The sequence below is a fragment of the Phaethon aethereus genome, assembly GCF_964289735.1.
Source record: "Phaethon aethereus genome assembly, chromosome: 8".
NCBI classification, from domain to species: domain Eukaryota; kingdom Metazoa; phylum Chordata; class Aves; order Phaethontiformes; family Phaethontidae; genus Phaethon; species Phaethon aethereus.
In genome coordinates, this window is record NC_138584.1 from 28,380,731 (window position 1) to 28,447,639 (window position 66,909).

The window sequence follows — 66,909 nt, forward strand, 5'->3', positions numbered from 1 at the left end:
TTAGTCAGTTTTCCTTTTAATTGAACTTTGCGGTTGAATGTTAAACCAGAAAAACTATTCCCACCCCCCGCCATCTAGCACACAAAAAAAAAAAAAAAAAAAAATCTCAACAACAAAATGCAGAAAGAAAATCTAATAATAATTGCCACTAATATTTGGCAAGACTCACATTTTGGCTCCTGATATTTTTAATCTTTCTGAGACAGTGCTATTCCAAGTGTTACATGTCAGATTTTGCCTCCAACAAGCCAATTCCTCCTCTCCTTGTCCTGCAACAAATCCACCATCAAGCGGTTGATCAGAGTAGATCCAAACCTGGAAAGGTAAAACTACAGGACAGAGAGGACAAGCTGCAGGACAGTCAGCTCTCGGCACCTAGAAACAACCGATTAGGGACAGCAAGGTGCCAAACACAGCAACACCGCCAGCGCGCTGCAAGCCCTTACTGGCAACTGTGGAGAAGGTTGCAGGCAAGGGCAGCCCCTGGAAGGGCTCTTGCTCCTTCACCCAGCACCAGCCAAGAGAACGGGGAGATACAGGTATGGGTGCGAGGCCTCCTCCTCCTCCCCTGCCTGGCAGCTTTGAGTCCTCCACGTGCTCTTCCTCCATTTAGAGGCTTGACAGAAAATCCAAAAGCTCTTGGCTCTCTGGAGGACCTCAAACTGTCAGACAGAAATACATTGCTTTCTGCTCCATTGTACAGAAAAACTGAGGTCCATGTCTAGAGGACAGCAACAATGACTCAAAATATCTGGGGATTGATTTTTTTTTAATGTAAAAAAAAAAAACAACAAAAAACCAAGCAAATTCTTGCTTTATAAGAGATTTTTTTCCCCCATTTTCTTTTAGACCTGGTCCCTTCTGATTGGTTTTTACATTTCCTGCTGGTCTTGACAAAAATCCTCTTTCTGCAGTAGTGGAATTTATAATTAAAAATGCAACATTCACATTAACACTAGGTGCACTTACAATATTCAGTCAGGTTTGGTTTTTTTTTTAATTATTGGATAAGGAAATCTATAACATTAACACTTCAGCACATTAAGCAAACATACCAATTTCCTACAACAGAAACTTCTGCCTTTGGACTACATGATAATGCACCACCACAAATGAAAAGACAAAATTTAGTCAGGAAAGAAGGACATTTCTCGGCGAGAAAGGTCACTAGCACGAGCAGTTCTGCTGCGAAGGGGGTGGGTTGTCTGTGAGTCGCATGGTCCTTCCAGAAGTGCCCCTGCAAGGGTCTGATTCTATACTCTCCGACATCTTTTCACAGATTATATCCACGAGACGCTCAAACACCTGCCTTACGTTGATGTTTTCTTTGGCACTAGCTTCAAAATAGTCAAAACCTGTGAGAAAAAGTGGGAGGGGGGAAAAATAAATAGAAACTCATGCTAATGGAGATGTTTTTTAAAATACTAACCATTTTTTTCAGAATTCACCTTAAGAAAACAAGACATTAGCCAATTCTTAAGCTCAGTTGATTCCCACAATCTCAGAATACTGAGCAGAAATACTAAAATTTATCAAGCATCAATAAGAGTCAAAGGCATAAATGGGTCCTTACCATAAACACACCTGCAGATGATACAGCTCTGAACAAACCCAGGACAAGGGAGTCGAATTCTCCCACTTACATCAGTGAAGACCCCCCGGGCTGCAGCTGCTGATGACATGCCACTAACCGCTAATGTTTGGAGGGGCCTTCCTGGGCTCCACACGCCCCTGCGCCACAGGGCCAGGCTTACTCTACGAACCACTACTGCAGTCTGGCAAGAGCAGACACCAGAAAGAGAAGCAAGATTGTGGTTGTATTCCTTCAGCTGACCAACTTCTGCGCGTGTGAACAAAGTGCTCCGTGACTTTGGTCTTGTTTTTTCCCATTCTTTGTCTATTTAGACGGAAAGCCCTTCAGGGTGATTACTAGTTGCACAGCACACATCACGACGGAGCATCTGTCCTGACAAGGGACGTTTAGCACTGCTGAATTACAAATAATGTTGTGCACCTCCTACAGAGTAATTTAAGTGTCCAGTCTAGCTGCAGTGATGAGTACAGATTTTCAAACGCAGACCGTTTCCGATTAAAAAAAAAACCCCAAAACAACAAACAGCAGCGACGCTGGAGTTACACCAAGGTGGGGATGGCAGGCAGACAGCCATTCCTGCTGCCTCCCGTTGACACCCTGCGCTATACAAGAACCAGCCTTCTCACAGACGAGCCTGAGCCCTGCCTCAGACAGCAGAAATGCGCCAAACTGTGAAGCATTTCTTTATTTTTCTAGCCCCAGGGGTCTCAAAGGCCAACTGTCACTTACAATGGCTGTTGCTTCCGTTCTGCCAGTTTATTATATTGCCAAGAGTGAGAGCTCAAGCACCACAGAGAGTTTATTTTGCAATAAGCTACATTCTGTTGTGCTTCATTTTGGGGATAAACTGATGCAATGCAGAGTTCTTTGAATCTGCCACAAACACAGGGAAAGATAAGTTGTCTTAATCGATTAGTCCGCCACTGCTGGTAGACTGAGTCACCTTCATGTGTGAGATAACAAGTAGGTCTCTACCCCATTCCAACACTTTAAAAATCATGGGGCAGCGGGTGGAGTGATGGGGGAGGGCATTTGCCCTCGTCCTGCATCAGACGAGGGTGCCGTCTGCCTCACTTGCCGTCTTTGATGATGATTAAAAATGTAATCAAAAGGCACAAGAAATCGGAGCACTGAACTTGGACGTTTGTCAGTCCAGCATTGGCTTAGCTTCTGCTGTGGCTGAATCTGTTTTGGTTTAGTTCCTGTTCAGCCCAGTAACAGTTTTTTAATCTGATTAGGAAATTATTTCAATGATGTTAATGTCACATTAAGCATATAAACTTAGATAAACTTGCTGAAGGATAACCTTTATGTGAACCGTTATGATGAAAGCTAGCAGTTTAAGCAGTTGATAGTCAATTAAAGAGATCTACCTAACACACAAAGTAATTCCAGATAATGCTGTACACATTATCACAGTTAATACAAGGAAAAACCGATGGATAAACCAATACGTACATATTTTTTCAGCCCTTTTAAAAAGGGCATTAGTATGTTGGGAGGTTACAGAAGATGACAACTGGGACAGCACTTTGCAAAGGCAAAGCTTTTGTTTTGCTCTGCACTGGAGTATGTTTCTCTAGGATGAGCTGGACAAGTGCAAGGACGGGTCGGTGCCAGAACTGGGAATTCTTCAGCAGAACAGTTTCCTACTGGTGGAGTCAGTTGCTATGGTAACTGCGTACGTGTGTTCTGAAGTGTCCCATATGTAACGGATTCAGATTCTAGATGCCAGGTTTGTACTCAAACAGATGAATTTTGCAGGGGAGAAAAAAACATTAGAAGTCCAAACAGGAGTGGGAGTTCCAGTAAAACTCTCTATTTGCTGTTACATTGTTGTGGACAAATTTTCAACTACTAACAGTGTAATTACTCTTGCAAAATATATGAGCCCACTTGCATTCACAACGGTTTTGAGAGTCTGCAAGCCAGGAACCAAGTTTGTTCACATTCATATTTTCAAAGCAAATTAGATTCTGATAACTAAACTCATAACTGATTTTGCAAACTAACCATGTCTTTCTTTGCTTTGCTAGTCCTACATGTAAAGAATTATTATTACAATAATAATAGTGATGGGAAATTAGAGCATTCAGTTTGATATTTTCTCATTATTTGTTTATGGTGGCAGTGACTCAAGTCTCCAGTCATGAATGGGACCCCTTTGTGCTTAGCACATGTAGAATTTACCCGTGAAGGCTCCAAGCCTGCAGGCCTTTGCAGACGTGCTTTTTTTTTTTTTTTCCCACACAAAACATGAAAAAATAATCTGATTGGAACAGTGACTATCTTTCTGTTTCTATCACACAGGTTCCTATCAGAAAGCCATACTTTATACTCATCTATGAGCATGGTTTCTATACCTTTGCCCCAACTAATAAATAGTTATTATCTGAGATTTAACCATAATTGGCAATTTGATCAAGGTCACACTTTAAATTAAAACAATGTATGCAATGTGTACTGGAACTCCAGTACCCCCAGTTTAATAAGATGTTATGAACCCTCCAATTACTGCTTAAGAATTGAAGACAACATAGGATTTTACAAATTGGGGATGATGGCGATTCCTTTGGGTCTGGTGACAATCTCTACTCTTACAAGCTAAACATATATTTACAGTATGCCCACTGTAAGGGTCTCCACTGTTAACTGAATTAAATTTTAACAGGATTTACTTGCCACTATGAATTATTTAAAAGAAGACAACTGTATAGTTAAATCTTAACACAGAAGACCTGATTCCATATTAAAAAGATCATATATGCTATAACAAAAAATGATAAATGAGAAATTAGGATGAGTTTATTTTGCTGTTCATTCTAAAATTTTCATTGCAATCCCAGCTTCCTCTCAATGAAACTGTTTTGCTTTTTCTATCCTGTATCAATAACATAATGCCATTTCCCTACCTCGACAGAGAAGCCTGGTACATTTTTAAAACGTATTTTATTCAACTCTACAGTTCTAATGTATAAACTTCTTTTTTCATTGTTTAGTTGCAAAAAAAAATTTCCTTCTACAAAAATCAATGTTTGCATTCTGAAAATGACTCTGTGGTACTTAGAGACCTGGAAACAGAATTGTATATATAAAACCTTTTTCTCTTTTCATTCTGCTGAGCTAATAAAAGCTGTTCTCTCCAGACAAACATTATTTTCCTTATATACTTAGATATTAGCTTTACAGATACAGCAACACTACAAAGAAAGTAGTATTCAGCACTAAGAAAGTAAAATATGGACCTAGAATATGCTACGCCTCTTAGTTTTGATACCATTATTAAAGTATTACTGCTGGAAGGACTTTAATTTGTACAATAAAAAAGAACCCAATATAAAGAAGCAGAGGAAAAAGTAGAACGAAAGTCTTTTACATGTACCTAGCTGATCCGCCAGATGTTTCCCCTTCTCCACAGGAACAATTCTTTCATCCTCCATGTCACATTTGTTTCCAACCAGGATCACCTGTGCATTGTCCCAGGAGTAAGTCTTGATTTGTGTGGCCCTACAGCAGGTCAAAAAATATTGCTACCTTTCATCAGCCGTGCCAAAATACAATCATATATTAAGCATGAAAACAAGTGCCATTAACGACAACATTAACATCTCAAGACATTTGTCTTTTAACCAACATATGACCAAGCTTACACATAAAGCAGGAATGCACTGTGTAATTTATAGCACCATTCTATTTTACTACTCCTTAACTTTTTGTGACAATAAAGTTTCTTGTTATGATCTTTAAAACGCTTGCAAAGTCTTGAGATCCAGACAAAAAGCTGAATTCAATGATTTTTCAAGTCTAGGGACAAAAAAGGCATTCTTCTAGAGCTTGTTCTCCTTCAGCTGTAATCTGTCAGAGGAACGACAATCAATTACACCTCTTAAGGATATTGTCCCTACAGAGAAAGCCATACAATAGAGACACACTTCATGCTATATTTACAACTTCTTGTAAAACACATAACAACAATAGTTCAGAGCAGACAAAAAAGATGCTCATTTGCTGCAGAGCTTTAGTAACACCATAAGAAATTGTGTTTTGAGAGTCAAACATATGGAAGCATTAAGTCATCTTTGCTTGAACAGGAAAACTGGTTCATGGAGACTGAAAATTGCATAGGAACATGGAAACAATTGCTAAAGAGAAACAAAAATTTACCAAATTGGAAAGATACGGGATCAAGGTAAGGCTCTGTGAGGTAATATTTGATCTCAGCAGGATTAAGTGATACCTAACGCAGGAAACAGCAGATGCAATGACAGACGTCAAGTTCAGACAAATGCTAACTTCAGTGACAGAGGGATCAAGTGCATGGGAGCTTAAGCAGGAGCACTGGGATGAACTTGAAGACTCTAAAGCTCTCTGTGGCTCATGTGCTGAAACTGGAGTGGAGCTCTCGCTGGATACCAGGAGTCTGACCTTACATTTAGCCTCTTTATAGTTTTTCTATGAGAAAACAGAAGATTTTTTTTTTTCCTATTTATCCTGAGGGGCCAGTACTTTCCCACCATCCTCAGTGAGGTGTCACAGAGCCAGCAGCAGAACAGTATTAGCTTGGTAGCATTCATTTTCATCCATTGTATCTCCAAGTTAGCTCTATCTTTTAAGACTCCCTCCTTCCCAAAGGTAATTAGGCTGCTCTGCCAGAGGCAATATAGTCCTTTCCTCCTCCAGTCCCTACTCACCTTCCCACTCTTTGTACCTACTTGCCACCTCTCTATACAGGACACTACAGTTCCAGGCAAACCTGCCATTCCCCAGGAGAGCCAGGAGTCCCTTCAGGTTTTCAGTTCTGTTTCGTTTGCTTGAACTCCCTTAACAATAAAGCACTTGATTTCTTCTCTTTTGAATCAGCAGCAGCCTCCAGCTCTGATCCGCTAATGATAATCTAAATTAGTTCGAGTTGCTTACTTGCCTCTCCCATGGAAAGCAGCCAGTCACGTTACTCCACAGATATATATGAAAAAGGGGGTCATTTCACCGTGCAACTTGCCTTTAAGCAGCAGCTTGTCTGGATTGCACTGGAAAACATGAACCTAAACCAAGCCCACTGCACAAGCCCAGACCCATAATGGAACACAAAAATAATCAAGGACTTTGCGCAGTGAAACCTCCTACTCTTCTTAGTGTCCTCCTGGAAAGGCACTCCAGACCCAAGTTTGGCTCCTCCACTTTCACCCTCTGAGTCCCTCCATGTAGACAAGCCCTGTGAGAGCTAACATGAATCTGTGATAAGTTTATGCAGTACTCTGGGGTTTCCCAAGGCTCATCACAGAAAGGGGTGACCTCAGAAATCAACCAAAAGCCCAGAAAGATGAAATCTTCTCTTCTGACTCCCATTTCCCTCTCTGGATTAATTTCAGTCCCTGGGGAGATGCATGGGGACACACTACAAAATCTTAGCTATTTACACAGAATTACTTAGAAAATAAAAAAGAAGAAAAAAACATGGAGGATCTCCCACAGAAACTCATTCTCAGTGTTTTGTACAAGTAGGTGAAAATCCTCTTTCTCAGAACACTGCCATTTGCACTTATTAGGAATAATATAAAAAAACAAAACCCAAACAAAAAAAGTTAGGAAGAAAGTCTAAAAGAAACGCTGATCCCCATGCAAAAGGAAACAGCAAATTTCCAGAAGCTTTTGGAAAGGTAAATAAATAAATACAAAGGCTTGTGCAGTTGAGATGTTTCAACAATTATCAGGGCAGTCCAATATACACACTGCAAAGAACATATTCCTGTGACACAGTAACAATGCTGTGCTTTATTTGTGCTGAATTCCCCAAATTAATGATAAAGCATGGCTTTTATGCTTCACGCTTAGAAGAAAAATAGTCTCAGGTTCACAGTTACATGCATATATCAACAGTCTAATTTGGAGATCAGCCTTAAAGAAAAATAAAGCTGATGATTTGTGAACTCAGCTGTTTCTTAAATCTAAGTTAAATTTAACCAATTTTTTCTTCCCTTCTATGAAATTGTCTAGATTGTCCAAAGCAGAGTTTCCATAATATTTTCTACTTACTTTAGAGTATGAAATCCTGAGTATATTCTAGTTTCAGTACAGTTTCAAATGAGGTATAAACCACTGATTTATCTACACACCAAACTATCAAGTCAATGTCAAAGAATAACTGCCAAAGGAACCTACTAAAAAGATCTAGAAACTGAAAGCCATGAAAGCTCACTTAACCCTTTCACTTACCCTACAGGAAAGATGTCTTGTTATTCAAACAAAACAATTAGTTATTTTAAAATACCAGGTAAAATCCACCTTTGCTTTTGCCCATTTATGCTTTTTCTTCTAAAATAACCTGACTGTACTCTTGCCACGCTGCAGTAAGGAAGATCACTCAGGCTTAATCTTTTAAGGCTTCTCATACAATCTGCTGTACCTTTCCAAGTGAAGGAACAAGAGAACAGGTCATGTCCTAGACATTCCCAAATGCATTTAAATTGTGTATCTTACTCTTTCTCAGCTCTTCAAGATAATTATCATTAATGACGGCGATTCACATGAATGAAGGAAAGACTGTACCTCGCATTCATACACTACCTTGAAAACTTGTCTAAACACCTGATATACAGCCATGATCCTCCTCATTCAGGAGAAAGACTGTCTTTGTTTGGTTTAGGTGAAGTATTTCTGAAGTGACATGAAGCAAACCAGAATCCTCTGTAGAACATCCACCCATAGAAAGAGTGAGGTAAAGAGATCACCCAAGGAAGAAAGCATATGGCAGGCTGGAAGAGATATTCTCATTTCCCTTGTGGGCAGGTAAGGCCAGGTCAGGAGGTTGCTAAAACAGTCACATGCCGATGAGCCAGAGATGAGAGGTAAATCGCACCATACATACATGGGAGGCAGTTTTAGAGGGGATGTTGGAGCTTCATGAAAAGGCTTGGAGATTAATAAGGCTAGTGAGCACAACCTGCTATGGCAATTTCCCAGCTAGAGGGAGGATATAAGCGCTGAGACACTGGAGAGGTCTAGAAGGGAAAAGTTGTCTCTCTGATGGAGAGAGACATTCCCATAATTTCAGTGTAATTATAAAGACGAATTTTGAGAACTTTCTGTACCCCTATAAGCTCAACAGAAGGTAAGAGCTTGTCATGGGCGAGAGCTTACTTGGAGTGCTAGGTCTCTGGTTCAGCTGTTTGTTCATGCTTTTGGCTTGTTTTCTGTAGGGAACTCTGCAGGAAGAGATGGTACAAGAGAAAGCAGTGAGATGGGCCAAGACTCATGTTGACAGCCTGCTTACACAGCATCTTAAAAAACCTGAATCACTAAGCAGCGGTAGGCCTAGCACCAGCAAGAACAAACAAGCTTTAGGACTGGAGAATGCCCTACTGTAAAGCACATAGATGACTACCACACACAACTTGACCCATTCCAAGGTGTTGTGAATGGGTACAATTTTGCATTATGTTCAGGTGGGAAATTCTTAGCAGCCAATGCAAATGGACTGGGATGGGCAGCAGCCAAAAGTTAGTGGAAGGGCCATCACTTCATATTTTATTTGCTGATGATTTTCTTGAGGTATCTTCCTAAGTTTGATTGTATTTGCTTTATGAACCCAGTCCCATGATCACATGGCAGGTGGTTTATGCACCTTTCTATGCTGGAGAAACACTCAAATTCCATCTACACACAGTATTTTAGAAACAGCTGGGAAGGTTAACAAGGTTCCTTACCAGATTTAATTCACATTTACTGAGTATTGCTTGATTTATTCTCAATGTCTAAAAGTTCAGCCAATCTGCTGCATCATGCTGCATTTATGACACAATATTCAACTTCATAGTATTCTTTATTTACTGTAGCTAGACACTGAAAAACACATCACTAGCCAGCTAGGATAGCAGGGCACTTAAAGGAGAGAAAGGATGTGTAGGATTAATTGCTGTAATTTCTGGAAACCCGCAGGATGTAAGAAGACCTGGGATGAGCTTTGCTGTTAGCTTTTGCATATATTCCAGGTGGATGACCCATTTAATTTCAGTGAAGGTTGAAATATGGTCTTAGAACTAGCGTGGTTTATTGTAGCCTCATGTAAACCTCTGCAAGCAGAGAGGCAACTCATGTATAGGGCCACACACCTTCCTTGCAAGGTAGAAAGCAGCTTGCAACTGCCATTTGCTGGGGATCTGGGAGGAACAGCTTCATTAGCAGAGAAGAAGTGGTTCAGGCACTTGTCCTCCCACCAGCCCATCTCATGTCCCAAACCTCCTGGCTCCAGCCCTCTCACTCTTACAGAGGTCCTCCCTCTTGGGCACAGCAGGCAGAGCAGGAAGGCTGTCCCATCCACGTGTGATGGACAAGACAAGGCAGGGCTGAGCATGAGGGGCATGCTAGTGAATTTGCAGCCTGCGCAGCTTCCCAGTTGCTGCCACTCCATCCTCTCACCAGCACCAAACAGAAGCACTGCAGGACTGCTAGGGCTCTGTTTTTATCATTGGGCATGCTGCCGCTGTCTTGCACTTGACCTGAAGAAGGGACTAGGCTCACAGAGATAAAGGCTCTGAGCTAAAGGAGCTCAAGTAGTAGACACCTTAATTTTCCAGGGAGTACAGTTAGTCTCTGAAGACCAGATTCAGTGTAACGTTTTTTGGAAGCATAACTGTATGACACAGCGTGGTAAAAAAAAAAAATTAAAAAAAGTCCCTCAAGAATTCTACCTACCTGCTATGCTAGCAAATGGCAGGGCTTGATATAGCAGCACCAGCACCAGACAAAAGCTTTTGTTTCCATTTCTTGTCCTTTCAGAAGTTTAGGATGAAATTTTGCAGACTGGGGAAAAAACCATCTCTTAGCTGCATGGCCACTAGAGGACTCTGCTGGCACAGCGATGCTGGCTTTGCTACAGTCCTCATCTGCTCTCCTGTGGACAAGCTTCAGAAAGGAAGGAAATGGGCTATCACGGGCTGATTTTATCTGCCTCACTACATCATTTGGGCTCAAAATCTTAAAAGTGATGGTTGGAAAGATTCCTGACATACAGAGAAAAAAATGTATAGTTTAGTGAAAGATATTGCCCTAGCTCACATGTCTGTACTCCTATGGAAAAAATCCCTGTGCAGACACTTGGAGAAACAGCTTCACCTGAGCTTGGTGGAGGGTGTGCCACGTGGAGGAACCTGGTTTTGGCAAAGCCTTTGGGTTTGTGTTTCTAGCAAGGAAAAAATTTATTCCTCTATCATTAGGTGCTAAAGGACAGCCCAGGGAAGGTGTTGCAGTTCACCTTCTGCAGCATGGTGTCATGATGCTTGAGACAGCGTGAAAGTGGAGACTCCATCTTTAGATGTGATGACCATGACGAACTGCGTCAGGGGACTGTGAGAACAAATAATGGGCAGCCTTGGAGGAAGGCCAAATTACTAGAAACAACAAACTACATTGCTGCAACTTTTAAATTACAAACTAGATTAGGGAATATAGAATAGGCGTTCAACAAAAAGCCATGCTGAGCTGGATGCTAAGAGCCAGTGCCATAGCCAGCGTATGTTCCAAGAGAAGGAGGCTCTTCTGATCTGTTAGGTAAGAAAATTTTAAGTCACCTACATGCTGCTGTCACATGCTCCTGGGAGGTCACCGAGATCACTGCCAATCAATCAGACTTGGGAGATGACATTAACCACTGCATTGCCTTTCTTTGCACACTGACCATACCCACCTGCAGTACTCAGCAACAGGGTAACAAGCAGAAACGACTGCAAGACATTTGAGGGGAGCCACTGAGGTATTACTTCTGAAGATAAACACAGCCTTTCCCCTACCTCCCCGTGCCCCGTATTTCCCACACAAGGTCTGGTGTCCCTTTGAGAGGACGCTGCAGCAGGACGTGAGCTCCAGCAACAGGGTCCAGCCTTCTGCTTATCTGAGCCGTGCCTGCGGCTACCACCTCACAGCAGCAGCTCAGATGTCTTCACCCCAGGCACTGTGCTGGGTCCCTGCTGAGAAAACACCTCCCATCGGCTGCCACTGAGGGGACTGAGGGAACTGCCCATGGCCACACAAACGACGTGTGCTCTGGCTCTTCTGGCAAGACCTCTACTCTTCCTGCTCTGTACATGTACTTGTCTGGAAGGCAGGAGAGCAGGAAGAAGGTCTAGGCCACAGCTCCACGTCCAAAATCAGATCACAGTGTGGGGTGAGGTGGGACATTTCTTCCTGAGGAGGAAGACAGGTGGCATGAGCTACAAGGGGAGCCTCCAGGTGGGGAAGGGGAAATGCACACCAAAACATGGGAGAGACGAGCCTGGGTTCCAATGCAGTTTTGATACTGCCATGGAGTTTTCAAAGTGACTGATCTGGTGCTTTCTTTTTTCATTGTAATCCAAAAATATTTCCTGTTTTTCTGTAATCAGAAAGCCCAGAAATAATTTTCTGGTGTTTCCGCATTGGTACTGAATTCAGTGGATCCAGAAGAGCTTATAACAGCTGAGAATGTGTTTCATACCCAGTTTTAGGGCTAAGTCCTCACCCTTCCCATTCAATAGGTAACTCCTCCTCCCGCATCTCACCATTCCACACACTGAGCACTGCCTTACAGAGTCTTCAGGTGCTTTCTGTAGTCAGCGGTAACAGACAAGCCCCTTCCAAGGGGTATGCTTGCTTTCTGCCCTAGACCTTGCTCTTCCCCCTCTTATTACAACTACAACTAATTTAAACTCCACAAGTTTTAAATGGGTCAAGTTAGATTTTTAATCATCTCAAGTTAGGCAAGGTTAATACTGTTCCATGTGTCTACACTTGCATGTTAAAAAAAAAAAAAATTAAAAAAAATCACTTTTTAAGGCAGTTTGGAAAGATTTAGTCTTATTAGATTTAAAATGAGATTTGACTTGAACAACCACTGTTAAGCTGGATTGTTTTAGCTGCATAGCCAGAAACCTCGTAAGCCCAAATAATGCATTAAAGAATTAATTTCTTTACAATACTATAATATGCAAATATATTTGAATTATAACTTTTTCATTAAAGTGACGCTGTAGAACTTTATCTAAGGGCAGTTTAAAAAACAAATTATTTATCCCGGAGTTCAGATGAAGAGGAAAGAACACAGTAATGCAAAGCACTGTGGAGGGTAGGATGTCTAATGTTCTCAACAAACAATTGTGAGGAGATAATTGCCCAAAAGAACAAACCCCAAGCCAACAACATTTCATACCAATCCTGCACTGCATTGAAGGAGTCTTCACTGGTGATATCATACATGAGGATGAAGCCCATGGCTCCTCGGTAGTAGGCTGTAGTGATGGTCCTGTATCTTTCTTGTCCAGCTGTATCCTGGAACAGAAAGGAATATTTAGGCTTTAAGACTTCAGTTCTTAGAAACAGGAGTTGTAGTTAGGTCCTATATCTAAAATAAGGCACCCACTTTTTGTTATTATACATTTTTAAATTCTCATTTGCTCCTAATTGAAATGAACTTTACTTACATCTTAGCATTAATTGGGCTTTTGCATCAACTGTTATTTGTTAAATGCATTTTGACACATGTACTATTTAAAAAAAAATCAAAGCTGTCAACCCTTTAATTGCTCTTCTCTGCCTCAGCCTCAGTGCAATAATAAAATGTTAGCAGAGTTCACCGAAAGCTGACACTTCAAAGCAGAGGCAATAGAAAACAGCCCAGGACTGTACCAGGCAAAAAGACATTTATGTGTTGCAATTTAGTGTCATGATCGGGAAAACGTCCTTGAGATAGATGCTGCGGGTGACTCAGTTCTCACCTGAGGTTAGAGACAACAATTAAAGACTTGATGCAATGAAAATTATACTACAAAGTGAATTTTATGTGGAATATCCCAATCATGATGTCTGAGGTGCACATACTAATTTGAGATTTACTAATCCTCTTCTGTTGGTTCATCTTAATTCTCTTTACCCATAGAGTGCTGTAGAATACCTCTACCTGCAGTTGTCATTTCTATGTTCAGCCTGGCAGCACAAAGGTGAAACTCTGGCATATACAACAGAAGAATTTCAAAAGACTTGTGACAGCTGGAAAACATGTCAGCTACCATCTGTTGGATGTCAACAACATTTATTCCTCTCATTTTGGGTGCCTGCTCTTAAACTGAGGAATATTTCTACATGGGATCAGCAGTCCTGCAGCTAAACCATTCCCTCTGGACCTGCCTTCTGAACCAAAGAGACAAGTTTTGTGTTTAACGTCTCTCTCATTCTCACCTATCATTTGAACAAACATATTTCATCCATCTTTTGGCAAATGGCAATTCTGTGAAACAGCTTCATGGAGGCACAAGGCCTTACCTTCAAATCACAGAATCACAGAATCACTAGGTTGGAAAGGACCTTCAAGATCATCAAGTCCAACCATTAATCCAGCGCCACCATGTCCCCTAAACCATGTCCTGAAGCGCCACATCCACACGTTTTTTGAACACTTCCAGAGATGGCGACTCCACCACCTCCCTGGGCAGCCTGTTCCAATGCCTGACCACCCTCTCAGTGAAGAAATTTTTCCTAATATCCAATCTAAACCTCCCCTGGCGCAACTTGAGGCCATTTCCTCTTGTCCTATCACTAGTTACTTGGGAGAAGAGACCAACACCCTCATCGCCACAACCCCCTTTCAGGTAGTTGTAGAGAGCGATAAGGTCTCCCCTCAGCCTCCTCTTCTCCAGACTAAACAACCCAGTTCCCTCAGCCGCTCCTCATAAGACTTGTGCTCCAGACCCCTCACCAGCTTCGTTGCCCTTCTCTGGACACGCTCCAGCACCTCAACATCCTTCTTGTAGTGAGGGGCCCAAAACTGAACACAGTATTCAAGGTGCGGCCTCACCAGTGCCGAGTACAGGGGCACGATCACTTCCCTACTCCTGCTGGCCACACTCTTCCTGATACAGGCCAGGACGCTGTTGGCCTTCTTGGCCACCTGGGCACACTGCCAGCTCATGTTCAGCTGGCTGTCAACCAGCATCCCCAGGTCCCTTTCCGCCGGGCTGCTCTCCAGCCACTCCTCCCCAAGCCTGTAGCGTTGCATGGGGTTGTTGTGGCTGAAGTGCAGGACCCTGCGCTTGGCCTTATTAAACCTCATACAGTTGACCTCTGCCCATCGATCCAGCCTGTGCAGATCCCTCTGCAGAGCCCTCCTACCCTCCAGCAGATCAACACTCCCACCCAACTTGGTGTCATCTGCAAACTTACTGAGGGAGCACTCGATTCCCTCATCCAGATCATCAATAAAGATATTGAACAAGACCGGCCCCAGAACCGATCCCTGGGGAACACCGCTTGTGACCGGCCGCCAGCCGGATTTAACGCCGTTCACCACTACTCTCTGGGCTCGGCCATCCAGCCAGTTCCTCACCCAGCGAAGAGTAGCACATGTTCCGCACAAGGTGTTGACTGCTTACAGGTTAGCAGTTCTGAAATGAATGGTCCTTTAGTCCTCCAAACCCCACACTTAAGACAGCATTTACTCCAACTGGTTTAAAAATGTGATTAAAGTTTCTCTTCTCTAGAGAAAAAAACCCTGAAGGACTTATCAATCATATAGGTGGTTGGAAGAGTAAAATAAATCTATGTAGAGCACTCTTGCAGGAGTATAGAGCCAGTTTCTGATCAGACACAGCACATCACCACAACCGCAGAAAACACACAAGGTGCAGTGGGTGGGCAACTACTCAGCTTTAAAAACCTTCTGCCCACCATTCCCATACATGCAGCTTTGTTTTTGCTGCATGCAAGAGACAGTGTTGGCCCTTCCAGAACACATGCTAGCCAGTCTATGAAAAAGGGAAACATCAATGATAGCCTGTCGCTCCGCACCAGAACACCACAGAGGCTCTCTGTAGGAGGAAAGTGCTTGTAAATCAGCTCCCTGCAGTTTGCTTAAAAGGCTCTGCCTATTGCACCACCACGAGACTGTGCACAGCTGTAACACACCGCAAATTTCCCAGTGGAGAGGTTATGCAGCAGGAATCCTGCTGTTTCTCCAACAATCCTCTGGAAAAATAAGAAATTTGTCCTTGAAACTTGTGCATTTATTTCAAGACGGGGTAGTCCATTGGCTGATCACGGCAAGGCCCTGCACACTGACTGAGAGAGAGTCCTCCTGTTCCCTCCTGACAAGAACTACCAGAACGAGGTGGAGTACACCGTGCAGCCTGAGTGACCATTTCTTTTCCTGCCATTGATAAATCCATCACTCGTATTCACTGACACCGCATCCCCGCTTAGCTGCTGAACGGCTAAACCAGCTGTGCCAACTAGATCCTGACTGTACTTCCTCAAGTGGGAAAAGTCTCAGCAGCAATAGCACTGTTCTGTTTATTCACAGACATGACAGTTGCTTTATGTTAGCCTGATTTCCTAAGGACACAAGGCTTATTAAATCATCACTCTCTGCACATGCACATGTATATGCTCTTTATAACTCTACTTTTGATCAAATGTGACTGAGGGAAAACTCTCTCCAAGGTACATTCTTACAAATGTTATGAAAATAGTTGGTGAGATGAAGACGACAGACCTTAAGCATATCTTAGCTGGGGAAAATAGCTTAAGTGCAATGCTTATCTTTTTCCAACACCAAAGGATCCACAGTGGAGAGGTTTTCTTCATGCCTCACAAGGAGAAAGACCTAAATCAGTATTAGTAACTTCTCAGATCCTGTAAGCAACAAAAAGAAACAAATCCATAGGAAGTTGTGCTTCTTCAGTTCTCATGCTCACAGCATTATTGTTTTACACCTGCAATCCCAGGTTCTTCTACCTCTCAAATCTCATCTTCTATTTCCTGCTCTGTGTTTAGTGCTTATTTTGACTTAGAGCATGAGGCTGCAACTTGGCAGTAAGTGACTGGAAGACACATTGTCAAGCTAGACGCAGAATAATTTGGAAAGATATTAAATTTGACAATGGCTCGGAGCAAGGAGTTAGCTCTGAGGATGTACATCCAGGCTGTCCTGGGAAGTAGTCCCAAGGGACTCCGAGGGTGACTTCCAAAACCTGCCCTGGTACCAGCTCATGTGCCTCGGCTCAGTGAGGAACTGGGCTCAGCCCACAGAGTTCATCTGTGTTAAAGGCAATCTGCCCAAAAGCTCTGAAATTTTGTAATTCTGGTTTGTTGATTTCAGTATTCTACCTACAAACCCCTTGTGGGGGGAGCAATTTATATGGTGGCAAGAGACAGGGACATGGCTGCAGGAGGTACAGAACCCCAAAGGACTACATGCATGTGCTTAGTCATAACCTGTTCTCTGGGGGACAAGGCACTTACCTCATTAGGAAGGCAATTTGCATATTCATTAGTATATACTAGGTGCCTGCCTTCTCAAGTTATCAGAAGGGGGTGGGGGGAAGGCATCCTATATTTCATGGTATGTAAAGTTTATTCATAACCTTGCCCTGGTAGTGATGTGGTACAATGCAGAGACATAATTCGTCTCTCTGCGAGTCACTGATGGATTCCTCGCTTTGTTTGACTGTACAGGTACAGTGCATGCCATCTCCCCTTAAAGGATTTTAGGTGCATTTCTCCAAATCCATTTGAATCTTTGTAATATCACCCTGAAGTGAATTTGTTCCTCAGGTTATTTTAGCTTCTTAGACAGCTATAAACTGGCTTAATTTTCTTGACTCACACCATGTTTTACGCTAGCTTCAGTGAACACCCTCCATCCCCCCCAGATACCTCAATATAAAATAAAACAAACGGCAAAATCTGAGCTCACTTTCTTCAGCATTTACAGTAGCTGCCCTTGCATCAGTTGAAACACCACAAATCTTAGGTAAATATACATTATCAGTTTTCTATGTGCAAGATATTTATCTAATGAAGGAGAAAATAACTGATGCAGATTGCTTCCCCCTGCCCCCTCCAAGTTGTCTGCAAGATTTCCAGGTAGACCACAAACTCATTAGAAGTCAAATAGATGAAGCACAGGCAGGGATCAGCAGAAATCTGGAGTAGCTCCAATTAGCAGTCTAGCAAATGCCTAGGAAAAATAGCCTGAGCGTTCAGTATGCAGAAGCCTGTTTGGCTGTCCCTGATGAGGAATCAGAAAGCGTGGTTGTAATCAAGCACAGAAGGGTGAGGTATATTCACGCTAACAACACTGTTCTTCTGTAGCTTACATATGCATTTGTCCTTGATACAAACAATTAAAACCCCCCACAAGATCATTAGTTGGTAGCTTGAGACAAAAATTTGAAGGTTTTGCATTAATAAGCAATCAAAATTCACTGCTTATCAGAAGAGAAAAAGACCCAAATGCATTTGCATTATCTGCAGATGCCCTCTACTCACAAAATCCATCACCTAAACATTCACAACAGGAGCACAATCAGCTTTTCTTAAGTTTGCTTGACTGTCTAAACAGAAACAGCAAGGTACTTACACAGGAAACATATCTGAGTGTTTAAATCATGACAGATGCTCTTTGCTGCAGGTCTGAAAAATCAGAATCCCTGATTCTGAACTGTTGTTCTTCTAGTGATTTCCAGCCACAAGTTCTTTGTTCCAAATAAAACGTCACTGAAACTTCTCAGCTGTACCAGATCTAATCCCCTCAGCACCATGACTGTTCTAGCAGTGTATGTGACAAACAGCCTCTAAAGAATTAAACCTAGGAATTTTTTTAAAGGATTATGGTTTGATTTTGTTTTGTTTTAAAGAAGAATAATGTCACAGAATCATTAAGGTTGGAAAAGACCTTTAGGATCATCAAGTCCAACCATCAACCGAACACCACCATGCCCACTAAACCATATCCTGAAGTGCCATGTCTACATGTTTTTTGAGTACTTCCAGTGACGGTGACTCCACCACCTCCCTTGGCAGTCTGTTCCAATTGCTTGACCACTTTCTCAGTAAAGAAATTTTTCCTAATACCTAATCTTATATGTAAGAATAAGAGTCACCTGTTGTCCAGCTGGTTGGCAACAATTACAAGATGTATGTACTTAGCATCATCCTTCCTTAGGCTGCTCAGAGTCAGAACAGAGGCTACATCAACACCAATAACCAGCAACAGTCACAATTTTGGGTCTTCAAAGACCTCTTCCTTGCATCACATCGCAACACCTATGCTATAGCTTTTTATACCTCATTCGGAGTTTGGTCAGCCTTAGAAACAGGATAATTGACTTCACAGCCCCACGCTTAAGGGGGCAGCAAGTTGTTAGACATCAAGGTACCAGGAAACATCTGTATGGGTAAGGAAACATTGAGGCTTGTGCAGAGCTATGCCGGTGTCCCTGTCACGAACACCGAGAGTGTCATTCTGCCATCCATAACCTCTGCCCCGCCCCCGGCTCTCTTCCCACCTCTAGGCAGATCCCTCAAACTGTATGTGCAGCCTTCTCCGCTGCTGCCCTGTTCTGCCTTCCTCACTGGACCTTGCTAGCTGCTCGAAGCTGGGGAAGCAAACAGCATTGCCTTACCTTTCTGGACTGTTGCAATGTGAAATGTTAAATTTCTCACAACCTACAGCAATTCTATAGTTGTTTTGGTCAATACTACTGATGCCCGTGGCAAGGCGACTGTTACGTTCCTGTCCCACTACTCTCATGTCAGCACCTGCATTTCAGACTGCATGCTCTCTGGGGCTGAGACCTCCTTAGCCGTGCATTTGCCCAGCGCTCGGTACAGAAGGGCTCTGCTCTGTGATCAGAGCTCCTGGATGTTACATTAACACACACACACATTTCCTTTGCCAAAGTGGACTTTTGAGTGGACGCCGCCAAGAATCAGCTAAATAAAAGTCACCTTGAGAAAGACAAAGGGAAGAAAAAAACGACCCACCAAGAACCACAAGTGTGAGTGAAGAGAGTGACCTTGGGCAGACTAGTATGTGCCATTAATAAAGAGAATGCTAACATTGAGCTTACTGTTCCTGCTGGCAGCTAGAAATAGGAACAAACAGGCAAGCAAGATGAGTCACTGGCTAAGACATGGAAAAGACGTGATGTCATGAAAAGCCTGTGAAGTTTCAATTGCTGCCAGGAACAAAATAACACCTGGTTCCTTCAGAGCTCAGCTCTGATTAAAATGCTCCAGTTAACAGATCGTACTAAGCATGTTTTTTTCCTCTCTTGTTATTGAGTGCTCCCGTTGCCCAGGAGTCACTGGAACCTACTCAGACACATTTAGGTACCTTAAGAGCCAGTTCCATTCAAGCAGTATCGGCAATATGCAGCAAAACATTTCTGTTGTGGAAAAAACAAAGCCAAAAACACCACCACAAAACACCCTGTCTTTTTTGATAAAAGGCTCTATCCTTGCAAAGTGTTTTTTAAACATTTCCCACTATGGCTATCTTCATTTCAACCCCTTAGAGGTAGTACAACCAGAAGCCTTGGATAATTTCAGTACCACCAGTTGCAGAAGCTTCACTTTTCTCATCCTATTGTGCTCACCCTGTACAGAAGCTCCTACCACCCTGTTTTCTCTAATATTCCCACACTAACTGCTCCCACCATGGAGATGCAAAAGTTACGAAAACAGACTTTTAATACTTCCACAGCCTACAAGAGCTCACCAATAGTCACCAGAGGCCTCAGTCTTCCTCGACACACATACTTTTACAATTGTCCCCTATAACTCACTGGCTGAGTGTCCCTTCAGGTGAGGCACTGCACTTTCAATTTTAAAGTACTTTTGTAAACTAAATTGATGGACAAGGAAGAAAAGTTAGTGCAGGTTGACCTCAGCCACCATTAAAATGTTTCTGGTGGTTGGGAAGCCCCAGTTCTTTAACTTTGTTCAGCAGCTCCACACCTTTTAAGACAAAAAGTGAACCATTGAAAATGCAACGGGGTGCATTTGCTCAGCAGAATGTAATTTCCAAACTGGAATCAGGCCAACATACTGTGATTAACACTCCTGCTCATGACCTAGTAAGATGTCAAAAAAATACTAATATTTCCATTTTCCCAAGTGCCTTGAGATTGTAGTGAAGATTAGCAGCAGTTGCCCTTCCTGATCTGTCAAACGGTGAGGAAGACTGAAATAGGGCTGCTGGCTTATGAACATTATCTGCTCTTCTCATCTTTTTGTAGGTTGAGTTTCTCTGTTAGAGTATTTAAAAGACAGTGGCTGCAAAAGAGAAATCACATGAAGAGGTACACACAAAGATTGAGTTCATTGTGCACATTTCTTAAATCGTACAGAATTGAAAAGTCTTATTTTTCATGAATGAGAAATAATATGAAGATCAGTCTGATATTTTTTAATTTTTTCCTGATCCAGTTACCTTGATAGAAAAATAAAGATATGCCAGTAATAAAAATCTGTAGCATCCACACCACATACTTCCAACTTCCACTTCTCTAGCTGAAAATAAACAGCAGAAGGTAACGGGAAACAAAGTTCAGAAGTATGATGCATTTGGAAGCTCATCCACTGCGGGCAAGTGATAAAACCATCACTGCTATAATAAAAAAAAAAAAAAAAGAAAATATTAAGAGTGAGATCCTAGAATAAGGAGCATTTTAGGCACAAAATGCATTTTTATATAAGGATAGTTTGGCAGGTTTGCAAGATCTTTCTAGTTGTCCCACATATAACCTTTAATTCTGGTAATCAGCCGCTGTAAGAACAGCTGTACCATGCACAGATGTGTGAGCAATGTTAGCCACTATAAGCATTATTAATTAGCTAGGGTTGTTGAGAAGCAGATAAATTAATCACAGGCAGTACTTCAGAAGCAGCACTACACTACGGTGAATGAGTGGACATCCTAAATGGTCCTGCAGTGCAGTGGACAGACGTGCTACAGACCAGCCACCACCGTGGGGGTCCTAACAGCAGCCTTTTAACCCATAGAGATGTACAGCAGAAAGGAAAATCTCAATACATTACGAATCAGCTGCCGAAAGCACAAATGCAAAATCCGTGAGGAGGAAATTAAACGATCGGCGGTACCAACCTGTCTAAATTCAGTAGCCTGGTTCTTTGATCTGAAAAGGATCGGGGACAGGTGAAGGGAATTAGCATTACAGTGCTCTCGGCACCCTCCCCCTCAAACCCACGCCAGAAAAACGGAGCAGATCCCAGCTCCCAGAGCCGCAGAACAAGACCCAGACTTCCCGGAGCCTATTTCCAGGTGATCAAATGTCATGGTAACCAGCAGGAGAGCCGGGCAGCGAGAGGGGCCGCTCAGGCTCTGCCCCCCCGGCAGCATGGCGGTGGTAGCCAGCCCCAGCACGGCTGCACGACTCTTGGCAAGGCCTTCAGTTAACTCATTTATGATATGATAACGACGAAATATACGTGTCCAAAGGTGTCTATGAAGCTCAATGACTTTGTGCCTGGAAGACCTGTTAGTACCCCCAGTTGTAAGAAAACTTAGTACTCTGCTACGAGCATCGCTCCTAGGGCTGTTCTTATCAGGGGAAGATTTCAGTTTATTTAGTAGTGTATTAGGGCTAAATCTAGGCCTCATACTTCACAAGAGCCCTCCAGAGATATTATGTCAAGGAGGTCAATTCTAAGACAAAGTGCTCGGAAATTCTGGGAAGGTGTTTATGCTTATTTCTCAGATTAAAATACCAAATCAAATTACAACCATGAGGCAAGAACATGTGCTTTAAATTGAAGGGCAGCGGCAAGACTAAAAGAAAATAACCAAACATAATATATATTAAGAACCACATGACAATATAAAAATACAAAAATCTTTTAAAGTCTTTAAAACCCTAATGTGTAATTTTTCAAGATTTGGTGGAAATTAAGAGTTGATCAGGCAATTTCCACTGTATTATCTCCCAAACTAGGAAAAACCCCCCACTGCTGAATTTAGGTGAGCATTGAACAAAAACATAAAGACATTTAAGGTTCTAGCAATCAAGAAGTAGAATGAAAACTTAAAGACAACAAAACGCAAGAACAATCTGAAGCTCATAAATCAGAAGGTAAATAAAAAGGTATGTATCTCACTTCAGTAGAGCTTGAAATACATTTTCCAAATGCTGGAATTAGCAATAACATAGATTCCTCTATCTCATAAGTCTATATTTGATAGAAATGTGCACATACTTTGAAAAGCAATGCAATAAATAAATCAAATACAGTTCTTCATTGGTGACATGAAGGGGATTTTGTTTAAATTCACAAAAATGTAAAAAAACAATCAAATGGAATTTGAAACTTTCCAAGTAAACCCACATCTCTGCTGAAAATAGAAAGGAAGACTTTCAGCTAAAGGACAGATATTTCGGAGTAGTTGTATGCATCTTTAAATAGAGGCTTAGAATTAAAGTTCTTTGTCAACGACAACAGTACACGCATGATGATGCTCAGTAATAACACAAGACAAAGAAAATAATCTGCTACCATTTGCCGTAATATTTTCTATTATAACCACACAGTCCAGATGATAAACTAGAAATTTCATTGTGTAGCAGCTGCAGATGGCTCTACTGCACTCCCAAGGCAGTTCAGTAAGCAGCTGAGGTCCCTTTGGGGCTGTCATGTGGTTACAGTGCCTATGGGTTTCTTGGTGTGAGGTCCTTTTGCACGCTATTTTAAGTTCACCCACCTATGCTGTCTCCTCCTTTCCATTTGGAAAGCGGGTCATGAGCAAATACTTCTTGATGTAAATGTGAGATGCTTTGCTGTTTGATATTTTTACTGCGTACTAATCACTTCACCACCACGACACCTCTCTGCTTTGCTAGGCCACGTACAGCTTCCTAGCCTTTGGCCAGTGGACACACCAAGTGCCTGAGTGGCTCAAATCTTACTGATGAAAAGCACATCTTCATATTTACCCTTTTAGAAAGATAGAGGAAAACCACAGCAGATTTCTCAGCTGAAGAAAATGTATTATTCGCTTCATAAAAAAGGAAGGACATATGACTAATTTATCTGACATTCAAACAAACTTCTAACCCAGTTCCAATCCTTGCCCAGCCAGTCCCTACCTTAGCAAGAACTGCTTCTCCGTACTCTAAGATCAAATGGGGCTACAATCAGATTCTCCCCTACCATCATTACCTACTTGAGATGTCCCAATTACTTCCTTCATCAGCTGTTTAGAAAGCTGACTTTTAGCAGCTCTTGGCTGGAATCACTTTGCATTTCTTTTAAATTAAAGATACTGCACCTAAGCTCATTTTAGGAGCAAACCAAGCCAAAATCCATTCTTCTAAAAACCCATTCCTTTTTTCAAGGACAAATGGTTGCCAAGGAACCCAGCAAATGGAGGAAAGGAAGCCCTACCTAAAGGGGAAAAAACAAAAAACAACAAACAACCAAATAAAAAAAGTCTTTGAAGACCTGTCTCATTGAGAAAGATCCCAAGAAGCCAGAATACATTTCAAACATATTTAGCAAGCAGACTACAGCTGGGTCAACCACAGCATGTTCTGCAGCAGGTCCACAACTCTGATACTAATGAGAATATCAGGTTAGCACTTCCGATGATCAGGACTTCAGTGAGAAATCGTGGTCCAAACTGAGGTTGGACAGGTGCTGCTGTGCGCACCTGACATTGCCTTTGAGTATAATCAGCTGGAAAATGAGCATTAATGGATGTTTGCACCAGCATGAATCTCATACAGTTGAGGTCAACCAATATAAAGAATGAATATTGACAAGAAGAACACTGGTGGAGAACTCTATCATATTTCTAACGGTTTATTAAACAATGTGAGACATAAAAGCAACAGACCATTTCAAACCCAACTTGCTGCTAGGCTACTACGTGCATGTGTACACAAGTGGTATGGGCCAAAGAATTATCATCCTAGCAGGAAAAATGTTAGCTACAGCGAAGGTTTGCTACAGCAGCATTGTTTACACTTTTTACAGGATTTGAGTGAGCTTCTACTGAAGGCAACAGAATTACTTTTATCGGGGGTAGAGTTATGGGGCATTGAAGACTGTGCTACGGGGACTGACAGTGTCGGACATGGTGCACTTACCTGCTCTTCTGATGGAGAGCAGTTATGTTGCTGCATGCCTCCAGGTTCATTTGTCCCCAGCCATTCACACCAGTGGGACCTCGGTCAGGGTCTCAAGCACAGCCTGTACTTACCAGGACCACTCAATTCAGCCCAGATTTGGGGAGATGCCATTTGGCGATAGAACGTTGATATAAAATAAGCCCTGAAGTTAAGGTCCTGTCTGCATCCACTGACCTCAGTGAAGAATCCTGCACATGCAGAGGTCCTGACTACTCTCCCATGAGACTAAGTTTCTAGGTAAGAGGAAAAGAAATTCAGCATTCTCCATGTGATCTGTTTCTCAAACCACAGACCTTCTTCTCCCAAGTAACTAGTGATAGGACAAGAGGAAATGGCCTCAAGTTGCGCCAGGGGAGGTTTAGATTGGATATTAGGAAAAATTTCTTCACCGAGAGGGTGGTCAGGCATTGGAACAGGCTGCCCAGGGAGGTGGTGGAGTCGCCATCCCTGGAAGTGTTTAAAAAACGTGTGGATGTGGCGCTTCAGGACATGGTTTAGGGGACATGGTGGCGCTGGATTAATGGTTGGACTTGATGATCTTGAAGGTCCTTTCCAACCTAGTGATTCTGTGATTCTGTGACCTCAGTCCAAGGAAAGAAAGCTGTAAGAAGAGCTGTTAATGACAACTCCAGACTGTCTTCTTTAAAGCGACTGAAAATCCTATGTGCAACAGGGACAGCATGAGATCATATTTGTACAGAACACTAAATGCGTGTGATCCTTTACAGATAAACAAAAATATGGGGGCATCATTCTTCATTATATTCTATCAATTTTATATTAATATAGCTTCATAAAATAGGGAAACCGCACAGCATCACCCCAAGCAAGCAAAGGTCTATCAACAAATCTGTAAATTGAAGCAATCATAGTATCAGGCACAATACAAGCACAAGCTCATGCATAAGCATTACGCTGCTTCCATAAATCACCCAGACTGTCCACCAGCAGAAAATTGACAACAGGCTCCCTGGACCACCAGCTCAGTTCAGCAAAGGGCAATTCTACACTCCATTACCACGGCGCTTTTAAAAACAGTTCCCAGCTCAGGAATTAATTTGTCCTGTTACATTGGGGAAAACACATACTGAAATATTTATCAAATGCAACCAGGTTCCTTAGTGAGAACTAACCTCTGGGCAGATTGAGCTCATCTGCTTTCACGTGTAGCTATGTGATTTTTCTGGAGAAGGTGCAACAAGTCAATGTTTTGAGGAATACAAGTTATTTACTATGACAGAGACAAAAAGAAGGCCCTTAGGACTTGTTCTTGGTCTCAGTCCCATTGATCAAATCACTCCCATTGAACAAAACGGTGCAAAAGCAAACTTTGGAGGAAAGCATAAGGTATAAGTGAGCAGAATTAGATTTGCCAATGAGCTAAAGACATTTTAAGTGTAAGAGGACACAAATTCAGCAGCAGTACAACTGCTTCAAAACTTTATGAAACCACATTTAAATGAACTGCACTTTCTGCCCGCTGCTATTTCACCTTACTCCAACATCAAGGGCTTAGAACTCGACCGAATTTTGGAGGCTCTAGAACAGCAGGGGAAGTTTTGGCGTTGGCTGTCTGGACCTTACCCTAATGCTTTATACCAAGATTCAGGCAGTGATGGTATCTGGCCTTTCCGCAGAACAGAATGATTTCTGGTCTGGGAGGAAACAGTTTCCATTTCACGGGTATACTCATACTACAATCACCATTCTCAGAAGAACAGAGTCCAGAGAACAAAATGTATCCCCATTTAAAGCATTAATAAGATTAACACAAAGCTTCTCTCCTCACATGGCACCCAGATCTTCTTTCTCCATCCAGTGTACCAAGGGGAAAGTAATTTCCCTTGACCAAAGGTTTTCTTTTAATCTTCTGAGTCAGTTGAAAAATTATGAAAGCCACACCAATATCCATATTTCTTTGCTTAGATGTCTCCTTTTGCTAGTTCTTCATAAGAGGCCTGAAGGGAATGCAGAAGACTTCACCCATGTCCTATCCAGCACCCACTGCACAGAGACAAAGCATATGTGTGAGGGCAAGTGCATCCTGTCTTACAAACTAAGAGCTTCCCTAAATCTCAGACACCCTTAGCCAGGCCTTTTTGGCAGACCATGTGGTAGCATCAGCGCTCATCTCCTGCCAACACCTGCAGCTGAGAGAAAGAAATCCTAAAATCCAATCCTCAACAGAGTCTTTGCCACAGCTGAGCAGTGCTTTGTGCCAGCCTTCCTGATGCTTAATGACTAAAAATTTCCTAGATTTTAGTTACCCTTATCAAGTGGGTCATAAATAAACATGCTGCAAAGTTTCATCCACAGTATGAAGTCCATCAGTGTCAGACAGTAAGTAGTAGATAATAAAGAACATACACCCTGTTCTAACCTCAACACGTCCTTCCACATCACTAATGATACCATATCAAATCAGCCCTGCATTCATTAGGACAGTTATACCAACAGACAGCAAATGTTATATAAAATCTCTTAGATAAGAATAGGCAACATTCTGGTACATGTTTACTTCCTTTTAAGTAATGAACAGACCAGTTGCAGTCTCTCTCATGAAATGAGATGCAAACATAAACGACCTCCACATATGCCCTATCTTTCAAAACAGCTTATTGATGAGAGCTGCCAGAACAATCTCTTATCCACACTTGCTTCAGTGCTACATCCATTGCTCTGCCACTTCGGAAGCGGCTACATTTTTGTGCAGAAAGAAGAAAAACAGCAGGTATTAAAGGTGCACCTGGCAAACACGGAGATTCACCTCTGTGCCCATGAAAGAAAATGGGAGGGATGGTACCTAGACATACACTAGGACTTCTCCAGAGGGAATGGGATCTGATGCAGAGACTGCACTACTGGGAAGGAGACACCTCAGGACACATGTGGTGGAGGGAAAAGGGACAAACTGAAATGAGCCAAAAGAACAGCAAGAAAGATGACGGGGGTGGGCAGGAGGGAAGGTTGGCTTATTAAAAACGCATTGAAAAGGTGAGCTGAGTAAAAACGATCATCCTGGAGCTTTACAAGGCTTGTTTCAGCAAAGGCAAAATAAGCAGTTTCCTTGGGCAGGGAACAGGCTTCTTCACCTGTGCCAGAGATTGGCAGCACCGGGTCTTCAGGCAGTCTCTCCTTCAAACTTGAATGGTTCTATGCTTCTGCAGTTCCCAAGGAACATTAGAAACTAGAGATGATAAAGTGATATTGAACTTGTCATGGTCAGTAAGATGAAAGAACTGCTGTTGATCTCACTGGGTCTAGGACTTGCACCCATTTCACTATTCAAATTTTCAGTGGAGGAGGAAAACTCTACAATCGGTTGTTTTATTTGGTAATCACAGACCTCTGCTTCTGCTGGTGTTTTGTTGGGGTTTTTGTTTTGGTTCTTTTGTTTGTTGTTTTGGGTTTTGTTTTTAAAAGTTTTTTGTTTGTACAATCTTTGTGTAGACTTTCTTCTGTTATTTCCAGGGGTTTGGCCAAACTCAGCACCCACAGAATTGTGAAGAAATCTAGTAAAGCTTAAGATGTTCAAAGTCAAAGATGCATTTTGTTCGGCTCTGTTTGCATCCAAGAGACTCAGGTCAGGACTTGATGCTTTGTGACTACGCTTGTAGCACACAGCAGCATCCTCTTGGAACTTCTCCATTTTGTCAGCTTGTGACACAGTCTGAACATTAAATAATTTCATAGCATGGTAATGCTGATTAGTGCACAGACTGCACTGAGAATTATAACCACACTCTGAAGAAGCAGAGTTGTCACCACCTCTATGTCCCGTGGTTACCGAAAGCCATTTCTCAGACACTATTCTCAGATTTCAGGAGCAAATGATGGAAATACAATTAATGAAATTATCTAATGAAAACAGAAGCTCAATTACAGGCTTCACATTGTGTCTCAATTAGACTGTGCTTAAGTCATAATTCTCAGGTGTTAATAGGATTGTTAAAACAAAGAAAATGAACAAGTGAAGGAAAAAAAGTCAACTAGGCGCGGTAATAAAAATGCTCGTAATCAGCATCTTTGTTTTACTGAAGATATCGCAAAGCTTCAATAGCAGTATATAGCATCAGAGAGGTTTCAAACACACCATTATAATAAAAGGTAAACCAAGAAATTCAGAAAGAATGTGCTACATTAACTTGATATCGCCAGAGTAAACAGTTTTACAATCTTGCAAGAAAGATTAAAAAGATCACAAGTTACCATGGTACCATTGTTCCTTCCAGCTTCATGTTTTCAATACAAAATTGAATATTTTAAAGGCAACAGAGCACTGTACTTTCTCCAGTGTAAACTCATTCATTCTCTTCTGTGGGAAGCTGCAATAACCAGCACAGCATTTTTTCAGAATTCCTTTGTTCACAGGAGTCACCAGCTTGTTATTCGTAATTCATTATAGTTTCCACAGTTTGAAAACAAAGTAATTTCTGGATGCAGTTTTCCAAGGTAACTTCAGCCAAAGCATCTGAACCAGATTTTGCTCTTGGGTGTGCTGCCGTAGAAGCTGGAGTTTTTTAGGTTTGTCTGATCTCGGCTGAGATTAGCAGTTGATCTACCATTTATTCACTTGCTCAACAGCAACAAAAACCTGCCAATTACAAAGCATGCTCCTGTCACTCCAGAGGGACAGTGCTAGAGGGGCAGCTCAGGAAAAAAGAGAAAGCATGTCATCTGGTATTAAAGCAAGGGAGACAAGGGCACATCGCCAGGACCTTTTAAGACTCCTGCTGAGTCTTTGTGAGGACCCTTTTCTCTTCACTGACCCTTTACTAGCAAGTGTTTTCCTCCCAACTATACAACCACCTTCCTGCTGCCTCTTATTTCTGGACACTTCCAGTGCCCTGGACCTACTTGTATCCACTCCTGTCCTTGCAGAGAAGGCCTGAACATGGGGCGTGCGAGAGACAAACATCTATAGACATAGGTATGACAAAGCCACGTCCAGGACTAGTTTGCGTACTTCCTAAAGTAAAACAGAAATTCAGTTTCAAGGAATGAAGAGTTGATATATAAAAGAAAAAGGAAAAAAGAAAAAGAAAAGAAACACCAGCCTGAAGGTAGCTATTAATTTATACTGAAACACAGATTGTTTTGGCCATGGAGAAGCATTAGGTTTCATAGGTTTGCATTAAAAGTATACTTCATTTGCCATTACTACCTGTCTGCTTACCCACCTGAATGAATACAGGTGTTCACTGGCAAGCTATACTTTCCAAATATCATACACAAACTGCCTCATGGACATATCAAAGCTGTCATCTGCTACATCTAGAAGGAGATGCCACTCTGCTGTTTGACTGGAGCAGACTAAATATCAGCAAACCTCTTCCTGATCTTAGCAACCGTGCTCATGGCGCATGAGTGACTCCTGCAAAACATACAGTGAGAGCAGAAAAGTCAGGTTGTGTCGTTCTGTGCCCAAGGGAAACACCACACTTAGCTACGGAGCAACCCTTCATACGTCCGTGGGATTTTCTCCTTTACAGTAGTGCCATCTCCGCCTCTCGACGTATCACATTGCTTAAAGGCGAGAGAACTCCAGAGGTTTTTTTCAACTCCAGAGTCCCCAAAGCAACCTCACTGGCACTACTGCCAGCTGTGCTGCCAACGGCGCAACAAGCACCGCGCTGGCCTTGGAGCTGCCCTGGGAGACAGCAACTGCAGCGCTGCCGTCAGTGGGCACCCAGCAGCTTCCCTTACCTGCGAGTTTCTTCTCCATGGAGGGTAGTTTCCCGCCCAAGGTACCTGTTCAAAAAAGGAGCGGAGCTCCCCTCCTGCTCAGGCTCAATACAGCAGGCTCTTGTCTACTTCAATAAATGCTATTTGTATGGCTCACCTTGGCAGCACAGGCAGTGCGATTACTCAAGTGCTGTATCAAAAACATTGCGCAGAGATAGCTGTAAACCATCCCACTCTCTTTCTTCTCCTGCAGCAGCTGTGTCTATAGTGATTATTTGCACAAGTCACTCAGACCAGTTGCTATCAATGACTATATGGTGGATTATCATTTCATGTTCTTACATAAATATGGTTTTTACCTCCTTGACAAAGTAGGTATTTTTGGCAGGGTAGAAAACACTTTAAGGGCTAGACATCAGCTAAGTCTCCCATAAGGAGAGCAGCTGACTTGCTCTGACACAATTTACTGGCCATTTGGAAAGATTTTTATTTTAATACTATATTCATACAGGTAAGAACAGTGGAGTTGGTTGTTTTAACTTGTATATTTACAGTGGAGCATGTTTATTAAGCATTTGCAGGATCACAACACAGGTAGGTTGATGAGACTTTTCGGGAGCACAGGAGGAATAGCTACATCAAGGAAGGAGTTATCACTTTTAGTTACTTTACAAAGAACAGAACTTCACACCCTGGCTGACTTATACCCACACAATACAACAGGGAAGGCTTCCTACCGATAACTGAATGCTCACAAGAAAAAGTTTTTAGCCCCAAGTTTGAGATCTGGCATCCAAGAGTCCGCTTTCTCTTAAAATTCTCCAACACAATATTACACTTTTTCTCCCTAAGCAACATGTACACAAACATCCAAAACAAACAGGCTCCAGTAAATTAAAAACTAAAGGACCAATTTCAAAGACATTGGTCTTAGCTGGGTGCCCAGACCTCATACACCATTAGTGGGGGTTCAATATTGCATTTGAACAACCTCCTTCTGAAACTTTTTAGTTACAAGAGGCTATTTTGGCATTTCGTCCTTGCAATGCAACCTCTTGACCCACAGGCAGAAGTTTTGCTGAAAAATAGCACTAGGTTACCCTCTTCCACCACAAAGTGTGGCAGCTGGAGGTTTTCACACACCTCGGCAGCAGGGTGCAAAGCTGTGAGCCCCCACACTCCGTATTACTGCCGGATTAGGAGGTTTTGGAGTTTTTGGGGGGAGGGGGTTGTTTTGTGTTTTGGTTGTTTGGTTTTTGTGGGGTTTTGATTTTTTTTTTTTTTTTTAACACAACTACTGATGTTACCAATTTCCTGAGGCAAAGAAATATATCTATCCTAGCTAGATATCGTCGATGTCTGAATTTGTACTGACAGAAGAATGTGTTGTCAAGCTGCAATCAGAATAATGCATCTCCTCCGGTTCATCAAGGAGTAACCATTGAGAAAAAAATTTCAAAATAGTCCAACACATTTTTTCCTGTACTTTTCGTGCATGTCATACAAACATTACCTATCAGCTGTGCTAGAAATTGAAACAGTCTCTTAGACATGCTAGATTGTTTCTCATTAGCATATCCTCATGTCAGTAATCAAAATCAATCAACTTAAATCAAATTAATTATCCATGTGTTCTGTTAAAATGTATACCATATGCTGGCTGAAAAGTATACCAAAGCAAGACTGTGCTGCTGTAGAAAGCTGTTTTCTGCAGCTATATCTAACAGCAACATTGGCTCAGTTTCTGTTAAAATACTACGAAAATCTTTGTATAACTATTTTCAACCAGCCTTGCGTAGCTCCAAAGGATGAATTAACTGACTTGCTGAAACTGGTCATTAGCGATGCATCACGATACACGCTGTCTCTGTTGGGTCCAGTCAAGGGTTAAGACAAGAGTTTGCTCTCTGCTCAAACAGGACCTCTGAGAAACCACAATTCACAAGGCATATCAAGTCTCAGCTTCAGTAGCAGTTGCAAGATTTGTATGACAGTATTTAAAGCAATCACTCTACCTCATTAAACATCTGGTTGCTGTCAAAATTTTCAAGGTACGCTGAGCTGGAATGCACCTGCTTACAATACCAACTACTTCTTAACATCATTTGTGTAACAAGAACGCTTAGGACGCTTCGTCATGAAGCCGCTGCAGAGAGGTGTAAAGCAGTGCCTCCTCCAGCTGCTGCCGGAGGTGCATCTGGCCAGCGGGATCGGCCATGAGCACTCACAGCCATGGGGCTGCAGGAACCGCCACCCCAACCAGCACCACAGTTGCTCCTCCCTACTAGGTCTTTGCATTCCCAGAAGACACTGGGCAGACAGCCCTTCGCAGACCTCTCTTTGGGTTTTATCCCACAGTTTAGCTGCAGAATCAATACCAAGTGCAAGATCACACACCACCGGTGTGCTCATGCATCGTGAGGGACTAGGTGGGAGCCAAGCTACCTGTCATGGTTTAACCCCAGCCAGCAGCTAGGCCCCACGCAGCCGCTACTCGCTCCCCCCATGGTGGGATGGGGGAGAGAACCAGAAGAGTAAAAGTGAGAAAACTTGTGGGTTGAGATAAAGACAGTTTAATAGGGAAAGCAAAAGCCACACACGCAAGCAAAGCAAAACAAGGAATTCATTCACCATTTCCCACGGGCAGGCGGATGCTCAGCCATCTCCAGGAAAGCAGGGCTCCATCACGCATAACTGTTACTTGGGAAGACAAACGCCATTGCTCCAAACGTCCCCCCTTCCTCCTTCTTCTCCCAACTTTACATGCTGAGCATGATGTCATACAGTATGGAATATCACAGTTGGTGATATAACCCTTTGGTCAGTTGGGGTCAACTGTCCTGGCTGTGTCCCCTCCCAGCTTCTTGTGCACCCCCAACCTACTTGCAGAAGCAAGAAAAGGCCTTGACTCTCTGTAAGCACTGCTCAGTGATAAAAAAAAAAACATCCCTGTATTAGAAACACTGTTTTCGGTGCAAATCCAAAACAGAGCCCCATACTAGCTACTAGGAAGAAAATTAACTCTAGCCCAGCCAAAACAGCACACCACCCTATAGTCCACTTCTACTGCAATTGGTAACAAAACCAGCTGCAGTGGACTGTCTGAAGTTGGCTGGGAAGCAGACATATAGCCCATTTTTTTATATTAAATCCATTTCAGTTATTTTAACTGGCCTGTTCTAACTTGATTTCAAACAGCAGGAAACCTTTGCTTGTCTCTCCACTCTCCTTACTAGAAGCCTCAATTTGTACTCAACGAGACAAGTTGTTTTTCTCTCAACCGATCACTGTCATATGCCTAACTAAATGTGTCAAGCAAACAGTCTTATAAGAGATTCATAAATGCTAAACCCCTAAGAGGCTTAGGAAAGAGAAACATAATCAAGTGTTACTGCCAGAGGCAGAAGAGTTGTTTAGGAATTCTGATAAGAACCAATTCAGCAGATACTAATTTTTATGCTGGTTAACCAGAAACAGGCAGCTTCAGGAAACAGAAATGCTTCTCTGCCTCTGTGCTTGTTCACCATGGGGTAAGAAATCACCATACCACCTCAGATCAGAGGCTGATCTGGTCCAGGCATCTGGTCCCCAGCAGTACAAGCATCTGATCCAAACAGCAATCAGAAACAGATGTTTCTGGAATAGATACAAAATTGCAGTGAAATATAAGTATGTAAAACTTTACCAACACGGGAAACATCTTCCTAACTTCGAAGCCAAGGACCAATAAACCAGCTTGTGGTGGACTTCCTTTTCAATACTGTTTCATGCATAACTGAAAAACTGAAACCTCTCCTCCTCCCTTGCCTGTATGGCCAAACATGCAGAATCGGACAAATTCCACAGACTCTTTTTATGACATGATGCCCTCAATTTAAAACTTTTTCTTAACCCTATAGGTGTAATTTAAAGGACCTCACCTCTCACAGCTCCCTCCCTCCCTGGTAAAACTGTATACTGTGACTACAAGATGCTTTCTGGTCATTCTTGGTCAGAAGCCTTAGAAATCCACTGTCACCACATACATCAGGCAAGTTATCTCATATCCCACTGGCTGAAAAATTTTCGGTCAAATTAGCTATCATCACTGCCTGCCTCTCCCTTTCAACGGTAACCACGGAGTTACGGCAGAAGGAGGACTGTAAATTGATGGCGTTTGGGCCTCCTCCCAGAAGGAGCCTGTGGCTGGAGACTGAGCCCTGGGACAGGCTCGCCCTGGTGTCCCCTGCAGCTGGCAGCAGCACCAGCTCCTTGGGCTGCTCTTCTTTGGTATTTCTAGTCAGAGAACACTGTGCACAAGCTTCAAGAGCTAGAACCTCGTCTCTCACGCTCTTCTCAGCTTCAAAGCAAAAGTACATTTTGCACCGAGTAGCCAGCTAGACAGTCCCTCTTCATTACTTTTCTATTGAGGTTCTACTGGCCACCTGCAGGTAAATCCAGCCTGTAACGAACCTCCAAATTTGAAGCAATATTTCTTGTTTTTTTTCATACTGGCCTTGACCACAGTATTTTGTGCATAGGTGCATGCTATGCCACCAAACTGTAAACTGACTTCCCACAGAAATCCGTCGAAAGGTCTTCTTCACGGCATCGGAAAGGCACTGGAGCACAGCAGTACGGGTAACCTGATGGAGGCATTCACTTTGCTGTCCTGATCTAGTTAACCAGCAATCACATTACCTTGCTCCTTCAATACCTCTGAGCTCACTTCAATTCACTTCGGTCTCTCTGAACTTGATGCTATTGTATCTGCCGCTGTTAAGATGCTCTCCAAAAGAGATTTTGATTTTACAAAGGGCTGAACATCTTCAACTCCATTTTCACCAGTGGAAATATACCTTTGCTCAAAACACATCTAGACTCAGAGTGATCACTGCAGCACCAGCAATTAACAATTAGATGCAGGCTTCCAGTGAATGGTCTGAATGGAGGTAGAGTAGTCAACAGCGTATCAGTCATTTGTCAACGTCAACCTGCCAAAACATGCATACACATAAGAGCGTTCTGCACTGATAAGCTAATAGCAAATGACTTCCTTGCTGTTTCCACAAGGAAAACATCCCTTTCCTTTAGTCACTTTTTGCACTCTTCTCACTACACTGACAGGAAGTTTCAACAGCACCATCAAATCAATATGGATATACAATCTGCATGCATTTAACTTCAAAAACAGTATTGCTAACTGCTTTCTAAAAGGTAAACGTTTCATGCTATCAAAATAATTCTTAAGACACATTGACTTTCACAACTCCTTGCTACTTTCAAAATTCAGTTCTCTCCCATAGACAAGCAAGAAAAAAAAAAATCTCTAAATCGGTTCATAGTTTTCTGTTAATTAAAAAAAAAAAACATACTTTGCAATGCTACTTTGAAGGAGGAATTCTGCAAAAGTTGAGCTGGAAAACTGAATTATATTACAAGTTGAAAAAGCAGAAAGCATGCTGCCATTCATTTTAGTCACTTCCAAGCAATTTTGTTGGAATCTGCTGAAGGCAAATTTCAGTGTAAAGTATGAAAGCTCAAGATCTTCTAGTTACTGAGACAAATGCCTGTTAAATCTTCAGTTGGGACTATTGCCTTCATTTATAAAAACACAATTTCTACTCCAACAACAGAATTAGCATAAGTGCCCTTACAGTCTTGCTCACAGGATCTGACAGCTATATCTTCTTTCTTATTTCAATCTGAGATTGACGTCAGCAGCATTCACAACCTTTTCAGAACTCATTCTCCAGTTTCTACTTAATTTGATGTCTCAGAACATTTATATGACTCACAAAATTTGGTGTTTGAAGCTTCAGGGCACAAAGACAGAAAGAAACCCAAGGGGGAAAAAAACCTGCATTTTATATAGTAAAATAATAGTAAAGAAAAAGAGCCCGAGAAAATATAGTCAGGTGCTATTTTTGGCAAGAGTTGTGCAGTAAAAGCAGCACAATTTTCTCTTTCATTACTCAATAAACAAAGAAACACAATTTTCTGTTCCATTCGTTTTTCACAGTGAATGAAGAGGTCACTGATAAAAGCAATGTTAAATGTATAGTATTTTGCAGCAACCTGCAAGACTTGAGTGATACTTTGGGACCACCAAAGCAGAGAACCAAAGCATCAAGCCTCCCAGCAGAGGACACTTCTTTACACCAAACACACATACCTGACTCTGGGAGAAAGCTCCTCCAGAGTCAGAAGTCCCTGCTGGAAACATCTCCAAATTGCAAGTCTGAATTCAAAGTGCAATCTGTGCTGTGCAGAAGCGCAAAACTTCAGAAGAGCTCATTTCTGAGAAGTAGGAGGTAATCGCTGATGCCAATACAGATTTCACTCCTGCAAACCTCTGTCCCTTCCTCTGCTGATACACAGGTCCTCTACATCCTCTGGATGAAGGGGAGGCCGTGCAGATGGGGAGAAGCATTCCTGATTGTCTCCCTGTGAGGTGCAATCTACTGCAATGCTGCCACTCTCTCAGACGGTGGTCTCTAGTTCCAAACCCGGGTCTGTGCAAGTCTACCCCTGGTAAAAAGTGAACTATCCCTCCTTTTCTGAAAGGAGAACACCAGTTATACGAATCCCTCAAGCCTTGACACACTGTCAAATTAACACTCTTATTGTTATTAATCAAGAATTTAATAGATGAGAATTTAAAATTAACATGTCTTGGGAATCTTTTAATTTAAAAAATGGAGATCCAATGAGTCATGACTGAAAAAGTCACTCAGCATCTCCCTTTGAGAGACTATTTTGAACAAATACTTTGAGCAGATGGATTTTAGCAGAACACACGAGTCACCTGTGGCATGAGGGCAATTAAATCTTTATCAATTTTTTTTATATCCATAAAATAAGTAGAAAAATTAGAAATTAAAAATCTCCTGCTTCTCATATTACCTAGTAACAGCCCCAGAGCAGCTAGCAAATCTGATAGCCTGGATTTATTCTCACATTCCTTCATGACAAATATAATAAAAAAAGAAATCAATGATGCAATGCTTCTTGGACATGTGGATTATAGTTTAAAAAAAGAAAAAGAAAAAAAAAAGAAGAGGGTCACGTTGCACAGATTCTGACATTATAACCAACAAATACCACCTCTTCTCTGTCTTTGCATTAGGTGATAAAAAGCAGTTTGGTTTTGTTTGTTTTGTTTTAAAAAGTCTGTGGGTTTGTGTTTTTTTTTAAAGCATCAAGCTGACTGCACTGACTCTCTCACAGGGTTGTAGGGTAACATAAATTATACATTTGGAGGGCATATTCTCAGGCAGGATAACGGGCTGCCATTCCAGGAACTTTAAAACTCCAAAGATCCCAGCTGGAGTAGAAGGGATGCATAGGTTTGATCCTTTTAGTACCAAAGCGAATAAACACCTTGTGCACAGTTAGTGGAAAATAAAATTACTCGTTTCCTTCTGTTTAAGCCCTTGGATTTTGCAAACGATGTGGCAAGGGAACTACCTTGCCATCACTTGGCAACATCAGGTTTTGACACGCAACTGGAGCTACTGCGCTTCCCGGTCTCCCCGCCATGGGGAGAGGATTTCCACAGCCCGCGCGGCAGATGGGAGAACTGCCACGTGACTTCGAGCCAACAACGCAGTGATGCAAAGATGTTGTTGTGTCTAAGTTGCAGCCAGATTCTGCAAGAACCACTGATTTGGGTGAAATTTCTCATTAAAATGGGAAATATCTGGAAGACCCAAGACCATTTCCAGATTTAGGGGAAAGATTATTCCAATCACAGTTTTGCCATAACGATGATGTGGGTGTTTTTTGCTGAATTTGTTCCCTTTAGATTTCCTGCAGCCTCTTGATAGAATAATAAGTAGCTCCTTTGCGTATTTACATCAGAATTTTAGCAGAAAATCTGAAATAATTTCAAATATTATAATTTCAGAATGACGGCCACAGCTTTGAACATGCTACTGTGGAATGGGGCAAATGCAACTCAGAACAGCAGCAAGTACACCATGGGGGAAGAACTTTATGCAGATTCTTCCTTTGGAAGAGTTTGCTTTTCCCTAAATAAATCATTAACCAGCGTTAAGTGACAGGAAATTATTAACTTTACACTTCCAATCCCCAAAGACTCAGGGGGACCAAGCAGTTCTCACAAATTTTCCTCATTTAATATCCTTGCAGTAGCGACTTTTCCCACGTGCTATTTTCCAAGATGAAGGGCGTTCTTATAAAAGAGGAGATCCATTTTAGCTAGGATAAGGAGCCTTAAACTGGTATGGATTTTCAGCTGTCGCATACTTACAGCACAACAGTTGGAATGAGCATCAGTATAGAAATACTATTCATCTGGAGCCCTGAGCTCCTATAATCAGCCAACCCATTCAAGTCCCTTCTGTGCTCTGCACCATGTCTCACACTTAGGAAAACAACCTAGAAGGGGAGGTTGGTGAGGAAGAGTGTATAAAAACAGACTGAAGAGCTTTGCCAAATGCATACTTTCCTCATCGCAGGAAGCACTAAGCCCAGACACCAACCACCTGGCAGGAAGGCTGGAATCCACGTGGTGTTTTCTGCAACAGCAGTTCCACCCCTGCAGAAGCCAGCCCTCCTGGGCTTGCTGCTTGGGGCCAGTCCTTGCTGCTTGCAAGCCAGCATTTATGAGCACTGCTTCTTCCATGTTGCTTTCCACTGTAATTAACATAACCATTAAAGGCACTGCTTTTTTTGTGGTTTGTGTTTTTTTGGTTTGTTTGAGGGTTTTTTGTTGTTTGTTTGTTTTTCCATTTCATGGTCCTGCTTTGGTTCTACTCTAGTTCTGTATCAGTTTTCACTCCACTCACTCGCTGGCTTTATGGCATGTCAGGACTGCGCAGTGGAGTTGTCTACACTTCCAGCTGAAAAAGTTTGTATTTTACAGCAACACTGAACCAACAGAAGTGTTTACATCTGATGATACTGGAGACAACTCCAGAGAGAGTTGATTCTGTCCAACAAGCTGTCAAGACATTACATGACTACACACCCCAAATCACACAGCCTCAGTTAATCTCTGCGGGGCTGTCACCATTATCGTAGCTGGAGTTGATAACAACAAAAGTACATTAGAGTGTCGCTTTAGAAAATGCACACACATACACATGAACATGGTGAGGTCTGATTTTCTTCACAATTTTGGTAGTTCTACAAACCAGCAAGGGATGAGAGAGGGTAAGAGAAGCATAAGGGTTAAGGTCCATCATTCCACCCTGATGCAAGAGAGACTCTGAAAATTCACTCTTTAATTAGCCTTGCTTGGCTGTAAATTTCCAGTGTTGTTCTTCTGTGCAATTAATTGATGCACCAGCATGCTACATTATAGTCAGAATATTTCTTCTCTAAAAAGGAAACTATTTACTTCCTCTCTTTTCCCCAGCTATTCTTGTTCACTCTTACGCACAACTCCATTATTTCAAATTCTGTTACAACAGTACTCTGTGAGAACTATCCTTACAGTTAATGTACATTTTTACAAAGGTGCTACCTGATTTCACCAAGAGTAAGCTGTGTTGTATAACACAGAGCCAAGAGAAAACTATAGGAAAAGTGGTATAGCCTTACAGAAATGCGTACAGCACAGGGCTAAAACGCACAGCAAGGAAGCAATTTAACATTTGCTGATAATTCCAATGGGAATGCTTTTTTTTAGCCTTTCAATAATGTAGGACAGTTTAAGAGTTTTAAACGTAATCCAAAACACAGTGGATGGGAGTTATTTCTCTTTCTTCTCTCAAAAAAAAGGAGGGGGGGGCAAAAAAAAAGGAGACCTGCAGATCTTGGTAAAGGACTTTCCATGGACTGATCAAAGCTGACTCACGCCAGTCTACCACAATTTGGAACTGGGAGCACTTGCTTCCTTTCAGAACTGGGAAGGGCTCAGTGCCCGCTGGCAGCCAGCGAGCAGGATGCAGTTACCATGGCACTCAAGCACTCGGTAACTTCGGAACAGCCACAGTGTTGTCACCGATGTAGGGACCAAAGGAGAGGAAGCAGCACACGGATCTTTGAATAAGCGCATGCAAAAGCAAAAACGGCATTAGGGTGAATACCCTTCCTAGTAAGCATCGCATGGGCAGATCCCCTGCATGTTCTATTTTATCGCTCTGGCTACAAGAAAAGCAGAGCGACGGTAACACCTGACAGACATCAGTAGCGCATGTGCACACGCGCACCTACACCCATCGCTCTCTCCCCGTGACTTTACCCTTTAGCACTGGTACAGATGTCTCTGTTTGTCAGAGCTATTAGCCAGCCAGAATCTGGCTGAGAAAATACCGCCATTGAGCCTTCTTTAAGTAATAGACAAAGCTCAACCATTTGAGTCTTACACCGTATGAAGTTATTTCAGTTAATAAAGCACAGCAGCTCATAACATAGTGCATTTATCTGCTCCACTTACACCTCCTCCCCGCAAGTTTCCAACACTCTTGCCACCTCCTGTTTCGGGTTCCAACATAAATTACTAGCAAAGCAGTGAGCATCCGATACATGATTAGCAAAGAAATGGATGTGAAGCAGAACAAACAAAACTAGAAGACTTTTCAAACAAGATGAAAGCGCACAACAGAAGCACAGGATGCCATGTGTGAGCTCGGAAAAACACTTGGGACTGGCAGCTCCAGTTGGAAGGATGAACATCTTAGCAACACAGCTAAAGTCCAAAGCCTGGACTGTGACAGAAGCAGAGGAGGATACTCTGGGATGCCTAGGATACGCTTTTGGGCTGCAGTGGCCCCTGACTATAAAATGCGAAGTGCTAAGCTGCTATGGAAAGATATATCTATCCCCAAACAGGATTTATATGCTTCCCGCTTTGCCACCCATTAATATTTGCTGGGCAGCCAGAAGGGCTCACCACGTATCTAGGTTGAGGTCAGTGTCTCCTAGTAAACATTACGTTCTTCTGCAGATGGGAGAACCTAACCAGCAAGCCATAGGCCTCCCAATTCTCCACACTGCAGGAGTGTGCTGCATTTTTGTCCAGTTTCTGTTGTTTCTCAGCAGTGTTTCCTTCTGCCAGCACCATACACACCTGCAGAGCCCACCGCTGCTGCCCTCCAACGCAGCTACACACAGCAGCCAGGTGGATCTCCGAGCACACTGTGGTCACACTGCAGCTTCAGCACAATTTAACTACAACAACCAGGTAACAGGTCATTTTGGGGACCTGGTTATTAAAAAAAGCCAAACAGCACAAAACCACAGATGATTTTATGTTGTGGACTGGGAATAATGTCACCATTTCCCCTGTGCTAGAAGGATCATCACTCATTCGCCTTTCTAACAAAAGGCGTTTCAGGGATACTCACATGACCTTCCCTCCACGTGACTGGAAACAGCCTTGCCGACAGAAACGCAAAAAATCAGTGCTCAGTATCTGGGAGCTTAGTTCACGCTGTTTAATGAACCGGGATGACATTAAGTATCTAGACAACAGAAAATAAATTACAAAGTACCCATTGCTAAACTCCTGGGTACTCCAGTTGTGCTACAGGGTACAATTTCTCACATCTGAAAAACAGTTTTTGTTGTCTCTGGTTCCTGTTTTTATCTCTAAAATCAGCCATTCAGTCTACTCATAAGTGTTGCATAAACGTGACACTGCATTAGACAACCTAATGCATGAAAGTTATAAATGTGAAGAAGCTCAACAAATAGTTGTATTCTCTCATTTGACCAAAAACTTACGACACAGTTTAAGTACATCCTCACTTGAGACAAATACTTTAAGAACTCATCAATTCCACCCACTGTATTATCTCGTAACTGATCACAGTGTAAACAAGCATATTTAAATATAGAATATATCTAGTCATTATGCAGAAAATAACATTGCGAAAGACTAAGTAAGGTTGATTCTGGTAAGACAAGGACAACAGGAAAACATTGAGGCACATAAGTCTAAGACCTTATGTAAAATGATTACAAAATATCTATTCTGGATTTCTGCTGTAAAATGCATTAAAAACAAAATGTCAGGAGACCAGCAACCCATTTGTCCTTTCGAAGCTTAACTGCCTTACTACATCAACGGAAAATTTTCCCTTGAAATTTCCCACGTACAGCTTTTCCTCTACTGGACAATCAGTTAACGTTGGCCCATTTTCTCTAGAAAAGGCACAAACCTTTGAACTATCAGCAGCTCCTAATCAACTAACACAAATACACTCAACCTTGCTCCTCAATACAGCCTGGTACCTCTGAACACAATACTGTAAGGTGTTTTTTTTTTATTTTACTGAAACGCACGGAACAAGGGCAAATGCTCCATATACCTAGTAACTCTGCAAAGATGTAGCATGAAAAGAGATTCTACACCTTGCAGTGAGAGTAAATCCAATACTGTAAGCAGGAATAACTGCAGTGGTAACAGAGCTTAGACTGAAGTTGCATTTGGCCTTCGCTGTAACGTAGAGTTATAACGAGATAACAAAGCGATTGAGGTGATTAACTACAAGCAGAAATAAACCTTCTGTGTCAGCTGTTTAACTGCAAACACAGCAAGCTTAGGCTGTTAAATAAATCTGGCAGTGAGTGGGATAAAAATAAAAACCTGGGTGATTAGTTAAGTTTTTATTCCTCTCCCTTGTATCACTGTTGCAACTTTAACCTTAAGGACCTCTCAGAGTGACATGAGCACCAAGTTCTTCCCAAAGCAGGAGTATTATTACTTGCGATATAACCAAGACCTTGGAATTGAATTACAGACACTGTTACTGTATCTCTTCTGCGGTCAAATACTTTGCATTGTGTTTTAACATCAGAAGTAGTGCTTTACATCTACTCACTCCCCATGATTTCAATTCCTGGGACCCAGTAAGTCCTCAATGCTGCAAATAAGATGCAACCCTTGCCTCTGTTGCAAGGATCAGTCTGTTCTTTTCACTATCATGTCTTTGTCCATTTTAGTTCTTTGTGTAGATCTTTAGAGACATCCATCGCCATTGCATCTATATATTAAATTACAGAACTCTCATTACCTCTTTTTTAAGAAACAAGTTTTGTGCAAGCATTCAAGTCTAAAGTCAGTGCTTATGAGGAACTTAACAAAAACATGATGGCAATGGGATGCCAGGGGAATAGATTATTCTCTCATCTGAAATGCATAATTAGCTTTTGGTTAAGTGTGCAATTAACATTAAAATTTACAATCAAGTATGACAGTGTTCTAATTTTATCTCCTTTAAATGAAAAAAAAAAAAAAAAGAAAAAAGAACTTAGTTACCAGTATTACTTCTTTGAATCCCTTCTCTATGAGGCAAGCTGCACAGCAATATCCTGTCATCCAGGCTACAACTGATACAAAAAGCTGTTAAAAACACTGCATATTTACCTTCTGGATGGCTACACCGCTTACATTTTATTTTGGTTTACACTTTTTTGCTTTTTTGTGTTTTGTAATGCTAACTGCCACTTAGCATAATTAGCAGTTGTCATATTTCTGTTCATAAAGATCCTTCTCACAAAAAGAGAGCAATGTTGCTTTTTGCACCCTCTTCCCAGCTGTGCCTGAAAGCTGTAACATGTGTTTCAGACATCCACTAATCTCAAACCCCTGCAGGTTTCAGCAGTTAAGCCATGGAAACATTTTTGTTAATAGGAAAGAAAAAGCTATACTCATCCTAGCAGTTTAAATCTGATAAGCAGCACCTTAAAAGAAAATTCATACTGCAGCCTAAATATGCTGGCTCCGTCTGAACATCACATCCTTTTTGCCTTTTAATCTGAAGTTAAATTTAACTTCTATTTGCCTTTAAAAGGGGGTTGAAAGTAGTTTCAACCATAACATCAGCTGCCAAACCCTGTATTTAGTTATTTTTATTATTAATCACATATATGTTTAAGTGTTACATGTAGTACGTGCAACAAAAGAGACCCCATTGTGTAGGGTACTATACAAGAGTATAATGGAAGTGTAGTTAAATTCCTCACACAAATCACGTATTGCGTGGTGTGCAAAGTGTTGTGGCGTGCAGGTGTTTTGGGGTAAACACTGCCGATGATTTTCCATCAGTAGATTTGTGTTACTATCCAAAGAGTTCGTGGAATTAACCTAGACTGGGCCAGCACAAAGGACCAGAGTTTGCCCCGCAGCAGTTAACCTCAATTCTATGTTGCTCAAGAGTTCTGCTGTTATCATTACTTACCACCACCAGACACAAATGCACAGGAAGGATGGAGGGGGAGAAATCTCACCTTGCTCTCACCTAATACCCAAATCACTTTTATTCATTCACCCTGCTTCCATCTGGATCTGGTCAAAGTGGCCTCTCCAGCGGCTAAGCAACCTGCACACTGCATTGAGTATTAACTGTGTGCATTTGCTAAGTATATAATAAAGTTACCTTTGGGATTTATTCATAATAAAAAACATAACTTGTTGAAAATAAATAGCTTTCCTTTAGTAATCAGTAATTAGCAACTCTGAGAATACAAAACTGTTGGTCAAGAAAGAAATAATCCACATGTACATCCCAAATGCAGACAGAGATTATAAATTGGCTCCTTACAAATATATCATAAGGGAGATACTTTATATGAAAATATGGCACTGCCATCTGTAATAATTAAAAAAAAAATCTAATCCGAGAATTACATCTATGTAGATATTAGAATATCTACATGATATATATGACTATATTTAGGTAAGTAATGTTTTAAATTAGAGATGTTTAAATTGCCCAACCTCATCCAACTACAAAATGAACTTTCTCAGTAAAGGTAATTTATTCTATTTACACAAAGCCACCATTCCTAAACAAGACAGAAAAGACTTGAAATTAACACACATTCAACTGATCTTGGACTTCTTTAAAAAAAAAAAACAAAAAACAAAAAAAACACAAACAAACAAAAAAAACCCACAAACACACAACTACAAAACATTATTTCACATAACCCCTCTCCAGATCATTTTACTATTTTGCTCTCTAGCCGCAGAACCACCATTCTACCTTAAAAACACCATGAATATCTTTGCTATGTCCCATTCCTCGCAAACTCAAGAGGTACTCCTTTCAAGCCTTTTCAAAGCAGATCATTTCCCAAACTGCTAGCTCACTAGCACAACTGATAGGACTCTTATTAAAATACCAGCTTGGGTGATTGAGGTGTTAATGTCAACAAATCAAGAGGCCCACTAAGGACATCAAAATTAAACAGAGCAGCAGTCTCTTCTGATCAGTACATTTGACAGCTTGTCAAATCTTGATTAACAAAATACGGACTTCCTCAGACTCAGCACAACCACAAAAGCCAGATCTCTAGCTTAAAAATGCTCATCAGTTTCTAGTGGGGATATTAACCACGAGACAGGCCAGCAAGACATTTTACAGAGACAGCAACATGCTGTTAGTCTTTACGTGCAGCTGCTTGGCACTTGAAGCAGTGTTAATTTTTCTTGGCTTTAAGAAAACCCAAGGAGAAATTTTGTAGCTGGGGTCCTACACCCAAATATTCTGCCCTTCTGTTCAACACAGGCACAAGTCATAAAGTCCCACTGATCACTGATCTCTCTGGATAACAGCAGAGCAGTAGTAACTTCCCCCCTGCCTTGAGATTTGTAGGACACAAAACAAGGTTAGTTGTGCACAGCCCTCGAGCACCTCCAGTCTGCCACAGCTGCAGACACTTAAGAGCTCCACAAGCACCCATGAACTGAAAGGGACATGGCTCCACAGAGCGGAGAACATTAGAGGTTCCTAGAAGTGCTCCTCTATGGATTTTATAAAGACATTTGAAGTGGTTAATTTAAACACTTGTGCCTTTTCCTCCTTTGCTTAGTTTCACATTAAATCTGATTCAGGTAAGACTTAACATCAAGCTTAAAGGGAGCATAATTTTTAAAAATGTCAACATAACCAGAAAGTTGTAAGTAAAAGTAAAGTGTTCAATGGAGCCGCAGGGTCCCACACTCACAGAAAATCAATAGCAGCTCTAAATAATTTTAAAAAGCGATTGGAAGACAAGTTGTTAAGAAAACACACAGGAACACATAGTTCTGGTATGCTAATGACCCCCACTACTACTACATGTACCCTGAAGAATACATCGAAATTACAAGTTTAGTCTCAGGACAGGCAGGAGATAAAGAAGTTCAAATACTGTGCTTTTTCTAGAGGTACACACTTAACATTTTTGTTAAGGTCCTTAAATCATGACTCACATCGGGGATCCATGCAAGGAGCACAGAAAGAGAGAAGAAAAGAGCCCAAGTCACTCTGGAAGCTGTCAAACAGTTACATGAGCCTTTTATTGAAAATAGATTTTAAATCAACAGCGTTGTTGGTAACTCCAATATTAAATGTCCTATAGATAGCCATTCCTCTGAGGAATCCACCCAGCATCTTTTTCCATAAGAAGTTTAAGGTTATTAAAACTTTTTTCCCCCAAAGCCTTCAAACAGATTTAATTAAAATTATTGCTTAATTCATTTTAATCCCAGAATCTCTGCAAAAACCCCAAATATTTATGATGCTTTCTGTCTTGCTTTTACTCAACTTATTAGTGAATTTCATGTTCTGATATTAAGACAGACAAACTGGATGGAAATTGTCTTTAGTTGCTTATGGGGCCTGAAGTCCAAACATTCTTATTACCTAAACCCTAAATTAAATCAGTTTCATGCCAGGTTATCTACATTAGTTTCAATGCCAGAATTTTGCAACACAAAAAGGAACTTCTATGAAATAATTTGTTGTACCTTGTACCCAGCAACACAGAAATAAAATGAATCCTGCTGTTGCAGTAAAAAGAAGAAAAAAGCTCCTCATTTTAGATTCTATTTTATTGCAACTATGTGACTATTCAAGATCATCACAATAAATCACAAAAAACAATGTGATTACTATAATATTACCTTTAAATGCAATAATTAAAGACTAATTATACATCAAGTGTATATAGGTCAACTAGAAAATTACACTTGTAGGTAGGGCAGGATTTGGGTAGAAATGTTATACAGTTTCAACTCATCTTCAAGCCTGAACGTTAAGCTTAACTTGTGGGAGAAACCACTATGCAGACAGCCCCTTTGAGTTAGTGAGCTAACTCCTTTGAAATTGTTTAAGAGAATATTGACCTCATATCTTCTACTTGAGATATTTTATTTCTACGCAAAGCGGAAGAAAAGAATCTTGCAAACTGGAATTCCACCTGGAGCCCCATGGTACTTTAAAACACAGCAATCTGAGCCTAGTTTTTTTAAACATGCCGAGTAATTCACTGGGACACAGAGGGGTTAAGCACCATCAGGGTAAATTGCATTTGCACTGTAGGGTTTAAGTCACTTACCAGCAAGTAGAGTAAAAGAAAACAGTTGCTTTCCATAAAAAGGAACATCATGAGCTACTGAAAATTGCTTGGCCTTGGTCCTCTACTCTGTAGCTCAGGAACTATTTTTAACTGGGTTAGGATGCTCTAGTTCAAAAAGGCTGAAGAGGTCCCACGACTGAGGAGGGAGCCTCCAGCTTACCTGCACAAGTTCTCTTCCCATTTGATTTAGCAAGAAGTCGTGTCAACAGAGATGGTTTGAAGCATACCTCCGTCTTCCCCCTGAGGAGTCCTGGATGGATGAAGTGAGCTGGCTTGGCGCTGCTGAGCAGGCACATGAGTTGCAGGAAGACACAAGTATCTTACGTGGAGGACATAAGCTGATAGTAGAAGCTATGCCTAGAGTTCACTCATTAAGCGCTCACTGAACTTCACCTGCTAGTGCTCACTCAAAAAGCGCTACTAAAGGGCTCCAGACCTGTTTTGGGTTTGTTGCAGTTTCATAGTACACTGACTCCTAAGAACAAGAGCCGCTGCTTAAGGCCATATCAGGAGTCTCACCAGTTGAGTGAGACAGCAATGCAAAGAGCACGTACCCAGCCATGCTGCAGGGATACATATGACACAGCCACATAAAACATATGAACAATCAAAATCTATATTAATCCAAAAATCTGTTTCCAAACAAGCTATTTTTTTACCACTGTATCTTTGGTGGGATTAATATAAAGCGTTTTTGAAAATGCTGGCACTTACCCAAATCTGCAGTTTCACCCGCTTGTCATTCCTATAAACTGTTTTCACTTTGAAGTCAATTCCTACTGTGCTAACGAAGGCTGGCGTGAAAGTGTCATCAGCGTATCTGAAGAGGAAGGATGTTTTACCCACGCTGCTGTTGCCAATGATCAGGAGTTTGAACATGTAATCAAAATTTTGATCTGAAGTGTCTTTCTGCCTGTATCTGGCATCTGTTACTGAAGCCATCTAAGAAAATGACAAACATTGAAAAAGAACAGATTTAAGAGCAGTTCAGCATTTGTTTTCCTTAACTGCGTACCATATGTTTAGCTTATCTCTCTTCTTCCTAATATCATTACCACTTTATCTGCTGAATAAAGAGGAACACATCTTGAAATCTTCTTTTAAATCTTGGCTTTAGATTTCTGTTATCCACTTGTACTGGAAAGATTTCCAAGCCCAGGAAATACACCTGTTGCACTGCTTTGTGTTTAAAAGAATAACAGATGGCTATTGCAGATTGTTCAAATACTCGTGGGGAAACAGCATTCCTTACTCCTGTGGCAGGGTGCCACTTCTGTTGCTCCAATAAACTGGAGTACCGCACCAAGAACTAAAACCTTGGACAGTGCATCCAGCTATGCAATTCATTAAGCAGTGACAAGGCACGTAAACAAAAATAATTCCTTTTGTGACTACTAGGGAAAAATCTACATTTCTAGTACATGCACCACCACCATTTTATCCCTAGAAAAGTGCTGTCCTCAATATTTAGAGGAGAAAAAAAAAAAGCAATGGGAGAAGATGAAACACCGGGAATTTCAGCTCAAAACTTTGAATCCATGCAACACCTATCTACATTCAAGACAGCAATTAAAATAAACAGCACCTGCATAAAACATGAGGGCTCAGTGGGGCTGTGCGTGGCATTTGGAATGGACAAATTATCCCTTTTGATTATGGGAGACATGAGAGTTGGGGATGTTAGTGGGGTCTCAGAAATCCCTCCTCTTGTGACCCTGAACTGGATTCAGGAACCAAAAAACAACTGCAGAGTCGGATCTATCAAGACGGGTGGAACTCACTGAGCAGCCCTGGCTGCTTTAACAGAAGCAGCTCAGACACTCCGTGGGAGAAGGCAAGCCCCTGCCTTTTCATCTCTCTCTGTACCAAGCGGAAGACAACTACACAGACCAAATTACTAGAAAGGAGAAAAAGGTAGCTTTACCTTTTAACAGATATACCACACTTTTCATCTGTAATGCTGTTTCAAAAATCTACCCCACATCAAACAAGCAAAGGTCTCTGCTCCTTATAACCACTCGGGGCCTTGTGCAAACTGGGGCAATGACAGCACTGGTCTGATTAGCAGCTACTCATCCACCAAAGCAGGACACATGCTACCTGTGTCCAGTGTCAGAAAGCACTGAGTGGAGACCAGTCTCTTCTTCCCCCGGCATCCAGAGAAAGAAATTATTATTCCTCTCAACTCAGATTCGTGGGCATCTTTGGGAACAAAACTCCCACCAATGTCTACTCTCACCATGTGCCCAAATACTTTCCTTCTTAGCAAGTCTCACCTGCACACAGGACTTCAATCACTGAAAAAAACCAAACCAAAACAGTTCACACCTCACTGTAGTTAAACAGCTATAAACCAAAATGCTATCCAAAGGCAATTTAAACTGTGATGAAAATTTCATTTAAATTCCCAACAGAGGTGAAACAAACCAAAACCAACTTAGTTAAAACTTCAGTAAAATATGCATGACGGTTTATCTCCAACTAAACACATGCAACTTCCTCACACAGAAAAGGGCTGGTGCAGCAGATATTTCATTCAGACTGCATTAACAAGGACAGTTTCTGAAGAACTTTATCCGAATCAATAGTCAACAGCTGCACTGAATGCAGTAAAATGCTTCCCACAAGTGATTCTCTGTAGGATACAACACAATTCTGATACACACTCTTCTGAACTTCAGCTGCTCTTCAGTAAGACTACAGTCCTTTGCAAGCACTCCAGAAAAACCAAGCACAAATTTTTTTCTCACCAGTGTATCAGAAAAGGGCTTTTCTTCTACTCATGCCTTGTGTTTCTTAATAGGAATTTCTAAAATGAAGAATTCATCTGACTTACAAACACACAGGCCAATGCTCTCACTGCCCGCTTCAAATGTTAGAAATCTCAGCTGCAAAAATTATGAATCCAGATGATTAGTTGATTTGTACTATCATCAATCTGGGAAGACAGTAAGAAGCTCTCTATTTGAGTAATTTATCTTCCTCATGCACATACATAACTTCCACAAATGCCCCTGGGAACACATGTACACTTACTAAAGAAGAAAAAAAAAATTAAAATCTCTACTCCATTCCACTCACAGAGGCTTGAAAAAAAACAGATGCCCTCATCACTTGAAGCCTGGTCATTTAAAGATTCAGAGGCAGACCTTTAACAAGGAAGTATTCCACTAATTGTACAAGAATCAATATCTTCTTTCGACCCCTGCCTTTGCAGAATCCACCTACACACTCCAAGCTGATCTTTTAAATGAAACGCTGCTGCTTCTATTAACCCCCCCCAGACGGCTATGATCAAAAGCGTACCTGGCTACAGACATGACTTTCAGATCTCAGTTAAAAAAGCAATTACAGAATGCGGCCAGCTAGAGCAGCTTTGTTAGAAGCACAATGCAGAAAATAAGATCAAATGATACTTGCACAGAACGCGGGGCTGTTGTCATAGAAGCACAACACTTGCTGGCCTGCGCGTGCCGCTCCGCTACGCTGAAGATGCTGCAGGCTGGCTCCTTGGATCATTAGAGGCAGCGTCGGAGCACACAAATTTCAAAGAAAATTCCACCCCTGTGCTTAAATTTTACTTTTTCCTTTCCCCTCCTCTGGTCGATAGGGTGAAACTGAAAGCACTCTAGTAGCAATTACTGACTACTCCTCTGATTGCAGATCATTTACTGAAGCTGCGCTCCACCGGCGTTTGGGCTGAAAGCGTTCGCAGGGCTGTCCCTGAATTTGTGCTTGAATCCTGAAGCCAGGAACCCCACAGATCTTCTCCTCCCTTCCTTTTCCCCACTTGTTGTCCCACCCCTGCTCCAAGTGATCCCTAGTTATGCCAGTCCTGAGGACAATGCGGAGGGCTGCTTCAGAGAACAGAGAGATCCCAGTTAAAAATAAATCCTCCTACAACTTCTCCTGTTTTCCAGGGCTGTTTTTAAAGTTGGTTCAGTTCCTGATCCAGCACAGCTGAGGGAGCCAAGGGGAGAGGACCAAGCAGTGGGAAACGATGGAGGTTGCTATGCTACTGAGAGAAAGGTCCACAAAATCACCTCTCCTGCAGGTCCTCCGCACCTGGTGGAGATTCAGCATCAGCAGCGGAAGGAAAAAGCAATGACGCACAGACGTCAGGCAGCTCCCGTCCAACTCATCGGAACAGCTCGCACAGCCATCGCTCCCAGAGGATTTTATCCCCTCCTTGGCGAAAGGACGCTTAGCTGGCAGTGTGACCCCCTGCTCTCCAGGTGCGCAGCTACACGTGCTCCTTGCTTAGGGTGGCTCCAAACACAGCAGCATCTCTGCTGTTTTACAAGCACGTGCAGACTCACTAGGGTTTTGTTACAGAAGACCAAGTCAAATACGACTGGCAAGCAGAGTGCAAAAGAGAGGCTCCTGACTGTTTCCCTTTTGACTGCCTTGGAATAACCCTCAAGAAAATACCTCTACAGGAAAGATTTAGCTGCATTACCTAACACCCATTACACAGGGGAAGAAAAAGCTCCCAACCAAATTATCCCTGAAAACACTTCAGTATGAGACCTTGCATCTTTTAGTTCTTTGCCTGGGTATCTCCCTTCTTTGTAGCTAAGAGCATGCTAATATTGACAACCTGTTTTCCCCACATGCTTGAGCAATGGGAACAAGGTCTTCACACAACCACTTCCAGCTAGTTTTGGAAGAAGTTACGCAGCTACGAGATACCTTATTATTTCCCTATTGAGGCAAAAGCCTCCAGTGTGACCTCGCCTTTTATTAGGCAGAGAAACCACATAGGAAGAGGATGCTACAAATGCTCTAAAGCAGTAAAATCTTAATCAGAGTTTATTAGCCACCAAAGAATGCATTCCTCAGTCAAGATGTCTCTCCTGCCTTTATTTTCTATTTTGGTCTAATGAAGTTAAAAAAAAAAAAAAAGCCTATCATCATAAGACACCTCCATGGAAAACCAGTCTTCATCGCCTTCAGCATTCACTGAAATGTGTCATATAGATGGCTCCACACAGCTGTTCTCTTTAATTTGTGACCAACATCATGGTGAAGAATCAAGCTGTTTTGTAGTGCAACAGGAACCATCAACATGTTACTGCTCTTACGAATCACTAAAAGTGGTCACCACTGCCCCAGTTCTGCAGCCAACTTCAGTGAAAAGCAGTACATGAACTGTCCAAGGCTGATGGTGTTGGCTAGAAATTAACTGGTATATCTTGCCATCCATTCATTTCCATAAAAAAAATAATATTGAATTCAGTGTTTCCAGCCTTTATCATTTTGGCTACAAACTGAGAGAGGGCTGTTCTTCTCTATCCACTCACAGACAAGAAACAAGAAATCTGATCATTATCTTGGAAGTTTAGGCATCTCTGTATTAGCAACCACATGGGTCTGTTCACTGTCCCAAGTCCTACTCTCTCACAACATTGCGAGAAACTGTCTGAATTGCCTTTGGAAAAGGGTCTCCTTGTCTGCTGTTAGTCCCTCAGTTAACCAGGAAACATGGTCACACTGATGGAACTTATACTTCAAACTACACAGGAAGATATATCTGCAATTTCAACTTGTTATGAACCTATACATTCTGTATATTACAAGTTCTGTGCATTTCTAACAGTAAAAACTAGTAATATTTGTCACCGTTTTATTTTTAAAGCCAGAATTGAAATTTACTACATAGGTTTTGTGTTCTATAGGACCAGCGGCAATTTAAATATGACTGTTCAACTGTTTCTTCATCATCCACTAGCACACACGTTTCTCTCATTAGGCAGATGAGAAGATGGGGGTGAAACCGCCCCTCTCTTAGAGTCAAAGACCTTATGACAGCATGCTACTCCAGGCTGGGTCCAGCCTCGGACTGTGTGTTCAGCAACTGAGCCTCTGTTTCTCCTGACTTACTAGTTTACTGCCTTACAGAGCTAGCAGTGTTAAACCATGCCTTTATTTCAGAGTCAAAACTTCCTTTTTCCTAATTCCATTTCATTGTTCCTGATGTCCAAGACCAGGATGTCAAGATGTCCAAGATGCTCAAGACCAGCCAACAGAGAAAAACTGATAAAGGAGTTAACGACTATCAGTTTAGAAGGAGTAAGTGGTAACAGCAGGCAGCAAGAGAAGGAGCACACTCAGAAACACAGCTGTACCTGTTAGCCTCCTGGCTACCCATAGGCACTGAGGAGTGTGAAAGGAAGAAAAGAGATTACTAGACACTCGTGTAATGAAAGCAGAAATAATGAGGCTAAATAAAAGATAGAAGTAAAAAAAAAAAACAAACAAAAAAACCACACCACTTATATCACACTAAAGTTAATATATAGTGCTAAAGTCAAATAGATCACACATCTGCCAAGGCTTTTACAGAAATGTAAGACAGGAGCATTGTAGGTAGCTCTAAAGATGCTAAAAGAAATGTGGAAATTATTCTGTAAGTTATGTGGTAGGGAAGGAACAAAAAAGTTGCTAAACCAAAAGATTCTTTCATTCGTGATATTTACAGCTTAGCAGTAATCCATAAGAGACTTGACTGACATGCAGCGTAACTCCTTTTCAAAAGGGTTAATACCTTGTGGGTTCCCCCTCCCCCCCAAAAGTCTTAAGAAGCGCATCTACATTAAAAATATTCTAGTTCACAAGCTACACAGCTACATCGATTCTCTATTATAAAAACTTACTCCTTTATGCGCTCTGTCATCTGAAAAAATTCTTTTTTCTTTTTTTCTTTTTCAGGAATTAAATTAAATCCTGAATTAGATTTCTATCAAGTAATGGGTTTTTAATTTCTTTTTTTACAGCCAATGTCTGCTGTCCTAAGAATAAAGCTCATAAAGGCAATAAGGCTGTGACCTTACGGAGTCTTATACAAATGCTAGTACTACAAGGGAGATTTGCCAGAAGCAGAAAACATAGTAGGAGCAATTAACATAACTGCTAATAAATATTGCAAGCAAGTGATAGTTACCAATTTAGATCTATAATCCATGAGACAGATGGAGGCTTTGCTGTGAGTATATGAATTAAGAGAGTGGTCACAGTGTTGAACCTGCGATGTAGAAGCAAAAGGATTACAATGTTTAGAATACAGATGGATAATGAGAATATTATGTAAGAGACTAATGGGTAGGCAGGTTAGATTGTGAACACACTGCTGCGTAAGGGTCCGAACTTCCTTCACTGAAGGTAAAGGGGAAAGCCTTGTAGCATACAAGGAGAACAGAAACAGCGCTTGAGTTAGTGACAGATACTAAGATAACAGCAGATATTTGGAGCCATCAGTTCAAAATTTATTAAAGGGACATTATCTATATTTATTAATAATAATAATAATCCAGATAAATCCTACAAGTGGATGCAAAACCTCAGATAGGAATCATTACACCTTTCCTGCAGAAAGGCAGCAAACGAAAAGGAACCAAGGAGCAGCTGAAATACATCTGTATACATTGATGTTTTGCACGAAACCTGGGTCAAAGTCTACTGTGCTGCAAAGGCAAATTACAATAGGATGTGGAAATGTCTGCAACCCCCCTTACAGCACATCTATATAAAAATTATTGCCTTAAAGTAATAGTTATTCCAGATTCAGAGCAGAAAAACATAACAGAATTTAGTCCTCTTTTTCATGACTAATATAATCTAAAGGCCAACTTTGTCTCCAGTGCATTTCCTCTCCAGTAAACAAGGGCAAATCACCATTTGTCATCTTGACTTACATTATGCCCCATGGAGACTGCCAATACACGTGGACAAACTCGAACCTTATGTAAACAACAAGCTGCAGCCACCTATTCCAGGTCAGAATTTGGATCAAACAAGGACAACTCCTTTCTCATGATCCACACAATTGACAATCGCCTCACTTGGCAACAAGATGGCACCTTGCTCTTGCCCAAAGTATTGCATATTTTTCAGTATCAGTTACGTTTCCTCCTGTTCTCACACCCCTGCCCTCTGCAACAGCTGCTCCCTGTGACAGCCTCTGGCTCGCACTTCAGTACTGTACAGAACTTGATTTTGAGGAATCATCCAAATAACTTAATTGATAGATCTAGAACAAAAATAATCCAACAGTGTAAACAGAAAGAAAATTAAGTCTATGTTTGTTACTTTAGAAATGTGAGCCACTCATCTTGACAGTGAAAACTAAAACTTATTCATTAATAAGTCCAGAAGTCTTTGCAAGAAGATACTTGTAGTGAATTTGGTCCAGAATTCACATGTTACAAATGAGTTCAATATATGCATGAAGGATAAAAACCTCTAAACACTGTAGGTGGTTATTTATGATTATTATTATTACCCATTCAGATTTGGGAACACAGGCTTTAAAAAGTCTTCTAAGAATTGGGTGTGGAACAAAAGTCAAGAACCTGCGGATATCACTCCTTTCTCATCAACTCTAACAACTACATTTTGTTAGGGATCAGGCTGGGACTGTTGTTAGAAAGATTTCCTCAAGCCAAATGTCTCTCGTGTCTGGAGCCATGCCTCTCCCATTTCCTGCATAGTGTTCAACATCCTTAAATTCATTTTAGAGCCATGACAAAACTCTCAGGAAGGAGGAGTTAGTCACTCTAATTTTACAATGGCAAAAAATGTAAAGAAATAAAAGTTCCCACATTTTTTACTCTCTTCTATGAGTATTTTCATTGTGACTCTTTTATCACCACATAGTTCCACGCCTGTTGGCAAACACTACTCCAGAAGATACAGAGGAAAGTATTTAGAGTACAAAGATCTCCCCTTCTAAAGGGGAGCCGCTAACCAAGCCCAGCTCAGCTCTCTCCCAAAGGATGCAGGGAACAAGAGATTTACATCCTCCTTACGCCCTAAAGAGCGGACACAGAGGAGATTTCCGCAATTCCCTGAATATTCCATTGAGTTTGGGAACCCCAGACTCCAGCTGATATCTAGACCTACCGAACCGCTAGCTGAGGCTGACCCCAAATCCAGCCCCGTCTCCAGATAACAGCGCGAGCTGAAAAGGTTGATGGCTATTACAAAACTCACCACCATTACAGCCCTTGCTTCCTGCTACAAACATTGCAGCGATAGCCGAGATAACGGACTTCAGTCCCCTTCTCCTCGGCTCTCCAGCACTGCAGTTCTGCCTCGGTTTCTCCGAGAATGAACTGGCAATAGTGAAATACTTCTGAATAGCTCGCTGCTGAATACACTGAAGTAGCACAGCGACATAAAAGCACTCGGAACAAAACACAAGACGAACTTGGACCAACTCTGCTACAAGACACATTTAACTCCTTGCTGATCCTTCCCCAGCTGCAAGGCAGGACACAGCTACATTCTGCGCTGCGATACAGCTCCCCACAGAGGAACCCATGACCGTGCCCACCCATGGTGGTGGAAGGTAAGACAAGTTCAGGTACATGAGGGAATTTATACTACGCAGAGCTGGAGTCAGGCCATGTGCAGATTCAGGTAGACACCCCTCCACACTGCACAAGTAAGAGACTTACAGATTTTTCTGCATCAGCAGGTCTAAAAGCTTTCATGTATAGGCAAAGGCAATCTGCTGTCCTGACCAAATCAGGTGACTGGAGACTGGCATTGTCTTGTAGTAACCACCCGTAAACCAGAACCACACGGAAACAGGACAGCTCAGGATGCCTCTGCAGTGCAGGGGAAGTTTAATTTGCTGCCTTTTCTCCTCCTCCTTCAAGCAGAAAATCTGTGATGAACAAGTTATTTCGTTTCTCTGTGCTATGATGTTCTCCATGATGTGAAGTAAGCCACCTTCTAACTGGGATTAAAACAAGCGCCCTTGCAATTCCCATGTTTTAATTAGCTAATACTTCCAAACATAAGTCTGATTGCTTATGTCAAAGATCAAATACTACCATGCTGCAGTAAGCTAAGCACACATTTACAAGAGCTAACTAAATACTGCAGAACTTTAAGCACAAGACACATTTTTACAGCAAGAAGCACAAGAAGCATAGCTGAAATTACCAGTTCAGGACATTTCTCAATATTAGCCGTTGAGAAGAGCCTCAGAAAGAGCTACTTCCTCAGGTTGAACTAGTAACAGAGAACCAACATGGACTTACTGGAGAGGGTTAAGTGGACATGAGTGCCCTTCTCTGGTGCTGCCACCCGCCAGCATGATGCAAGACCCTGAAATGTGATGCTGTGGCCTGCTCGTTTTGATCTGGGGCTGCATCCAATCATGTGAAAATGAAAGTAGGAAAAACCATCTGAAACGCACACAAGTCAACTAACATGACTATTACATGGCAATGACAACTAGGATGCTAATGAATACTACATGTATTGCTTTGCTACACCTAGATGTAGCAAGAACTACTGCTATTAAAACCTAAAGCTAGTAAGTCTTCTCAATTTGCTACCCAAAAATCTGTCAGATCTGCAAAGAGGGCAGCACAGTTTTGCCAATACTGCAAATGAAGCTTGATTTAAAGATTGGTTTATTTGCCTTTCTTCTGACTCATACTACAAATTGTCCTGATAAAACAGTCCTGAAGGCAGTGATCACACCAACGTTTCAGTAAATGCACATACAACAACTTCCAGGATAGCAAGCACAAATAGCAGAAAACAAAAGTTTTACGCTTACATAGGGCAGCATATGGTTTCAATCTTGTACCCACTATACCCGTGTTCCCATGATATGGGTACAAATTCAAATAGAGAGATCAAGTCTAACATTTTTACCTTGGGAAGGAGAGGGAGGAAAAAATCCCCATTTAAAAGACGAGGTTTATTTGAACCCAGAGCTATTCCAGGCTACTATGAAGCCCCACAAACTGTTACTAGCACAACTGAGAGCGCAGCATTGGGTCAGGAGCGAGTGACGAGGAACAAAGCGGGTTTGCCACCAAGAAAGTGCACAGAAACATGAATCAAACTTCTGAGGCCACAGTCTTATATTGTCTCAGGCCAACGGAAAATTCAGGTTAAAATTAAACACCCTCCCGTTTTTTTTTTGTCAGGTTAGTCTTAATATAGGTCAGATCAACCTGATGCACCACACAAACACACCACCGCTCATGCCGTAAGAAGGAAAGGACAGCCTGGAGACAGAACTTTGGGAGGCAAAAAGGTGGAAACGCTTGTGCCAGTGTTAGCAATACTGCCTGCGATCCCGCAGCAGAGTGTTACCGTGCACGTCAGACAACACTGCCTTGCTGCTAGCACGCACAGAGAAAACACTGGGGGAAAAAAAAAAGGCATCGTCTTGGAACATATGGCAAAAAGACCACATGTATTTTGTACAGCACAAACAGGAAAAATCAGACAGCTTACGCTTTTTTTTTTTTTACATGAAATTAGAATGATTGATCTGTTTGGCTTTGTGTAACGGGCTCGCTGCCTACTGCTATAGGGCAGCATGGATGTACACACAGCCTGCAAGTCCGTTCTTCCACCTGTATGGTGAAACAGCAGATCGGCGGGTGGGTGTTCTGCAGCGAACGCTGAGCGAAGCCACGCAGTCCGGCAGCAGCAGGTCTCTCCCCTTCAAAGGGCAGCAGCAACAAAAACGAAATCCCGCATTTCCCGGCAGTTCGTTTCACTGCCGTACAGTTTTTGTGTTTAAGTGCTGCAACTCCCTGAGCAGAAAACAACTGCCCAGGGTGACAGAAGCTGACAAAGGTTACACACCAGCGGGAAAACAGTCGGGAAGGCCCCGGTGTCCAGCCTCCCCCCGCCGGCTCGGGATATTTGGAACATAAAGCAGTATTATATCACCCCTCATTGCTGAGAAATACATATTTTAAGAGATGTAAATGCCGTTACGCCCTCCCCCCACCCCGTCGCTCCGGGGGTCGGCCTTTCACGCCGCGCCTCAGGGGCACGAAGCAGCCATCCCGCCTGCCAAGCACCCACGGGCACGGGGCCTCCGCGGGGCCGGGGCACCTGCCCCCGCCTCCCGCCCTGCCCGCCGCCGTCCCGCGGAGCCCGGGGACAAGCCCGACGCTCGGAGCCGAGGAGGGCGGGAAGAGTTTTCAGGGCCCGGCGGGGACCGTGAGGTGAGGCGAGGGGAGGCGAGGCGCGGCGCGGTTCCCGCCCCGCAGCGGGAGCCTGAGAGGGGCGACGCCCCGCCGCCCGTCCCCCCCCTCGCCGTTCCTTCCGACGGGGAAGGCTGCGGCCCGACGGCGCGCCCCGCCGCGGGAGGAGGCCGCCCCCGTGGGGCCGCGGGTCTTACCTGAGGCGGCGGAGCGGGAGCGGGAACGCCGGGCAGCGCCGAGCCGAGCCGAGCCGGTCTCGCGGCCGCTGCTCGCGTGGCGGGAGCCGCCCCCGCGCCGGCACCTGGGGCGGCCCCGGGGGCGGAGCCGCGGCGGGGAGCGGGGGGCGATGGCCGCTTGGGAACGGCGGGGCTGGAGCGCGGGAGCCCCGGCGGGGGCAGAGGGGGTGTCCCAGCCGCGCCACCGGTGGAGGGAAGGCAGAAAGGGAGGCAGGCAGCCCGAGCCCTCCGGGGGCCCCCTCCAGCTGGTCGCCCGCCGCCCGCGCCACGTGCTCCGCTCCCGCCCCGTGCTCCGCTGCCCGGGATGTGAATCGCCTCAGGCGCTCCGGGGACGCCGGCCGGGGTGCGACCCTTACTTGTCACCCTTGTCGCACTCTCTACCCGGCCTGGAATTCACTTCAGTAGAACTGTTAAGTCTGAAGCCTCGTGATGGTGGCTGTGGCATCAGGAACTACATCTCTGCTGGCGAGGCGACAGAAGAACCGCGGCAGTGGCTGCAATCTCTCGAAGTTGCTTGCCTGAAGAACGTCTGATGAAGAGGTGGCCACATACCTTCTTGGCTTTAAAATCCTAGAAACAGACCCCAAGTTCACGTTCAGAGACCTGATTGTGGCCTGTCCCTTGCTGGGAAACCAAAACAGCTTTCAGAGATGATCCCCTAGAGAAAGTGAATAAAATCATGGATGTTTAAAACGTCTCTGTGACATAACTAATGAGGCGCTTCTCAAACAGCCAGCAAAGATGGCAGCACATTTTCTCACTGCTGGGCTTTAATGCCTAAGCACAACGACAAGGCTCTTGGTCAGCCCCAAGAGAGGGTGGCTCCTTGTGAGGGGAGGCCAGAGCAGGAGCCAACTGAAGATGCTGGGGTTGTGGGGTTCCTATCTCCTCTCGTCAACTAGCCAAGGAGCCCCCAGGGACAACCTCTGAACTCAGGGCTCTAAAGTTGGCGAGTGCAGGTGCCTCTGCACCCCCACGCCGCCCCTCAGAGCGCTGCTCCCTTCCCGCCCAGTCTCATCGTGGTGTGCCATTGTGTTTAGCGTGCGGCACTTTGACTCAGCTTGGACACTGCCCAGACAGGACAGAGATCACTGTCTACTTGTAAAAGCTTTTTGCACATCTGGTGACCTTCAGTAACCATCTTTGGACTGGTCAACCAGACCTTAGACAAGTGTTAGATTTGTAACAGTTCAGGCGCTTTAAAGGAGTCTGTAAGTTTCTTTATTTGCTACATCTTCCCCACAGTGGTTGACTAGTTAACAGTACCGTGAGAATGTAGAAATCCAAAGATTGTGGCAGTGATATATAATTAGTGTATAGCCAAGGTCTGCATTTTAGGAGCAACCACAGGAGGGCTGCAGAGAAGCTTTGAGGAACACGTCACTGCAGATCAGAGATGCCACACAGCTTCTCCATTTTATTCAAGCCAGAGCTATCTGCCTGGTGGCCCAGGGGACAATTCTACCTAGCATCGGAATGACTATCTACCCTCATCTAGAACAACAATATTTATTTCCCATCACAACCCCAACTAAAGTTATTGTTATATAAGCCAGGCCCTGATTTAAGCCTTAAGCAAGGTATCAGCTTTGTGCAGGCAACTTGAGATAATCGATACCATAACAAAAACCCGGACACATTACAATAGTTATTTCAAAGACAGCCTAACAGGCTTGACACCTACAAAAGTGTTTTCAGCTCTTTGCAATCCTCTCATTGCTTCAGGAAATGTGTTTTCTGCCTTTTCCAAAACCTGACTTCCAGTCTACCCCACATGGTGTCTGCGGTGATGGTGAAAATGCTTTGCCCTCTGCCTGCTGGCTGATGCTCAATCTAGAAAACCATTGCAAGCCAAGAGCCCTATAAAGCACCAACATGGAAAGCAAGTGAGGGGCAGACACCTACACCTTTGATGCAAAGGGCACGTTATGACTTAGGCTCCTTTGAGCATCTGCTTAGCGATCACCTGATTTAACATTCCATGATCTCAGCCACAAGCGCAGAGCCACTGTTCAGCCTAATTTCCAAAGCCTTTTCCAGATCTCCTGCCATCCCTGAAATGCCAGTGTTGATATACAAGCCCTTTCTCAGTCAGGGCTAATGGAAAGAAGAAGGGATGAACCCAGGGGTTCATAATAATTAAGAGACAGGGGAATTTGTAGTGATTCTTTCTGTCTATCATTTTTGTAGACACATTTCTGTAATTTATGGAGTGAATATTGTTAGCTCTCTCAGTGCTCTTTCCTTCCAGGATTTAACATTGTATGGTCATGAGCTGCTTACACAACTTCCAGTGAGGGAGGTCTGTATTATTTTAGATTTATAGATGGGCAAATGAGGCAACAGGAAAGAAGTCCCAGAAGCCCACACAGGTGGATGGGAAGAACAGATGTTATGCTTCATCTTGGTTTCTGACACATGGATCTATCTGACTCTCTCACAGCAGTCATGCGAGCACACTTCTCAAGCACAATATGCATACTCTACTACTCTCCCAACATTTCTAAATCAAGTTACTGCATCCTCACACAGTGCAATTGACATAAGGAAACAATTTTAATCTTTTCTGTTCTGCTTTTTCTAAAAACAGTATTTTATTTAATGCTTTACTTATTACTACAGCAAGAGCAGCACCAAAGCACTTAAATCAAAGATGATGATTGGCCATGTGTGATGCTGTAAGTAGTAATAATACTAATGGCCCTGAGACTAAAAGATCCATCGTCTAAGCTCATAAAAAACACTGGTCACACATAGACAAGATAGTATCCTTAAGAAACACGGTTTTCACACAGAGCAGTGGTTTCAGCTCATTACCAGCTGTTGTCCAGGGAAGCTAAGTGAAAACATGGCCAACTGCAAGGAGAAAACAAAATCCTCCTTTTTTGAATAGGTAGCACTCACCCAGGCGCTTCTTCACCTCAGCGTGGAATAAACAGCATGTATGCCCCATGCTGTGTCCCTGAGACGTGTGTGAATTTCATTCTCTTTAACAGGGCTAATGCACCAAATCCTTGCTAATTGAGTTTGACAACTGTTCATAATATTAGAAATAGCACAATAAAGTGACATTCAAATTTGACTATATTCCAACCAGTGCAGCTTCTTTTATGCACAGCATAGAATAATAGAATCACGAAAGACCTTTAAGATCATCACATCCAACCGTTAACCCAGCACTGCCAAGTCCATCACTAAAGTCCACCATTGTGCCCTGAAACACACTCAGAAAGCAGGGAGAACATCTGCAGTTCTTATCAATTAATATTTCTGCAGCACATCTACCTACGCCATGCTGTGCATGTGTAAAATGATCCAAAAATGAGTATATACCAACAAAAAATCTCTAACCAGCAACCAGTTACCTACAGCCAGATTCAGCCCAGCCTGTCTTGCCCCTGCAGCCCTGCCCCAGCTCCTCCTGCAGCTCCTGTGGGCCTTCGCTCCCTTGCCCTGGCTTGGAGTGGCAGCAATGGGATCGTGCCCTTTTGAGAAGGGGGCAACTCGAGGAAGTGGTGTCCCCTTCATCCCCTACATCATGGCAGGGACACGGGAAATGGAGGAGGAGACACCTGTGCTGGTCAGAGGAAAGAAGAACACGGGAGCAGCTCAGAAACGCTCAATTGTTTTTACAGCTCCCACCCACTCATTGATCCCGTGCCCGGGACGTACCCTGCCTGCTCCCCACACCTTGCTTGATGGCCGCTCTGCCCTGTCCTGGGACGAGGGCCAGCACGGGTGCTGTGTAACAGCCTCTCCTGCCGTTCCAAGTCAGAGCCTGGAACGCGGTAAGCACAGGTCAGCCAGTCCCTGCTTCCAGCACAGTTATGAACAGAGAAGTTTGGGGTCTCTCTCTTTTTTGTTTGTTTGTCCCTAATCAAATTTTTTGTCCCTACTGCAGATTTAGCCATTACACAACCATGCCATGACATTTGAAACAGCCTGGAGGGGATCTCTCAAGCCCTTGGACCCTGTCCCCACTGCCTGTGGCAGGCCACAGGAACCGCCTGGCAGCGGTCGGTGGAGATTCCTCCTCCTCGGGCCTTGCTGACGTGGTGGCACCGGGCTGGCGCTGCAGGAGTGAATCACCAGCCTCTCGCAGGAGTGGTGCTCCCCGGACAATGGCAGGCCTGGGAACTCCACGCAGCCACTCCTTACGCTAGACAAACTTTGAAAGGAAAAGCAAACTGAGTTTATTTGACTAAACTGCTTAAGAAATCAGCACCTGCTTCTTGGAGGGGAAGAAAGGGGAAATGAGTTAATATGCCAAATAGTTTTGAGACAAAGTGACTTTTATCATTTTGACAGACCTTCGTGATTGTTTCCTGGTTCCCTCCGGGCAGCAAGCTCCCCTGTCCAGTTAGCCCCAAAGACAACTTACACAGCTGTCTGGAAGTGGGATGCAACCTTTTAGATCAACTTCATCCTTCAGCTTTGCTTTATTTGAGATGAGCACGAGCTTGCAGTGAGGTTTCCCCTTTTTATCCCACACTCTGGATAGAGTTCTGCTTGGTGTAATTCCACCTTTACTGCTTTCTGCGTCTCCATCCTCAGGTCTCCAGTTTCGATCCACCTATAGCCACGGTTGTGAAGGAATAGCCCTGGAGTTGTTCTCCCGGTTGGGCAAGCCCAATCAGGCATAATACTGGATCAGCTGCAAATAAGCATCACAGCATAATGCAAATGCCTTTCCTACTGCCAAAAGTTAAGAAAAATTTCATCACCTCCAAGGATATATGACCTTGCATTCATACAGGTTTAATAATATCTCACTTCAGAGCTATTTGTTACACAAGCTGTAAGCAAGGACGATGAAAGGAGCTCATTAGCAGTTTGATACAGGCTAAATATGATGGCAGACAAACAGCCATGGGGACAAAAGTGCATTTGAAGTAGATGACTCTGAATCTCAGCATGCCAGGATGATGGGCGGGATGCTCTGGCCATGCTGGCGTTCTTGGTTGTTGTACTTTTGTTCCCTGCTGCTAAGCATGGCGAAGGAAAGGTTTCCCCAAGTCTCTCGCTGACAGTTCCTTAAAGCCTGTTGAGCCGCAGGTGCACGAAGCAACCTCTGCTCCCAGGCAGCCAGATGGCTAGCTGCAATCCAGGCACTCTTTAATTAACTTTGGGTTTATTTTCCTCTGTGGGTTGTTTCTGGAAGAAAGGGAACTGACAGTATGTTTGTTTACATGAGTTTGATTTGGCCTGGCAGTTCCCTGGGACTATACAAAGAATTTTGAAGTGTCTTTGGGTTTTGTTATCACCATAAAAGGAGTAGAAGCTAGGAATCCATTTTCTAGGATGCATCTAGAGAAGTTATGTAAGTATGCAGGTTCATTGCAAAGTCATACGCAGATGGGCAGCACACAAAACAAAGCTGATGGGGGCAAACTAATCTGAGGCCTTGGTTACCGTGGCCTGTTGAGATGCTGCGATGTACAATTAACTTTAAACACAACTACAACAAACACTGACCTGTTAGCAGCACCTCTGAACCCTGTGGAGTTGCTTGTGCGCATGAAGTCACACAACGTACATAAAGCAACTATGCTTTAGTTCAAAATGTATCCCTCTGCACAGAACAAAATGCCCACCAGCATTTATCACCCGATCTAGATTAAAAAGCAAAAGGGTGTAAAGAATCTGCGTTAGGAGTTAGCAACTAAAATGTCCAGGCATAAAACCAACAGGTAGAAAGAGAAAAATATGTAAGTAACAGTTCAAAAGTAAGTTTATCCGGCAATCCAGAGATGTGGAACAGCTTTTACACTTGTTAACTAGCTGCCCCCAGCAACCAAGCTGTGGCAGCACACACGTCGTGCTGTACCGAGACCCCAGCTAAACGCCAAGCAGGCGAGCAAGTGCCAAGCTCCGTCTCGCTACAGAGGGCAAAAGCATGGTCTAGAAAAGAGCAAGTAGAAGGGAGGGCGGGGAAGCTGTACCAGCTCACCAAGCCCGAACATAGAGAGGACAGAAAAGATCAGAAAGAAAGGAGGACAAATAACAAAGGAAAAAGGATTATGGAGTATTTTTCCTTCGGAAGTAGCAAGTCTGGAAGGCAGAAAGTGCTGAAGGAGAGGAAATGCATCAGGGAAGAGATGAAGGAGAGTAATTTTGAATCAGAATAGTCTTAAATGTAAAGGATGAAGCACACTTCCCATTCTGTCACTGAAGGGAGATCTCTCTAGATGGAGAACTTTTTAAAATTACTTTGAGGCCATGTTGCTTCCAACATCAGAGCATTTTGCAAAGCAAGGCTTTGGGACAAAAGACACAAGTCTCACAGGCTATAATTTCACTGCAGAGATAAGACAAGGGCAGAGCTGCTGCAAAAGCGTGCCTGGAAAATCAGAGAGGTGCACCCTGCTATTTTGCATCAGAGATTTTTTTTTAATTATTATTTGTTGAACCATATCCCAGATGAACAAGCAGAGTCCTCCCCCTGGTGGCAAGTAAAAAAAAAAAAGTATCAATGACTTTTTAGAGTCATCATTCTAAGGCTATAAATGAAATAAGGAGCATCAGACAGGACCTATTTTTTATTAGGTCAACTGATACAGCTGGGAAAAAAAAAAAAGACAATTTTGGAAAACACAAATCCTTTTTCAGGACTTACCTAGAATTATTTACTTTGAAGGCTGATACAACTTAAGAATAGTTGCTGAGTTCAATTTCATGGTTAATTTATTAGACAATTTGCAAGAGAAGCGGAGGATAAAACCTGTAGAATAACTTTTAGTAACTGAGCAGGGTAATTGTAATGTGCAATAATCCCATTATTTCCACTGAGTCCTTGTCTTTTAGTGCCCAATTGTGTTTTGGTGTCTAAAATCCCTTAAAGGCAGACTGGTTGGGAAAGCAAAATTCATTACACTACTGAACAGTAAAAATAGACTCAGTAGACAAGTTGGGTTTATTGTATACAACAATTTTCCTGAACTGATGTCCTCAGATAGCTCTTCAAAAATTATCTGTAGAAAATTAGCTCTCTGTCTTTGTTATGGGAAGTTATGGCAAGTGCCTTTTGGACAGGATTTTTTCCTTTAGATGACTAGTTTGGTGGATGAGGGGAGAGGAGTAGGCATTGTTTTGGCTTTACTCAGGCTTTCAACACTGTCTCCCATAGCATCCTCATAGACAACTGATGAAGTACAACCTAAATAAATGGGCAG

General features: G+C 42.6%; 1 protein-coding gene across 1 annotated transcript; it reads right to left on the reverse strand.

Annotated features, from left to right (window-relative positions):
* Nucleotides 1–1,167: 1,167 nt before the first annotated feature.
* Nucleotides 1,168–54,496, reverse strand: RAB3B (RAB3B, member RAS oncogene family; the record flags this gene model as incomplete). The annotated part of the gene is made up of 5 exons (XM_082003016.1): nt 1,168–1,355; nt 4,977–5,101; nt 12,774–12,892; nt 48,247–48,474; nt 54,476–54,496. The coding sequence occupies 5 exons, from the start codon at nt 54,494–54,496 to the stop codon at nt 1,168–1,170; spliced, it is 681 nt and encodes a 226-aa protein (XP_081859142.1).
* Between the last annotated feature and the right edge of the window lie 12,413 nt (nt 54,497–66,909).